General features: G+C 45.7%; 1 pseudogene; it reads left to right on the top strand.

Annotated features, from left to right (window-relative positions):
* Positions 1-13637: 13637 nt before the first annotated feature.
* On the top strand, positions 13638-57209 carry LOC146861073 (uncharacterized; annotated as a pseudogene).
* The last annotated feature ends 14880 nt before the right edge of the window (positions 57210-72089 follow it).

Raw genomic sequence — 72089 nt, 5'->3', positions numbered from 1 at the left:
TAGACTCCATTTAGACAACTTTGCGCAGATTAGATGGGGTGGTGTTGGACAAGTGACCAGGCAGTTCCCCATCCAAAAGGGGGTCAGGCAGGGCTGCGTCCTCGCGCCAACCTTATTTTCTCTATACATTAATGATATAGCAAAATTATTAATAGATGCGAAAGTGGATGCCCCTTCTCTGGCAGGTGCGAAAATTCCTATTTTAATGTTTGCCGACGATTGCCTCATAATTTCTAAAACCCCGAGTGGCCTACAGAGGTCCTTAAGTTTGTTTGAGGCGTTCTGTCTAGCCCGTGGGCTTGAAATTAATGTTTTAAAATCCAAATTCATGTCTTTTAACCAACCAAAATCTTTTAAATGTAAGATATTTATGAATAGTTTGCTACTGGACCAGGTCCAAGATTTTACTTATTTGGGCATTTGTATTCAGCATGACTTGAGCTGGAAAAAGCAGGTTAACTTGGCTTCTCTTAAGCACTCCCAACTCTCTGGTGCTTTAAGTAAAGAACACGCCAAATCTTTGACCAAACCGATTGATCCTGCTCTTCGGGTCTATGATGCAAAAGTGGTTGGAGCAGCACTTTATGGAGTTGAATTGTGGGGATTTGAAAATTTACATAAGCTATCTTCCTATGAGAATAAATTCCTTCGAAATTTAACAAGTCTACCACAGAGCACTCCCCTTTGCCCTCTATTCTATGACCTTGGTATGAGACCGATAGCATTAATTGCCTCATTCCGCCCTATTCTATACTGGAGGCGGCTATGGGTTACCCCCGAACTTAGGCTTTTTGCTCTTGGCCTCATGGACATTATCAAATTGGACACTTGCCGAAAGGTCAAGTGGCTCCGTAGGATCTATGAGTCACTTCGGGACCTGGGTCTAAAAAACCTGTGGGAGGATCCTCAAAATGCTTGTTTCCCCACCAAACAAGTCCTGAAGTCTCTGTACTGGGAAATGGTAGCATCCAGAGTTTTCAGAACAACAGCTCCGCTTTCACTATCTGGCATCTTCTTGGACTTTAAGGATACCATTTCCTTGGCACCTTTCTGGGATGATATAACCAGTCCTTTGGACAGGAAGCTTTACTTTCAGCTCAGAGTTGGTAGTCTCCCAGTAAGAGAGTTTACATCTAGATGGTCTACAGAAAATGTACTTAATTGTCCTGGTTGCACTGCACCTGTTGAATCTGTTAATCACTTTTTGTTCCAATGCCCTTCCTACATAATCCCTCGACAGACCTGGCTTAAACCAATGTGCCGGACCTTGGGTACCACGAATACCAAGGTGGCTGTTCGCATTTTGCGATCTGCTGAAACTTCATTTGTTTATATATCTGTTGCAAAGTTTCTTGGTAGGGCATGGGTGATTAGGAGCAAAATGCTGTCTTGATTAATTTTCCTTCCAATGAATTGCTGAATCAGTTTGTAAATATCTCTATTTTATTTATTGTTTTAAACCATTTTAAAATATCTTAAAATGTTTTTATCTTCTAATATGTATGATATGAATATGCTTTTATGACAATCGTCGAATAAAGCTTTCTTGACTTGACTTGACTTGACCCTAAATTATCCTATGCTCATCCTCTTGTAGCTTGGCACAGAGCAGTCAGGCTAAACTTAAGAGGTGTAAAGTGTAAAGTATTTGTACAACACTTCATACAGTAACACTAAAAACTCTACAAAAAAACTACACACACAGTTAGAAACATAGAGAATACTAATAAAAGACCAAAATGACAAAAAATCCAATAAGTAGAAGTTAAGATATGAAATTTTAAAGAATAAATGCAAAATAGTGCTTAGAAGCAATAAGTGCTTAAATGGGATATATCTGGACGTGCTAGACCCGGGCATAGTCAAAAGTTCAGCTATAGCACGCAGGCCAGATACAGAGACCCATTTGGGCCCCCTGAACTAAAGTGCCTTGATCCTGAATGCATCGTAATCAATGAAGATGCAAGGTGCATTTAAACCGATGCATCGAGCCAAGCAGTGAACTAGATGCATCAATTTTGTTATGTTATGTTATGGGGTATTTGTAGAGCGCGCGGCTACTCTAGCGAGTGTCCCGCCGCTGTCTTGACCCCAAGATAGAGCATTTGAGAGACATAACAGCAAAATCGTCTCTTCTACTGTTGGAAGAGCCAGGTTTTTAAGATTTGCCTAAAACTAAGGAGATCCTGTTCCTGTCTAAGGGAGAGCGGCTGACTGTTCCATAGCTTCGCGGCTGCCACCTGAAAGGAGCGTCCGCCCTTACGTGAACGACAGAACTTTGGCACGATTGTCAATTGTTGGGTCGTGCATGGTTCTGGACGGTTTGTAGGGCTGAATTTTATTCCTGATTTATTTATTTATTTATTTATTTGTCGAATTTGTATAGCGCATAGCTGCCCCAGCAATGGGGCGTCCCAGCGCGACCAAAGACAATGAGGGTGGCTGACGGGAAGGCAGTTATACGAGAGTCGGGAGAAGCCAGGTCTTGATAGCTTTTCGGAAAACCAAATGACTCTGGACCTCTCTGATCGAAACAGGAAGCAGATTCCAGAGTTGCGCCGCAAGACAACGGAACGAGCGGCCCCCAGCTCTCGCTCTCACAACACGGGGAACACTTGCTAACGCCTGATTGGCCGATCTAAGAGACCGCCGCGGCACATAAAGCTGAAGCAAATTAGACAGACCCAAGGGAGCCTGTTGAGTAAGAATCTTATGCGAAACGCAAAGAGTCTTAAATTGGATTCGTTTCTCAACAGGCAAACAATGTAACTTGGGCAGGACATGGGAAACAGAAACAGATCTCAGTAGTGCCACCAGAATGCGTGCCGCAGCATTCTGGATTCTCTGCAAGCGATTAACACAAGACTTGTTAGCCCCAAGATACAATGAGTTACCGTAATCCAGTCTGGACAAAATTGTCGCCTGGATAATGGTCTGATGTACCCTAGGGGGGAAAAAACGAGTAAAGGCTTCAGGCCACGCAATAGGCCAAAACATGTCCCAGCCACGGCTTTAGCTTGTGTAAAACCCGCTGTCGACCCAGACCCCCAGGTTCTTGACTGCCTCTTTAGGCACAGGGACAGTTTAATCAATCAATCAATCAATAAGGGTACTTGTAAAGCACGCTACTTACTTGCGTCGAATGCGGCTGACAGGTCCAGGAGGATGAGGGCTGATGTTTCGCCGTTGTCCAATTGGCGTCTGATGTCATCTGTGGCGGCGATGAGGGCTGTCTCGGTGCTGTGGTTACGCCTGAATCCGGATTGGGACGGGTCCAGGATGTTGTTGTCTTCGAGGCGGCGGGTCAGTTGAATGTTGACGATTTTCTCAATGACCTTTGCCGGGAACGGGAGCAGGGAGATGGGTCGGAAGTTCTTGAGGTCCGTGGGGTCCGCCTTTGGCTTTTTGAGGAGGGCATTGATTTCAGCGTGCTTCCAGCTTTCCGGAAATGTTGCTTTTTCGAAGGAGATGTTGATGACCTTCCGTAGTTGGGGTGCGATGGCCGCGTCTGCTTTGTTGAATACGTGGTGTGGGCATGGGTCTGACGGAGATCCTGAGTGGATGGAGTTCATGATCTTGCATGTCTCGTCGTCGTTGGTGTTGGCCCAGGAGGTCAGGCGGTTGGCGCTGTTGGTGATCGCGGGCGGGAGGAGTCGTGCATCGTTGGTGCGGTCGTGGAGTTGAAGCTGTCGTGGATGTCAGTGATCTTGCGGTGGAAGAAGATGGCCAGTGAGTCGCACAGTTCTTGTGAGGGCGAGATGTCGTTGGCGCTGGCGTCGGGATTGGAGAGTTCTTTCACGATGCGGAAGAGCTCTTTGCTGTCGTGTGCGTTGTTATCCAGGCGGTCTTTGAAGGAGGATCTCTTGGCAAGTCTGATGAGGTGGTGATGTCTGTGGGTGGCGTCCTTGTGGGCTGTGTGGTTTTCTGGCGTTCGTTTGTGGAGCCATTTCTTCTCCAGCTTACGGCAGGCGCGTTTGGAGGTCAGGAGCTCGTCGGTGAACCAGGTGGCTCTCCTGCTGGCGTGGCTGTTGGATGGTCTCTTGAGTGGGGCGAGGGTGTTGGCGCAGTCGTCGATCCACTGTCTGAGGTTGCGGGCTGCGGCGTCGGGGTAGGTGGGGTTGATAGGTGGCTTCTGGGCGAGGGTGGTGGTCAGTTGGTCTTCAGTGACTTTGTTCCAGCAGCAGCGCGGCAGCTGTTGGGTGCGATGGTGCGTGGTTGGTTTTTTGAAGGTGAAGTGGATGCAGCGGTGGTCGGTCCAGTGGGGTTCGGAGGTGTGGTCGAAGGCAACGTGGGTGCTAGTGGAGAAGTCGGCGTCCAGCGTGTGGCCTGCGGCATGGGTGGGTGCGGTGACGAGTTGTCTGAGGCCGAGGTTGGCGAGGTTTTCGTTCAGAGTGGCGGAGTTGCCGTCGTTGTTGTTCTCGAGGTGGAAATTCAGGTCCCCGAGGAGGAAGTAGTCTGTGGAGGCGAGTGTGTGGGTGCTGGTGGGGTCGGCAAAGGAGTCGCTGAACTGTGCTCGTGGTCCGGGGGGTCTGTAGATGAGGGTTCCTCTGAGGGTGGTGTTGGGGTCGGTGTGGATCCGGAAGTGCAGGTGTTCGGCGGTGTTGAGGGTGTCGTCTGCGTGGGTGGTGACCTTGAGGGTGGACTTGTAGACGATGGCTATTCCTCCTCCGATTCCATTGGCGCGGTCCCTGCGGGTGATCTTGTAGCCGTCCGGGATGGCTATGGCTATGTCGGGTGCCGAGGAGTCATTCCACCAGGTCTCGGTGAGGAAGGCTGTCTGGCCAACACTGCTCGGACCACAGGTCTGGGTCTTTCCCAAATAGCAGCACCTCGGATTTACTGGCATTCAGCTGCAGGCAATTAGTATGCGCGTGCAATTCCACTATCTTTGCCAAAAAAGGAAGTTGTGAGATAGGGCGATAATTGCCTGGCTCACCCGGGTCCAGAGATGGTTTTTTTTAGCAGGGGAGTAACTTTCGCATGTTTCCATGATGCAGGTACTGTGGCTGAGGCCAGGGAGAGGTTAACCAGTTCCAAGCATACTGGCGTAATCGTAGGAAGAAACTGACAGCAAAGATTAGGTGTCAATGGGTCAATTGGTGAACCTGATTTAATTTTCCTACAAAGGATCTCAAGATCTGTGAGAGATAGCAAAGGAAATGGTAGCAGGTTGTTTTTTCCTTGGGGGACCGGGACGTCAAGCTCGATCTTACTGCCAGAACTAACCACCGGGGGGAGGCTTTGATATATCTTCTCAACCTTGTTGACAAAATACTTGGCCAGGTCAATGCACTGACTATTAGATGAAATAGGAGAGATCCCAGACACACCACCATTCTTCATATTCTTGAGCAGGGAGAAGATTGTCTTCAATGGATTAGAACTAGAATGTTGTTACCGACATACTCAGCCCTTGCTCTCCGAATTAATTTATGATAGTGTTTGATAGCCGCCCGATAGTTGATTTTCTCTGGTACATCGTACGTGCGCCTCCACACTCGCTCAAGCTGTTTGCAGTGTTTTTTGGCTTTAGACAGACTCGTTGAACCAAGGTTTAGACTGCCCACGATTTTTCCTGACCAGCTTAGCCGGGATGCAACTATCCAGGCCTGATATCACCCAATCGTGGACTAGCGTATCAGCGGCCTCTATATCCTGTGGCAGTTGTGGCCTGTGGCTAGACCAATAAGCGGACAAACCACTGCTGTCTAACTTATGCCATGGTCGTTTCAGAACAGAGGTCGAGCAATACTCGCTCTGCTGACCCCGCCACCGCAGTGCAAAGACAACCAAAAAATGATCTGTCCAACACTGTGGGACCAGAGGAAAAACCTTCAGCAGAGCGAGGTTTGAAAATAAAGGATCTAATAAATACCCAGCGGCATGCGTGTGCTCGCGCACCCACTGGGTCAGTTGAAGAGCCTCTAGGTCAGCCAGAAAGCTTGCAATCTCTGTCTTCCCGATGTTTTCACAGTGAAGATTCACGCGTAAGGGGCGCGATGTTGTGAAGGGCCTTAAAAGTCAGCACCAGGGCTTTAAAAATTACACTTTTTTTTACTGAAAGCCAGTGCAGGGACTTTAGGTGAGGGGTCATGTGTGACCTGGGTCCGACCATCAGTACGGCCCTTGCCACCGCATTTTGAACCACCTGGAGGCGGCTCAGTAAGTAGACCGGAAGGCCCAAGTACAGCACGTTGACATAGTCCAGCCGTGACGTAATCAATGCCTGGACCACAGTTTTCCTATGTGAGATAGGGAGCAGGGGGAGGAAATTCCTCATCATTTTTAATAACCCAAAACAAGTACCAGCTACAGATTGGACCTGGGACTTCAAGGACATGTCAGAGTCCAGTTTCACCCCTAGGTTTTTTACGGTGGTAACTGGGCTTACTGGGGGGGACAAATTTTGTGGCCACCATTGGCGCCATTCGTCACCTGGAATATGTCCGAATAAAATGATTTCAGACTTGTCTGAATTGCATCGCAATTGATTTTGCCTGAACCAGGCAAACACCTTAGCCAAGCAGGCGTTGATATCAAATCCTTTGAGCGCCTCGTCCTTCTCACAGGTAAGCAACAGCTGAGTGTCGTCGGCGTACAATATAATTTTTGCCCCATGTTGTTCTGCTAGGGTTGCAAGGGGGGCCATGTATATATTAAACAGGGTTGGGCTTAAAACAGACTCCTGTGGAACTCCTAAATTCAGCGGAGGAATGAGGGCTGAAAAGGGAGGGGACCAGACTGTTTGCTGGCGGCTTTCCAAGAAGGAGGAAAACTACCTAAGAACCGTGCCCCCAATACCACATTCCTTCAGACTATGCAGAAGTAGTTTGTGGGGTACGCTATCGAAAGCCGCCGAGAGGTCCAGTAGTCTCAGCACTGCCTTTCCTCCTCTGTCAAGGGTGGTCTTTATTGTCTCTGAGACTTCCAGCAGGGCCGTCTCCGTACCAAAATTAGCTCTAAACCCTGACTAGCTCGGGTGTAGAACCTGGCTTGCCTCAATAAAATCAGGGATGATGACATTCACATACTTCTCCAATACCTTGGAGAAGTAAGGTAGTAACGATATCGGTCTATAATTGCTGGCTACCAAGGGATCCGCTAAGGGTTTTTTTAAGAGCGGAAGGATTTTTCCGTGCTTCCAGTTTTCCGGCATCACTCCCAGTTGACAGCTGGATTCATTACCTCGGCAATAGATGCCAGGGATTTTGCAGGGCAAGGGCAGAGGGAGATCCGGATTTCAGAGCCTTCATAATTTTGAGTGAAGTGGCCATAGGAATAGGTGGGAACTCCAAGAGGGTTTCCTCCGAAATAGGGTGCGCAGGGAAGGGCACAGCTCTTACTGTCCAGGGGCATAACACCAAACGAATCCTGAATAGTTTTGATTTTTTTATGAAAATATTGCGCAATATGATTCGTCCTCTCATAGGTAGGGGTGAAGGGGCTTTTTGTTGCATTAGGGGAAGAGAAGTCCTTAACAATCTTGAACAATTCCTTGGAGTAGTTCTCAGCTTGTTCGATTTTAAAGGCCAACATTTTTTTCTTTTCCTCTTGGACTTTGGCATAGTGGGCTTTTAGCACCACTTTATAGGTGAATTTATTTAGAGGATCAAAGTTTCTCCTCCATAGACGTTCTAGACCTTTACACGCGCTTTTGCTTTTCCTTAGTGACTCAGTAAACCAAGGGGCCGAGGTTCTGCCATGCTTGGCAACTCGGGTTTTGGACGGGGCTAGCTGCATAGTCCACTCCTGGAGCCAGCCTTCCAGTGAGAGCACGTCATGCTCTAAATTGCCATTGATGGGTATGGGATGTTGGCTAAGCATGGCAGCTAAAGCCTCCAGTGTTATCTGATCAAAAAGTCTAAAGCTTCTCATCCGCTGTTTACAGTAGGACTGAGACTTTGCCGGAACCTTGTCTAACCTAAAGGTTAGCAGAAAGTGGTCTGACTAGATAATTGGGAAGGCAACAACTGGTTCTAACCTGGTTGTTGAAAAGATTTGGTCTAAGATATGACCCTTTTCATGCGTAGGGAGCGAAACATAGGGAGTCAGGTTAAGAATACTCAGGGATTCGCATAATTTAATAGACTCTGGGTTGGTCGTTTGGTCAAAATGTATGTTGAAATCCCCAAGAATCAGGCACTGACTATACTTGGACGCAATAGGTGAGACAACATGGCCAAGGGACTCCAAGAACCTTCCTGTCGGCCCTGGTGGTCGGTATATTACCGCACCAGCGATAGACTGGTGAGCAGAAACCGTCAAATGGAAACGGAGTCCCTCCGCCCCATCTAACTCTGCCATAGGTAATGATAGGCAGGAGAGGGAGTTCTTATATATAATCGTCACACCCCCGCCCCTACCGCCAGGTCTGTCCTTCCTAAGTATCATGTACCCGGTGGGAGGGCAGTGGCGATGGTCGGGTTGGAGCCCTCATTGAGCCATGTCTCCGTAACGAACATAACATCAGGCTGTGTCTCAATGAGGAGGTCAAAAAGCTGGAGCTTGTGCTTTTTAATGGATCTACAGGCACATGCATCAAGCTACGATTTTGAGTCCTTAATTGCGAATATTAAGGATTTGCTATTAAGGACTCGCAAAATTCTATGCATGTAGGAATCGCTATAATAATAGCGATTCCTACATATTCCTTATTTGCGACTCTCAAATAGCGAGTCGCAAATAAGGAATAGCTTCCCATTCATTCCTATGGGCCTAAAGGCCCATAGGAATGAATGGGAAATTGCAAGCGCAATTTGCGAGTACTCGCAAATTGCTCATGCAATTTCAAGGGTGCAAGGGTGTCAAAAGGACACCCTGTTGCACCCCTGAAATTGATCTGTGCACAAATGTTGCACACACTCATCTCCCAAGGACATGTGTGTGTGTGTAACCTACAACTTTGAAAAATGCACTTTAGTGCATTTTTCTAAGTTTTTGCAAATTACCATGAAGTTCAACTTCATGGTAATTTGCGCCCCCTAGTCTGCGAAATCGCTACTTCAAAGTGGTTCTTGCATTGCATTTAAGGAATCGCAAAATGCGATTCCTTAAATGCAATCGCAATTTGAGAACTCGCAATTAATTGCGAATTCTCAAATTGCGAGGGCCTTGACCCTTGATGCATCGCAAAAGCAAATTTTACGATCGCAAACGGACGATTTTTGCGAATCGCACCATTTGCGATCGCAAAAGCTTTGATGCATGTGCCAGCTAGTGTTTAAGAGGACGGCTTTCAGCTTATCCCCATCCTCAGCATAATCAGGGAGAGGAGTGCACACAGCGGGTTCTTTCCCACTTAAGCTGGAACCTACGTCGGGATGCGGATGGGCGCTCCAATTGCATTCCTTACATGAGAGTGGCTCTAATTCTACTGATAAAGTAAAGTGGGAGCGACACCTCGCACACCTACTAATCATTAATAGCCTTTCTCTGCTATATTGTAGTTGAGGGTTATATATGCAGGCATTACCTGGAGATAAACCAGCAGCATATCCGGCGCCGGTCGCCTCGGGAATGCTGACGGGCGTAGACGGGCTTACCTTAGGCGCGTCAGCGGCGCGTCCGCTGCACGCTCGCCCAGCGTCCCTTTTTATGTGCCCCAGTTTGACCACTAGACTGCACCCCGATCAAAGATGGCGTCCCGGGAGTGTCGAGTCAAGAAAACCTGGGTTTGAAATCCCACCAGCCCCAAAGATTAACAGATTCTCCACGGAACCTCAGCAATTCATTGCTTCCAAGTGTGAAGTGCTGGCTCCGAATGCGATGTGCGGCTATGGCTCCTGCTGTAAGCAAGCGTTGATTCTGAGGGCGATGCGCTGATTCAGAAGGCGATATGCTGGGTCCCCATCACATAATGGTGAGGATGAGCTGGTTCCGACTCACAAAAAGGCGAAGATGCACCAGTTCCGATGAGGATGTGTGGGTTCTGGTTGAAGCAACAGTTTATGCCCACTTCCAAGGTTCCAGGACTGGGTTTGCACCACTTGGTGCAAAGTCCAGGTGCTGTAGCAGGATGAGTTGAAGTCTGTGATGTCCCTGAGACGTAGAACAGGGGGCATGTCAGCAAGCCCTTGGAGTCACTCTAGGTTCAAGTGATGCAGGTCCAGTCCTTCTCACATAGGCAGGAGAACAGCAGGCAGCAGGGCTGCTCAGCAAGACTAGAGTTCAGCTAAGCAGCAGTCCAGCAGAGTGGCAGTCCTTTCAGCAGCCCAGCAGTTCTTCTCCCTGGCAGAGTTGTCACAAGTCCAGAAGTGTACTGAAGTCATGGTGTCAGAGGTGCAGTACCTATACCCAGTAGTGCCTTTGAAGTTGGGGAGACCTTAAAGAATGCTTTGAAGTGCACAGAAGTCCTCCCTTCCTGCTCTGACTCCAGACTCACTCCAGGGCGTATTCAGCCCTTTGTGCGTAGACAGGGCACAGCCTACTCAGGTGTAAGTGTGAGCCTGTGCCCAGCTCCTCCCTCCCATCACCCAGGATGGCCCATCAAGACACACCGAAGCTTCCTTTGTGTGTGGCTGTCTAGAGGGAATACACAAAGCCCAGCTGTCACCCAGCCCAGACTAAACAGAGACAGATAGCAGGCACAAAATGGCTAAGTAATTGCCGACTTTCTAAAAGTGGCACTTGCTAAACTACAATTTAAAATCCAACTGCACCATAAGTTGTGATTTTAAATTGTGAGTCTAGACACCAAACTTGAAACGTCTATCTCTTTACAATTGGGAATAACAATTAAAGGATGTAATAGAGTAATCCCAATGTTATACTATGGAAGAGATAGGCCTTGCAGTAGTGGAAAACAAAATGGGGAATTTTTCACTACCGATACATGTAAAACTTAAAAGTACATATCCTGCCTTTTAAATACATTGAACCCTGACCTGTGGTTTAGACTGTGCCTACCTTAGGGGTGACATATATGTATGAAAAGGGAAGGTGTAGGCTTGGCAAGAGGGTTACCTTGCCAAGTCGAAGTGGCAGAGTAAAACTACTCTTATAGGCTCTGCAGTGACAGGCCTAAACCATGGTTAGAGGGCTACGTAAGTGGGTGGCACAATGAGTGCTGCAGACCCACTAGTAGCCCTTTACAAGCCCTGGTCACGTGTAGTGCAATTTACAGGCCCTGGGCACATATAGTGCACTTTACTTGGGACGTATAAGTAAATGAAATATGCCAATTAAGTATGAGCCAATGATACCATGTTTAGAGAAGAGAGCACATGCACTTTAGAACTGGTTAGCAGTGGTAAACTGCTAAGGGTTCTAAAGCCCGCAAAAACAAAGTCAGAAAAAGTGGAGGAGGAAGGCAAAAAGTTTAAGGGTGATCCTGCAGAAAGGGCCATTTCCAACAATCACACTTTCAAACAAAGGTTCACAACAGCATGGATGTTTTGTGTTTTCGCTTTGCCCAAACATTGTGAGACTGCTGGAAATACAAGAACACTCACATATATGCAGGAAGGTAATTAGGCAGGAGGCCTGTTATAAGTTAGGTACTGCACCATTCATACACTGTCTTCTTCCCCACACTACCTCCCATGTGCCACCCTCTGTTACAAAGTAGTAAAGTGAAGACCAAACACACAAAAGCGCATACAAATTAACAATAATGGTAAGGGAATGAAACAAAGACTCAAACTCATTGTGGGGAGAGGAAATTATGCTAACTGGCTTCACGCTGGGTTTGCAAAGCATGCGTGGAATGCAGTCTACGGAGGCTGTGGAGTGACCCACAGGGACATTTCCACGAGAGTCCAACCTCACAGGAGTGTCTGGGACACCTTCCCATTTGCGTTTATTTTGAAGCAGGACTGAAATGCTAGAGTTAGCAAAGAGGTGTGAGAAGAGGAATCTGCATCATATCCAAAAACATAAAAGTGTGATTAGGCCATACAGGGAGGCACGCTTGAGTTAGGGAAGAGTTCATTTATTAGCTTGCTGGACTTGTGGAGCCCCCTACATTAATGAAAATGCACATAGAAGCTTGTTTGATCCCAAATGATTACACTGAGGGGTGAGTATTACCTTTTCTTATCCACCCATCTGTTTCCAGTGGGAGGCGGTAATGTGCTTCACAGACACACATCATGGGTTCAAAATCAAGTTAGAGTTGTCAGATATTTCCAGATCTTGAATTTTGAGGGATGGCCCGGCAGTATCAGAGGTGAGGTGGACTGAGATCCCTACTGAAACATCATGCTGGGTAAGGAAGACTGGGCTTCCCAAGCTTTATTGGCTGTCCTGGGGGGCCTGGCTGTGGTGTGAAGGATGGAGTCAGTTTCAAGAGGACACAAACATCACACATTAAACATGAGATCAATGTCATTTATATAACGCACAGAATAGCGCATTCATAGACTTACAGTACAGTGAAAAAACAAGAGCAACATCAACAGTACAGTCTTAAGACCAAACCAAATTTAGAGATATTGAGGAAAGGATCCTTTGTGGAGGGGTCCTGTTTCCTTCCCCCCTCAGGTTCTATTTTGAGGTTTGAATCCGCAGAACACCTCCCAGAGGAAACAATCCAGCACCATGGACAGCCTTTATATGTAGATGGCTGAAAGTTGTTAACATTTCAGGTCTATGGAGATGCCCCAGGGTGCAGTCATTCAAGTTGCATATTGTCCCTTGCGAAACTACTGACCTTCTCCAGGCATCTACTCTCCGTATTGGGGTTTTCTTGAAATAATTCAAAGTTAAGTAGGAGGTCAATTATCCCAGCTTTTACTAGTATAATTTGGTCCTCTCAGAGGTCAAGGGCGTCAAGTCACCTCACATTTAAGGTCAGTGCTTAGCGTGAGTTCCTACTGATTGCAAAAAATCCAGAGGAATTGCGCTGCAGTGAGGCCTTTTAAGATTACGGACTTCCTAAACATAAGGTCTGTGTATCTCTACTAAGATAACTACAGACCACACAGGACTAACTGTCCTGGCATCCTAGGGAGCCCCTCTCAGAAATTGTGGACAATTTAATGTCCTCAGTGCGGGGCAACACTCCTTCCCCATGAATGGCAAGAGGGTATCGGGAAATCATACCGGTCTTCTTAGAATCTTCTCAGACTGTATGAGACACCTTATGGTCAGCACGGCAGGCAGTCATGCAGGCAAGCATTAGGGCCAGGAGCAGATCTTCAAAATCCGTCCCAGAATACGTGCTGTGGTGCGGGATTCCGCTCCAGGCATCCATGTCAAACAGCAGGTCCACATAAATCTGCTCATACGTAGCTCTTGGAGTTGTTGGTTATTATTTTGAGATCATTTTTGCAGGAGGTTTTTAACAATATAGATTGGGGGGATTTGGTCCAGTTTTGGGTGCCAAACATTTACTTCGTAATGATGCTTCCTATGCATACTCCTGTACTGGAGTACCCAAGAGCTGACTTGGGCGGTATCCTTAAGTGGATTCCGGCCCTAATCGAGACAGAAGAAAAACATCCCTGTAAAAGGTGTTCAAGAAGGAGAAGGACAGCTTTTGCAGGCTTCTTCCTGCACTTTCGACACCTACATTCTTCCCAGTGAGCTCTCACCCATGGTCCAAAATGTATGGAGTAGCATGCTATCGGTCCACCGGAGTACTTCATGGCCTCCTCGGGGGTACAGAGTTCTATAGAAATGCAATTGTGATTCGTAGAATGCATCTTCAGAGGCCTGCCTCGATGAGAGAGTACTTAAGTATGGGACAGAGAAGAGGAAGACTGAATGGTCTTGGGGTCGCATACTCTTCTTCTGGCTGGAACACATCCAGTATCTTGCAACCACCCAGTCCTGTTCCAGAGAGCTTAGATGAACATGTACACACAGCTCACTTGTACACCACAGTGGAGGAAGACTTCCGGGTATGGAAGTTTACTAGAGATGTGGCCCATGGCGTATAGCTGTGGCGACCCTGCATCCCTCACCCAAAAAACTATAACACACTGCCACCGACTAATCGCCCCTGTTCAGATGGTTGGAAAGATCTGAAAGAGACCTTGGAGGGGTCGCACTGAGGTGTGTGAACCAATGGCAGGCAGGCTTGCACATACCTCTTGGTTTTCACCTCTACAGTAGCCTTCAGCAGAGACTATAGGGACAGTCGGGCAGCCCTACAGAGTAGTCAGGACATTTCTGACATACCTGTAGGTCTGCAATTCTAGCATGACTTTATCAGCGGGCCTCCTGTATCTTCCGAGAGCGCACCCAAAAGACCTGCGTGGCTGGGGAGGAATCAGCCTATACAGGCGAGGGTGGTTGAATAGCTGCCATATCTGTGGCACGGTGCCAGCCTGGCAGAGGAAGGACAGACTTTAAGAAGAGAACTAGGAGAAACCTGTATATATATTAATAGAATTCATCTGCTATCTCTCTGCGCACTTTTGCAGGTTGTCTGGGTCGCAGGCAGCTGGATCCGTGGGCGTTTTCACAAGAAACCTGCTGAGAAGGCGCTGGTGGGAGGTGAGGCCAGATCCGGAGGTACTGCTGACTGAAGACGCACGAGACACGGGCAGCCGTGAACCAAGTCTTTTTATGGAATAGCACGGACACTTCAAATGTTCCTTCTGACGTTCACACCTAGCAGAGCAACAGGACTCCTTTCATCCGGAGCTGCGCCCATGCAGTGAGCCATGCTAGATATCGCGATATCGCTTTTCATGTGACCAGCCACATCTACGTTTTTTTCCGCTCCAAGAAAAATCGAAATTGTTCAACTTGAAGGGCGCTGCGCTTCTCTGTCGCTTCAGCGCTATCGCGGCTCCTGGGTCCATGCTTGAGGAATCATGAAGTGCAGGGCTAGTCTTTGCATCCTGGGACTTGTCCTCCGGCTCTCACCCCGTTACACAATCAATTCTAAAAGTAAAAGAATGCAATAAAAACCTGCACAGGATGAGCACCTCACGCACGTACCAAGGGGCTGTGACTGGGGAGCCCCGGTACATATGACATATTCTTTTTCTAACATGAGTGCTTGAAAAATCCTGCCACACTTGTTATTTATCGAACCCTCGTAGCGAATTGGCCTTCCGGGGCCACTTTTCCAGAATGCGCAGGACATGGCGGCCATGTTTACTTACCACATTACATTAAGAATCCTCTCCCAATTTTCACATGGTGATCAAACAGATTTACGCCGACCGGTCAGTAGTCAATCAGTCTCGTTTCATCACTTTAAAACCTTCCAGTGGCAGAATTATTAAATGTCCGATAGGGGATCCAACAAAAGAAACACACATATACCAGTAGCGGTCCGTGGAGGGAGTTCGGTGGTGCAGTGAGGCGGGGCGGGGAGGGGCAGGGTGGGGAAATGTAAACACCGGAATATGGATGAAAGGAGGATGAAAGGAATGGATGAAAACTGCATTTTGCGATGCAGCACGCGCAAAGGAATTCATTTTATTTATTTAAATGTGTACTTACCTCCTTTCATCCATATTCCGGTGTTTACATTTCTCCACTCTGCCCCTCCCCCGCCCTGCCTCACTGCCCCACCGAACTCCCTCCACGGACCGCTACTGACATATACAATGTCCTGCTTAGTTGGAGACAAACAAAGAAGGAGGGTTTATAAGAGGCTTTATACAAGACTTTTGAATTCCTTCTGGAATAGAGTTTGTAGGCGCTTTTCAGAATCTAGTGCCAGTGCGTTAATTGGGCTGGTACTCACAGGTACTGAGTACCAGCACTTCTCTGCTGCCAAGGAGAGTACCGGTACTCATCAAAGGTAGGGTCATTGTTGCTAGGTCCCATGAGCACGAACAAGACTGTCTGACAGCCAAAGCGCCTCTGTAGCCCAAGCAGAGCCACCACTAATCTATTCAGCAGGGCTCATTTGCATAATGTCCGGTGTTCACCATCACACTGTGTTTGACAGAGCAGGGTCCATTCTGGCCCTGTGCTGTCAATCACATTCACACTATCATGTGCATTTGTGCACACACTGGAATCCAGGCATCCCGCTGACAGCAGCAATTAAGAAAGCCACTGGAGATAAGGAGTGTAAAACGGCCTTTATCCCACCTGAGTCTTTTGTGTGAGTGTGTAACCAAAAAAGGGGGACTGTGGGCTTTTATATAGGTCCAGCATACATGCCCAAAAGTAATCCAACACAATGTGTATGCAGTTCCTGACAGGGAAAGGAATACTAGCTTGAAAAAGTGTCAAACAAGGTACACTAAACTAGGAAGGAAAAGGGGAATTCCTCCATTCGGAATAAGTGCCCTCACACACCCAGCCAGCTTGCTGTCATGCTTCATCATAGGGTGTGCTACTTGTCAGGTTGGTGCTGCAATACCTGACAGGTACCCTATGAGGGGCTCTTTGGCGGAGATCTTTTATTCCATGCCGTATTGGCACAGTGTGTGTGAGGGGCCTTAAAAACAGTGTAGATGTGTGTGAAGTAGGTCACTAGACTACGTGTATATTAAAACAGGAAATAGGAGTCCACTCAAATTTTTTTAATGAACCTGGCTCCTATCCTGATTAAAAAGGAGAATGTAGCGCACCCCTGCCACAATGTTACAGGATAATGCGCATTATCTGGTGGTCAACATGTTTCATGTCCTCTTGTCAAGGTGGACGGCAATTCTTCAAGACCAAATACAACAGTGTGATCGACACTATTAGTGGTTGTCTAAGTGGGTAGAACAGATAAACTACAGACAGTACCCTGCGTGTAGTACCTGTAAATCGGATCAGCCAACCTAGGAATACAAAACACAATGGTTATGCAGGAGTGGACGATAGTCAGTTGCATTAAATTAGTCCACTAGAGAAGCTGCAACATGTACTGTTCACAAAAGCGTTGGAACCGCTCGTGCAGGAAAACGGCGATAGAGCATGAGCGCAGGAAGAGTTGAAAACGGGTTTAGGGAGCCCGGACTCCTGTGGTAACTGGAAAGAATGCCGACTCACCCTACTCGGGTAGCTAGCTCATATCATCGACTCCTGGCATGGAAAGACACTCAGGAATGTGGTGTCCTAGAGGAGGTCGGGGTCAAATGGGTAAGCGGTAAATATCAATCACAAACACCAGACCAGTGGTATGATGGACAGGTAGCATTGTAAAACCAACGCAGGGATCACGGGGGGGTTCCGGAGGTATGCCATGGGCGCCACACGGGACACAACAGGTAAAATGCGGGCTTGGTGTGAGTGTCTGCTGTGTCTGCTTGTGTGTGCATGTTTGTGTTTGAGAATAGCGAGTGAAAGAGGGAGAGAATCCAGACACTCAGGAGGTATTTTAAAGGACATTCTTGGAATGCTTTGTGTGCACATTGCTGCTTGTTTCTGTGAATGCGTATTCAAGAATATATAAGCATTAAACTACATCCAAGCATATAAGAGTATGGCATTAAGAAGCTGCAGATATTACAAAAGCAGGAAATATTAACATATGGTTGTGATTGGCATTCATGTTGTATAATGAGGTAACATATTTTAATAATATTACATTTCTCATGTGTTTTAGTACATGCAGATAATATTGAAGTAATTAATGCTGTTCTTCTAGTTCATCACCAGGGCCACACTGATTATTAACGCCATGGGGCCGATGGCTTAGCTGCATTAATTGTGATTTAGGGCCTACTCCCAGCAGATGTTCACACCACTGTTTAACATATGAAGTTAAAATCTTTCCATTTCACCTTGTAAAGAAAGGCTAGCCCCTAGCACACCTTATTTACAGTGGTGAGCTACATCCAGTATGGGCCTCTTCAGGCGTTTTCAAATGCTTTCAAATGCAGCAACCAGAGAAGAGAACTAGGGGCACTTTCAGTTAATATAATGAACCAACTCAGTATTATGCCAGTTGCACTGCAACTTCATAACAATCATTAATACACTCACTACATCTGGCAAACTGTGGAACTGTCTTGTGTTGAAGACACACATGCCTCTACATCAGGTGCAATCCAATCTACTTCTCCGTGAAGCTGGTAAACATTTAATAAGATGTATAGTCAATTCCCAGTAAATAATGTTGGTGCATTAGTAGCACTTATCTCAATATACAGTGTTGGCCCAGTCCACCTATATAGAAAGGGGGAGCCCATTATCCTGCTTGCCTGTTACCAGCCACCAGAACTCACCGTGCAGTTGAGACTGAGGAGACCCGGGGACGCCTGCTGCCGTCCGGGCTGAGGAACTACACGTCCCATCAACCCTTGCGGCGCTCCACGCCGCTTCCTGAAACCAGCGTGCCAGGAGGCGCTTAAAAGGGGGCTAGGGCTCCCGCTATGCGGGAGCCCATTATCCTGCTTGCCTGTTTCCAGCCACCAGAACTCACTGTGCAGTTGGGACGGAGGAGACTCGTGGGTGCCATCTGCCATCCAGGCTGAGGAACTACATGTCCCATCAACTCTTGCGGCGCTCCACGCCGTGTCCTGAATCCAGCGCACCAGGAGGCGCTTAAAAGGGGCTAGGGCTCCCGCTGTGCGGGAGCCCATTATCCTGCTTGCCTGTTACTAGCCACCAGAACTCACCATGTAGTTGGGACTGAGGAGACGCAGGGAAGCCTGCTGCCGTCCGGGCTGGGGAACTACACCAAACCTTGCGGCGCTCCACGCCGCGTCCTGAAACCAGCGCGCCAGGAGGCGCTTAATAGGGGGGCTAGGGCTTTCGTTGCGCAGGACGCGCGCGGGCGCACCCGGGCCACGCCCGGGCCAAGGGCGGGCCGGTCTGCACCCGTCAGCGACCGGACGAGGCTGGGCTGGGCCAGGGCATTAGGAAAGTCAAAGCCACCGAACTTGGGCCCAACCCCAGATCCAGTGGTGAAAAGGAAGAGGGGGGGGGGACCACAGAGACCCAAACCAGCAAAACTGGCTAGACAATCTAGAAGAGGGGGGGATGATTCATCTGACCACCCTAATGACCAAGTTATTAAAACTCATAGTCTTGCTAAAACCCCGATCATCGCTACTTCCCAAGCATCTCATTTGACTATGGATGAAGTTTCGTGGCAAAGACTGGAAACATTGATAATTACTATATTTAGACCCCTTACAATGAGACTGGTCCAGATAGAAGATAAATTAAATGGTCTTGAATCATTGGCTAAGTCAAACTTTCGCTCAACAGAGGCGTTTTTAATTAGGATTCTAACTAAGATAGGGCTGTCTCAAACGCTCAACGAAAATGCCCTGACTTTGGAAGCTATTTATCTGAAAACTAGTAAACGGAGACTCGCAGTTAAACTACCCACCTTACCCTTCTTACCTCCACCTATGAGGCCAAAGCCCGTACCCCCAGCACCACTAATGAATATTGAGCCAGTTAAAATCATAGAAGAACTCGATAAATCAACAGACTCCCTCAGCGAATTTGCACAAACAATCATGAGCCCAATGGCGGCTAAAATACCGGACAGCATAGTTGCTATAAATACTCCATCAAGGGTCATAAACGACCGTGAGGTTATTGGACAAGCCTTAACACCCCTGGGGCATGGAAGCCCAGGTGTCAGTAGGAGGATTGAAAGACAGACACGAAAGACAATGAAATCAGAAAGCCAGTCCATAACTCTGCATCTTCCACCAGCGGCTGCCCCATTGGTGGTGGTATTAGGAAACGTGCTACCACTGCGGGATGGTCAAGTTGAATCCACAGCTCAATTAATGACTAAGGTCTTGCATTGGACGGACCAAAGGTTGAGGGGGGCTGGGGTGTGGGACAGGAACATACAAAGCCAATTGATTATGTCCAGAAGAGTAACCTGGATTGGGCCATCAAGGAAAAAAAAGGTGGGGGATTGTGTAGTCTTAAACTTCAATAATCATTCTATTGTAACATTCCTACTGAATATGATGTGCACCGACTTAGATATGAATCCGAATAATATCAGGGTGTTCCCTCTGTTTTTTTTTTACAGACCACCCTACCCAATAATACCACAGATTCACCAACACAGTTTTGTGCGGGGTAGACACCCTAGGTCTGCCTTAGGAGGCTCACCAATGAATATAATCTAACTTGTGAAAATAGATTTGCTCCTCTTTCCAACTTAGAAGCTTGCGACTGACTACAGGCACCACTATCGCTGTATAATGAGAGTAATTTAAGTCAGTCTCGATCGATCTTGTTTAATGGGGTTAATATACAGGATCTAACACCAACCCAACCAGAGAATAGTGGGAACCTTCCGTCACCGGCGTCTGTCGCTGTGGACATCTTACCGTCACCAATTAGTTTGTCGGGGTCTCATAATATGGTATACAATGTAGACTCTAGGATGTCTTTAGTAAAGGACCTAAGACAATGCAATGGAAAAAGGTCAAATACACAGCAAAATAATGTTGCCCTAGAGTCACTCCCCTATCAACTATCTTTAGGGACTGTAAGAGTAAATCAAACACTTTCTAACGAAACCCCGAGTATCCTGGGAAATACAAACCATGAGGGCATTGACCTCCAAAATGGCGACTCTGTAAGCCAAAGACCATTAGGCTTTGCATCGTGGAATATAGCTGGCTTACAAGCGAAGATTGTATCCTCTGGCTGGTCTTCTTTTGTAGAGGGGTTTGATATCTGGGCTTTCCAAGAAACCTGGTCACAGAATCCTATATTTCGCCAGGGATTCTTAAACTTCGCAAACTCCACCATCTCTAATCAAAACGGGAGACCCTCCGGGGGATTAACTACATGGGTGAGACAGCACTCAGATTACAGGATTGAAGAAACGCAAAAGGACAGTCCAGATATGTTAGCTATCATACTGAGATCAAAACAAGATTTAAACATAATAGTGATTAATGTTTATGCAAGAGGGTTGGCGGGTGGAAAATCCTCACATACAGTTGCCATGTTAGAAAATGTTATCCAAACTTTTAGGGGGAACAACTATATACTTATAGCAGGCGATTTTAATTGTACATTTAAGCCCCTAGGTTATGAAGATAGTGGCTTTAGTAGTGAAGACTCACTTTAGGGTATCGTACTGCTAACATTATCACTGAAAAAAATGGACAGAGGCAGTACTACAGCTGAAAAGCCTGTGTCTAGAATGTGGTGTCAGGGCTGTAAACGGAAGGACCCTATCAGATAGTGAAGGTCAGCACACATTTAATAATGGGACGAGAAGTAGTCGTATTAACTATTTTCTTATTAGTGTGGAGCTCTGGCCCCGACTTATATATATGGCAATACAACCGAGAACAGAGAGTGGCCATAACCCCCTATTGTTAATGTTACATCTAACTGTTTTGGGCTGCCAATCAGAGCATACTGAGATAGCGACACCTGATGTAATTATGACAAATGATATGAGAAGGGTAAAATGGGCGATGTTATTGGGAAATGCCCATAACTTAGAGCTGATGAAGACTGCATTGGATAACATGATATTAATCATTTCAGCACTAGGAATCGAGCCCCTAAAAAATCAGCCAAGTGGTATAATAAGGATTGCAGAATAGCGTATAGGAAATTGTCTTATGCAATAAGGGGGAAGGAAATAGAGGGGCTTAGAATTGCACGGACTGCATATAAAAAAAACAACACATAGCTAAACAGGATTTTGACGAACTAAGATGGAAAGAACTGAATCAAGCTATCTCCGGGAAAGACATGCAGAAATTCTGGCACATTGTAAAATAGGGGAGTGGTGAAATTTTGCAAACCCCGGTCAACAACGTTGCACCGGAACAGTGGGTTTCTTATTTCGAGGCTCAATTCTCTACTCCGCCTAACATCTTAAACTCAAACCTCGCTTTAGTCCCAGAGACGGCACTGATTTTTTAGATTAGGGAAGTTGAAATAGCCTTGGATGCAATCCAAGCAGGAAGGGCACCCGGCCAGGACTGCATTCCTGCTGACCTATTTAAATTCGATAAAGCTAACTGGACCAAATACATCCATTTATTAGCAAACGCTATAGCATGAGGGGCACCTATCCCGGACTCTTGGCGTGGCATTGAGATTATACCGATCTATAAAAAAGGGGACCACACCAGCCCAAAAAACTATAGGCCAATAAATTTAATAGACACTATGCAAAAGATTATGGCCCGGCTTGTGCTGAGCCGTATACATGTTTGGAAAGATGAATGTGAGATTCTCTCAACACTACAGGCTGACTTTCGCCCCCATGTTAGTACTATAGATCAAGTTTTTAGATTTATGATGATTTATTGGACAACAGTAATTCTGGCAGGGGGAAACATGTATGCAGCTTTTATAGATCTAAAATCTGCACTCGATCTAGTTCCCCGTAATAAACTATGGGAATCACTAAAGGAAGCAGGGATGCCTCCAGAACTTCTCTCTGTCATCATGAAATTGCATGAGTCTAACTATGCCCAGGTTCGCTGGGGATCCCAGGGGAAGGTCACTGAACGATTCCCAGTATGTAAAGGGGTACGTCAAGGGTGTGTTCCAGCACCTACCCTTTTCTCGCTTTTTATTAATAGGGCTTTTACATATTTTTTATCATATCCAACAGCCGCTCCCTCACTAGCAGGCAATAAGATACCATTACTAATGTTTGCGGATGATACCTTAATTCTATCTAAGACTCAAATGGGGTTGCAACAGGCGTTGGATAGATTTACGGTATTTTGCAAAGATCATGATTTAATGGTGAATGTAGATAAAACAAAATGTATGGTTTTACACAGATATAAATCAGTAAAAGGAAGAGTAGTAATGGATAATGCCATACTTGAACAAACAAATACATTTACCTATCTGGGTGTGACCTTGGGAAAAAGACTAACTTGGAAACCACAGATTGATACATTGGCCGTAAGGCATGCCCAACTTGCTGGTGTCCTTTTAAAAGAATTTCGGCTTTCACATACTAAGAAGGTAGGCCCAGCTATAACGATTGACAACGCAAAGGGGGAACAACCTTTACAATGCAACTTTTACAACGCACTACACTTACAACGCATTTTTTACAACGCAACATCCACTACAACGCATTCCATTACATAGCATGACACTACAACGCATTTTTAAAAACTACCTTTACAACGCATTCCATTACATCGCATACTACCTTTACAACGCATACCATTACAACGCATAATATTACACTACACTATCCAACACTTACTCTACTGTTGCACCCCCTGGAGTTAGAATAGTAATTTTTACCCCTATACTATCCAACACTTACCCTACTGTTGCACCCCCTGGAGTTAGAATAGTAATTTTTACCCCTATACTATCCAACACTTACCCTACTGTTGCACCCCCTGGAGTTAGAATAGTAATTTTTACCCCTATACTATCCAACACTTACCCTACTGTTGCACCCCCTGGAGTTAGAATAGTAATTTTTACCCCTATACTATCCAACACTTACCCTACTGTTGCACCCCCTGGAGTTAGAATAGCAATTTTTACCCCTATACTATCCAACACTTACCCTACTGTTGCACCCCCTGGAGTTAGAATAGTAATTTTTACCCCTATACTATCCAACACTTACCCTACTGTTGCACCCCCTGGAGTTAGAATAGTAATTTTTACCCCTATACTATCCAACACTTACCCTACTGTTGCACCCCCTGGAGTTAGACTAGTAATTTTTACCCCTATACTATCCAACACTTACCCTACTGTTGCACCCCCTGGAGTTAGAATAGTAATTTTTACCCCTATACTATCCAACACTTACCCTACTGTTGCACCCCCTGGAGTTAGAATAGCAATTTTTACCCCTATACTATCCAACACTTACCCTACTGTTGCACCCCCTGGAGTTAGAATAGTAATTTTTACCCATATACTATCCAACACTTACCCTACTGTTGCACCCCCTGGAGTTAGAATAGTAATTTTTACCCCTATACTATCCAACACTTACCCTACTGTTGCACCCCCTGGAGTTAGACTAGTAATTTTTACCCCTATACTATCCAACACTTACCCTACTGTTGCACCCCCTGGAGTTAGAATAGTAATTTTTACCCCTATACTATCCAACACTTACCCTACTGTTGCACCCCCTGGAGTTAGAATAGCAATTTTTACCCCTATACTATCCAACACTTACCCTACTGTTGCACCCCCTGGAGTTAGAATAGTAATTTTTACCCCTATACTATCCAATACTTACCCTACTGTTGCACCCCCTGGAGTTAGAATAGTAATTTTTACCCCTATACTATCCAACACTTACCCTACTGTTGCACCCCCTGGAGTTAGAATAGTAATTTTTACCCCTATACTATCCAACACTTACCCTACTGTTGCACCCCCTGGAGTTAGAATTGTAATTTTTACCCCTATACTATCCAATACTTACCTTAAATGCAATTTAATATTATGCGTTGTAATGGTATGCGTTGTAAAGGTAGTATGCGATGTAATGGAATGCGTTGTAAAGGTAGTTTTTAAAAATGCGTTGTAGTGTCATGCTATGTAATGGAATGCGTTGTAGTGGATGTTGCGTTGTAAAAAATGCGTTGTAAGTGCATGCGTTGTAAAAGTGTGCGTTGTAACGACATACATCCACGCAAAGATCAGAGCCTCAATACTGTATGGTGCCGAATTATGGGGCTTTGAAAATATAACATCATTAACCCTACCCCAAAATAAGTTTTTGCAGGGATTGACAGGCCTCCCACAATCCACACCACTTAAACCTCTTACCTTAGATCTGGGTTGCACGACATTGCAGGAGCTAGCACCATATAGACCCATAGCGTACTGGAGAAGGCTCTGGACTACTCCAGATTTACTACCATATGCAAATGCATTGAAACATGTTAAAGAAACTGATTCGGCATGCAAAATTAATTGGCTACAAAAGGTAAAGAGCACACTGGCCGATATGGGTATTAGCTATCTGTGGGAGGATCCGATGAGCAGTAGGTTTCCATCCAAAAAAGACTATAAGGAAGCTTATTGGAACATGAGTAATACTAAGTCGTTGTCACTAGTACAAAATACCTCTCTTACTGGCATATTCTTGGAACGCAATAGAATCGAGATTTGCAGCTTATTGGAATTTCATCACGAGACCGAGTGACAGGAAACTGTTCCATCAATTTAGAGTAGGCTCATTGCCAATAAAAACCTTTATTAGAAAATGGCAAAATGAAATAGATGCCAAATGTCCCTCATGCCAACTGATGGATGAGACCATAATGCTTATTTTATTTGTATGCTCTGCGTATAAACGTCCAAGAAATAAATGGCTAAAGTTGACTTGCTCTACTCTGGGCACAAGATGAATGAATGAATGAATACACACTTATATAGCTCATGGCTACCCAAGGGCATCCCAGCGCTTTCTGTGACACCTTATCATTCACCACTAATCATGGAAAGAGAAAGGTCTTCAACTGCTTCCTGAACCTGAGATAGTCATGTTCAAGACGAATAGGGTCTGGAAGCTGGTTCCGTGACCGTTTAATCCTAGGGACTACAAGAAGTTGTTTATTAGTGGATCTAAGAGTTCTATTGGTGCGATATAATTGCACCATAGACTGGATGATAGGAGGGCCATTACCAACAATAGATTTATGGATAATACACATTGCCTTAAACCTGATTCTTTCCTGAACAGGAAGCCAATGCAACCGACTGAGTGCTATCTTAGCAGAACAACATTTCGGGACATTTATTAAGAGGCGAGCAGCACAGTTCTGAACAGTCTGTAAGATCTTTGTAGTTCCTTGTGGCGCACCCAGGTAAACTGCGTTCGCGTAATCCAGCCGCGATAGAATGAGAGCTTGGACCAACATACGCCTGGCTTCAAACGGAAGAAGAGGAAGAATCTTCCTTATCATTCTAAGAAGGCCATAACAGTTAGAAGCAACTTTACGTGCTCGCACTGTGAAATTGAGATTGCAATCAAACCATATGCCCAAACTCTTAATTTGTTTCTTTGGGACAGGAGGGCGGCCATGACAGCTAGGCCACATAAGATCTAAATTCACAGGGGACGCATGGCCCAGTATCATAATTTCTGTCTTGGCACCGTTCAATTTAAGAAAGGACAGATTCATCCACTCCGAGACCTTCTCCAGGCAGGAGGTTAAATCCGATCCCGCTATGTTTTGCCGACTAAGGGACACCACCAACTGGGTGTCGTCAGCGTACATAACAGTGTGGATACCCCAGGGAACTACCACCTCCGCAAGGGGCCTCATGTAGATATTAAACATGGTAGGACTAAGAGAAGATCCCTGGGGCACTCCACACTGCAGAGGGATCTGATTCGAAAGAACCTCCTCTTCGAAGACCGCAAATTATCTATCTGAAAGGAAGGACTGCAACCATTTAAGGGCTGTCCCTCCTACTCCCACCTCCCTAAGTCTCTGGATCATGATTTGATGATTAACCGTATCAAAGGCTGCACCGAGATCTCATAAAATGATCGCAGCGCAGCCTCCGTTGTCCAAGATCTTTCTAGACTATTCGACTACGGCGAGGACGGCGGTCTCCTGATGGCGCCTGAAGCCGGTCTGGGTGGAATGAAGGCAGTTATTTTCCTCCAAAAAGGTTGCCAATATGGAATTAGCATATTTTTCCACAAGTTTACTAATTCCTGGCAACAAAGAGATGGGGCGATAATTAGCCCAGTCCTCATGGTCTAAATTGTTTTTTTTTAGAAGGGCTTTGACTCTGGCTTGTTTCCAAAGAAGCGGAACCTGCCCCATTGTAAGGGAGGAATTTATTGTGTCCAGAATAACTGGAGTAACAATCTCTGAGACCAGATTAAGAATGGTCGGTGGAGCAGGATCTGCCGGAGATCCCGATTTAAGCTCCCTCAGAAGTCTCTGCAGGGCCGGTAGGGTCAGCGGAGCGAATTCCGTAACATGACTTGATGAGTAGGCAATGGATTTGTATCCAAGGTAGTTTGCAAAAACGTAGAATAAATGTTGTGGACTTTTGTGGAGAAAAAATGTGCTATTTCATCACAACGCTTTTGAGCATCATTAGAATCAGTAAGAGGACTAGGAAGGGAGAGCAAGGATTTCATAATTTAAAAAATTTCCCTAGGGGAATTAGAGGCGGAAGCAATTTTTTCATGATAGTAAGAGGCTTGAGCAGCTTTTATTTCGTTTTTATAAAGCTTAAGTGCTTCTCAAGTTCAAGTTTAACAGCCTTCCACATTTTGAAAACAAACCCGCGAGAAGACATAGTTATTGCAATGGCTAAGTACTTGAGCTGGATGTGGGCCATTCGCAGAAATAACATCAATAAACTTGTAGAACTTGATTAGGGTCCTACGGTATCTGAGGCTTAGTTCCTTATCTGTATAGTTTTAGATAACTATTACATTCATACTGCTTCTTATATGGGTATTACATGTGCTTTGTTATAAAATGTGTAATGCTTTTTAAAAAAAAAAACATATTTTTAATTTTTAATCTATTTAAATATCTTAACTCGATTTTTTATAATAATCGGATTATTGAACTTTGCTGCTAGTGGTGTATGAGGAATAATGTACTGTATTTTTATTTTACTGTGTCTTTGGTGATTCAAATTATCGAAATAAAGAATTTGACTACCTTCAGAAAGTGGTAGGCAAAATCACTCAACGTTGTGACAGTATCACAAAACCTATGCCAGGAATCACAAAGTGCATACAAATTACACAGCTCTTGTCCAGTATATAGCAATGGCATAAATTCACATACAGTCCTATCAATAATCAAGATACCACAGTGGTCGTATCACATAACACTGGCCTGCATGCCTGTCCATGTCTAATATCACACACAGTGATGGCAGTGTGCACCTTGCAAAATCTGTCAAATTCGTTCTGAAGATCCTTCGACAGGGCTGGTGTGGCCAGTCCATATAAATACAACGGGCATCATGAATATGCCCCTTTCATGCAAGGGGAAATTTGAATCAGCCCTTAAAATGAGATCAACTTGAAAACTGTGGGGCTGAAGGGAGTCGGTGCCCAGGACTTCACAGGTATGAATTGATGTTTCCTGGTTAAACAGAAAAACTTGAGAAAGCAGTGATGGGTGAGCGCGTTGAAACTGCTCTCCTGCAGCTGCACCCTCAATCTCTTTCTATGGTAGGGGTGGATCGGTGGATGGACCAGGACCACTCACATTACACATCCTACTCCATACCTGACGACATATTGGGAATACCTAATAGTTTTAGAGACATACATTGCAAAAACTGTATTTTCTTCTTAGCTTTCATCAGAATGAAGACAGCATGGAAAAGTTTAAATATAATTTTAACTTCCCACATGAGGTTTTGCATGCATGCAATTAGGAAATAAATGGTGCACTTCATAAGCTCACCCTAATCTTTTTATTATGTCCTCTATGCAAAACAAAGCACAGAGAAAAGATCTAACATGACTAGGCCAAGATCAGACAGGGCTGAGGTAAGACCCACTGGCACAAGATAGTAAATCGATGGTTCAGTATTATTGCTGGCCTAAATCACTTTTTCTTGATGATGCTTAGAAGTTATATAGAAAACAGTGTGATAGTCGACGTTTCGGTCTTTACATCTCAGTTCATAAGACCATCCTCAGGACTGATAATTTAAAAGTTGACCCCTGGTAGTTTAGTGGTTATACAAGTTTTTCGAAATTTCTAATCTCCACGTTCAAAGACCAGTGCAGAATTGGCAGTCTTGATGCAGTAAATCTCGTTTTAACGGGTGAAAGAGACCCGTGTCATTTAGTTCGACTTGAACGAATCCTTTATAATCCAATTCAACAAAGCAGCATATTAGCTCTTTCAAACTTCTTTAGAAAGAACTTGTAACAAATAAATTGATGTCGTGACTCAAGTGCTCAAACGCGAACAAACCGGAGAGTAACCTCAAGGCGTGTGCGTATTCCCACAGAAAATTCTGGCAATAATTTGGCGGTCTCGTCTTCGAGACCGCCAAATTATTGCCAGAATTTTCTGTGGGAATACGCACACGCCTTGAGGTTACTCTCCGGTTTGTTCGCGTTTGAGCACTTGAGTCACGACATCAATTTATTTGTTACAAGTTCTTTCTAAAGAAGTTTGAAAGAGCTAATATGCTGCTTTGTTGAATTGGATTATAAAGGATTCGTTCAAGTCGAACTAAATGACACGGGTCTCTTTCACCCGTTAAAACGAGATTTACTGCATCAAGACTGCCAATTCTGCACTGGTCTTTGAACGTGGAGATTAGAAATTTCGAAAAACTTGGATAACCACTAAACTACCAGGGGTCAACTTTTAAATTATCAGTCCTGAGGATGGTCTTATGAACTGAAATGTAAAGACCGAAACGTCGACTATCACACTGTTTTCTATATAACTTCTAAGCATCATCAAGAAAAAGTGTTTGATTTACTGTTAAGTGGAGGAATCATTGAATATATTATTTCCTTCCAAATTTTGTATAATTGTCTAAATTTTAGGTACCCTGACTACCATTTATTGATGTAAATTAACTTTTTTCACACACCTTTTGTCATTTTTGATTATTCAATTGTTTTAATTTGGTTGAAATGATTTGTATATATATAGGATTAATGCAAAAAATACAACTTTAAGATACATGCATTTTGAGATTAATTTCACCTATAGGTATATTTTTATCCTATAGTCAAATGATATAACTTAGTCTTTCAAAAAAATCCCTTGAAGGCACACTTTACTAGTTCATACCATTTGCCCAAGCCCTCAAGGGTACATTGGGTTGTCCACTGTATATATCAGGCCTAAATCACAGCAATGGCTCAGGATCAGATAAGGATGGCTTAAAAACAAGCTGTTTTGAGCCATATCCACTGGTTACTAGCCTAGGACAACACAGCATGGGCCAAGACCACACTGTTGGGCCAAAATCAACCACTGCTGCCCCCTGATCACACACTACTGAACCACATAACAGAGCGAAGACAAGTTCACATACTAGTGGATAGAAATCATCAAGATTCTGCTGATTATTATGTGCAGTTCTAAACCCGGCAAATTGGCACTCAATCTCCTGAGGCATCAAGATGATTATCCAGTCTAACCTTTTTCCTTCCAATGGACTGAATACATATTTCTGAAGGTCATGACATCATACTAGCCGCCAATTACTATATATTTCTTGTGCCACATGTGCAGAGGTAATCTGCACATACCGGGAATTAAAGACTCCTATCAAGAGCTATATGAATGCTCCATAGTTGAAGTGTCTTATGTATCTTGTCCTTAGCCCCACCCCTGGCCCCGCCCACGTGCCACACTCATCGCTCATTTTAATGAGTACCTGCACTTATTTCTTCCCATTTTAAGCAGTCTGTGCTATAGCTTGCCGTGTGTGTCTGGAATTGCCCACCAAGCACAAGGCATCATATAAACACCCTCAGTTTACTATGAACTCGGCTTAACCCCTTCGGTGCTCATGATGGAACGGTTCCGTCATGAGCCACGGTTGAGCTGTGCTCATGACGGAACCGTTCCGTCATGACCACGCCCGCGCAAGATTCCGTCAGCACAGCGGCGGAATCTGCGCAGCATGGAAGGGGTTAATGGCTTTCTTCTTGTGTTGACAATGTTTAAAGTAGTTTCACCTCCACGATGGATCTGCTGGCATACTGGGATATTATAAAGTGGGCTTGTGGCCAGCCTGTCCTGCATCTGAAGCAAACAGGCATCATCCATCACTTTAAATCTAAATGTAAGTCTTGACTTGGCACAGATGGATATCCTCTTAATTAATTCTTAATTGGCCGACAAAGATGCAAATTTCACCTTTCGCTTTGAATTTGTGGGGGAGCTCTGAGTTAGCACGGACGGGAGCCTCACCTTTGCATAGGAGGTCCACTCAGTAGGATAATCTTCCTAACACCACCTTAGACATCTTTGGCAGGTCTTTCTCTTTGTGGAATTCCACTAAGAATCCTAGAAACCACACTCCATGAAGCTTTTCCTCCGAACGATGCCAACGGAATCCACAGCAGAGCTCCTGAATACTGTCTGAGCAGACTGCACTGGGTTTACTGCTCAGCTGCAGGGCGGCTTCTGTATCTCTGACAATGGGGCTGCTTCAAATCTGCCTTGCATGTATTACACTTGTTCACATTTGCCTGAAGAATCTCATTAAGGGTCCTCTGCATTGCGCTCCAAGTGCTGCTTTTGGTCTAGCAGAGGCCTTCGCTCAAAGTCCTAGCTCTGGATTGACATCCCTCAAATCACACTTGGGAGCCAACCCATCCTCGGTCCTCACCGGCTACTGTGCAATTCTATACAAGTTTGCATCCATTATACTCTAAAGCAAATAAGACCTTATTGATCCTTCCTCCAACATTTGAAGGAGCACTGCCCACTTGTACCCTCCATGACCATCCTGAAGTCTTTCACAACGTGACACTCATCTTGCATTGAATGACATAATCATCAACTCCTAAACAGACATGTGCCAGGTCTTACTGAGCACACATAAAGTGCCTTGTACCTGTTAAATCAGTTACACATCTCTGTGAGTCCTGCATGCCTGGTCCATTTCCAAATCTGGACCTGGACAGATATCTGGCCCTCATCCAGAATCCCATATTTAACCACATAGGACAGCCTCTAGCCAATGAACCTTCTAACCACACACGCAGGCTCTGGCTTGTAATCTGCTGGACCTCAAAACAGTGCTAGGGAGCCAGTAGCGTCAGTTTCCATTTTACATGAATACCCGCTAACAATGACAAATCTAATGATGGTCATGGTGTAGGTGGGGTTCTGTCCACCTATGCCAGCTTCTTACATCCTGCATCCCTGGAGCTATGTCTTAATAGTAAAGCTGTCTATCAACCAGTGGGCAAAGGGCACTGCCAGAGGATGCCTTTCTGGGCAGGAAACACTGACATCTTTCCTGTATGGTACTAAAATATAATTGCCATAATATGGTCTGATATAAATATTGAGTCCTAAATGTCTTTTTCAAAATGATATTCTTGTAGGCGATTTTTTAGGACACAATATTTATGTCAGACAATATTTCTGTAGACGATATTGTAACACACAACTATTTTTTCCCCAGGGATAATTTGGGAAAATGACTTTTGCCAAACAGGCAAAGTAGCCAATATGTAAAAGAAACTGGGCAGTGTGCAAGCCTTCCACTCCTCTAGTCCAGATGTTGCTTTCATTAAATCCTCCTCTACATTCTCCGTTTTCTAATCTAGGATTTCATTTGTCTTTACTCTTTACCTATGCAGATAGTGTGGATTGAAGATCAGTCATTGAAACGTACAGGATCTAAAATTGCCATCCCACATTATTTATGATTCCATACACCTGCTAATGGTCTTGCATGAGTGAGATGTCTGTCTCCCTGGTCCCTCTCCTCTTATCCAGGAAAACAGTGGCATTCAGTCATTCCCCTCTTTGGTGAAGTAGGTATACCACTAACCACAACCATTTACCAAAAGACATCATTTGGTAGTCCTTTGAATCTAGAGGTGACCTTAACTCAAGGTGTGACTCTTTTTTAAGGGGTGTGAGAGTACTGCTGGTAGTGTCTATCTGCTGCACTGACGGATGTAATAGCATGTGACTGCTTGTCGGCGAGAGGTGTGGGAGTGCTGTCGGTACTATGAAACTGCTTTTTTGTGGGGAGGTGTCAGAGTGTTTTTGGTCATCTGCAACTGCTAGTCTCTGAGGAGTGTGAAAATTCTGTTAGTAGTGTATGACTGCTAGTCTGTGGGGCATGTGTGACTGCTGTAAATTATCATGACTTCTTTTCTTTAAGGGTGTGTGAGAGAGCTTTTGATAGGACAAGTTTGTGGTTATGTGAGGAGTGTAAGAATGCTTCTGGTAGCTTCTGGCTGTTACTCTGTAAAGCCTCTTGTATGCTTCTGGATGGCCTGTCTACTCTGAGGCACCAGTAACTCATTCCTGACCGCAATCACCCAGCAGGGCAAACTCTGGATCCTATTTTCTCCAATAGTAATAATATTATAGCCTTATTGCCTGCCGTAGCGGGCTATACCGGCTATTAAAGGCCCGCTGCAGCGTTAAAGGCCCGAGCCGAAGGCGAGGGACTTTAACAAAAGCAGCGGGACTTTAATAGCGGTATAGCCCTGCTATGAAGGGCTATGAGGCTATTAGAACATTCTGCCACTAGAGGGCAGAATGTTCTAACAAATTAAACAAAGGCTTCTCGAAGCTCGAGGGGATCCCGAACTTCGAGAGGCTTTTGTAAAACATTGGAATGTTGCTCTGCGGGCCTTTACCGGCCCATAGAAGCACGGAGCACTCCATTGTCTACAATGGAGCTCCCAACATTCCAATTTTCTAATTACCCTTTAACCTACCTTTCCGGTCATATGGCTAGGCCACTAATTGGTTAATTTTAAAATCCCTTCTTTATGACCCTCCTCTAAAAGCCAAATTCACAAGCTCAACCCAATTAGATCATGCAAACATATCTTGATTCCCAACATGTAAGAGGCACTTGCTCACTCTCCCCTTGTTCTTGACTCTCCCATGTCTGCTGTGGTTCATGCCTTCAACAATTGATACAGGGAAACAGCATTAACAACGCAGTCTAAACCAAGCATTACATTACAACGCAAGCGTAACAACACTTTCCTTATATGCATGGTAAAGGCAATCAGCAGTCTAGCATTGGAGTGAGTGGGCAGGGGGTGGGAGGGATTGGGGACTTCCTGTAAAATACAATGGAAGGAATGGTGGCTTGGTGAGTAGTTTTTCAGATTTTTAGGTTGGGCTGTGGTCGGGGTATTTTACAGGGCTGGGTTTTAGGGTTCAGGGCAGGGGGTCAGGGTAGTTTTTAGGGCTGGGGTCTGGGTAGTTTTTAGGGCTGGGGGCCAGGTTTTAGGGCTCAGGGCGGGGGGTATGGGTTGTTTTTAGGGCTGGGGGCCTGTTTTAGAGCTCAAGGTGGGGGTTCAGGGTAGTTTATAGGGCTGGGGGCCGGTTTTAGGTTTCAAGGTGGGGGCCGGGAAGTTTTAGGGCTGGCGGACGGTTTTAGGGCTCAGAGCGGGGGGACTTTACAATGAAATTCGTTGTAAGGCATGCGTGCTAAAGGCATGCATGGTAAAGACACGGTCATGGTTCTTACAACGTTGTTAAGGTATGCAAAGTAATTGCATGCATTGTTCCGTCTAACAACCATTGATACCATAGCCCCCTTTAAATTAAATTCCAACACGCGCAAAAGTCCCTCAGCAAACTGGTACTCCGACACCATCAGAGACCTGAAACAGTGTTTCAAAGGGCTTGAGCGGAGGTGTACTCTGATTTAGATAGGGGTAACTACAATGCCGACCTGAAGAATTATCACAGACAAATACACTGTACGCAATACAACTAACTGTTTGAACACATTCATAATAGCTCCAACTCTTCCCTGGAGATGTTCTCTACTATTAAGATTTTACCCAACCCACTGTGTGCTCTCAAACCATCACCCTATTGAAAGACCTGTGTTCCAGATTGGTAAACATTTTCTTTAATAAAATTAACTCAATTTACTCTAATTTTGAGCCTCAAACTAGCCTGGACAACCCCTGTCCACATTACATCATTTCTCTGCCCCAAAACAGTGGCCTGGCCCTTACTTTGTTTTGCAAAGCTTCCCTGGCCTTGACCAAGGCCTCTTTCCTCGAAACATTCCAAAGTCATCCCACTGCTTTAAAAAACACGACAACAATCTTTAGATCCTCTAAAACTATAGATCTATCGCTTCAATCATTATACTACTAAGATTGTTGAGAAATGGATGAAAGATCAGGTGCCCTTTTACCTGGAAGCAACCATCTTCTTGACCCTTCTCAGTCAGCTTCAGCGCTGCCCACAGTACAGACCAACTAACAGCCATGCTTGACTTCCGCATTACCTTCGTTAAAAGAGCATCCCCAGCCCCTGACACTTCTTGATCTCTCAGCTGCCTCTGACACCTTCTCCCATGCCAATTTTTCTTAAACAACTGCATGAATGAATGGGTATCTGTGTTAATGTTCTCAAGTGGCTAAGGTCCTTTCTTCGTGAGAGATTTCAATCCATCATTCTCACTCCATTTTTCTTCAATTCTTTCTAGCTGACACGTGGGGTACCTTAGGGCTCCTCCCTGAACCCTACCCTAGTTAACATTTACATGTCTCCTCTTGCCAACATCGTCAGATCCTATGGCTTTAACATAGTCTCTTCTGCTGTCAACATCCAGTTCATCTTATTGATCTCGGAAAACATATCAGTCACAGATACTAAATTCTCATCCTGTATGCCACAGGTTGGTGACTGGATACACACTAAGTGCGTAAAGCTCAACAGCAATAGAACTGAGGTTATGCTGCTTATAAAAGCAACATTATACAGGGCAGATGATTGGTGGCCTGTGGAACAGGGGGACTCCTCCAGTAGCCTTTCCTCAGCGAGTGCTCTGTGCAAAACCAAATTTGGTGCCCCCTCGCACTCATTCTTTTTAATTGTCTATGTATGTAAAAGTTGGGAGGAGCTGGAAAAAGGTTAAGATGGCAAGATTAACGATCACCATGAAAAGAAAAACGTACAAAAAGGTGACAAGGGGGACAGCAGCCCCCAGAAAACAGTGTTTAAATACACTTTTCTAAGAACCTAAGTCATAGGAAGATTGCTGCTGGGAGCTCCAGTGCCCCCCTGGAAGTCGGTGACTTGGCTTTGGCTTCAGCTCCCACGTTGAAGGCTGGCTCAGCTCCAAGCCTACGAATTCTGCTAAACATCTCTGCATTATCTTAAATACTAACTAGCTTATGGCCAATCAAGTAATTAAAGTCACTGTGACCTACATTAGCATTCTCAAAATGTTCCAAATTTCTCTTGCTCCCCGTAGATTCTTGCAAATCGGTCATCCAAGGTTGTGTAACCAACCGCCGCAGAATGCTGACACTCACCATGTGCTCAACCAACCTGCTTGGGCCTTTTGACTCCCCTTCTTAGATCAACTCACTGGCTACTGGTACAGAAAAGATACGCATCTCTGCAATGCTCATAGAGCTCTACATGACTCTGGCTGGAGTTATCTAGCCAACTGGATCGCTTTTGTCAGCCCACCTGGCTGCTCTCCTCTCCTCTCTTCAACGACGGGTCGTGGTCCCTCACATTCGGTTCTTGAGATCAGGTGGACGCTTCTTCTGCTACCTAGCTACATCCAACTAGAACCAACACTCTCACTCCCTCTCTAACTGCAACTGATCAGCTCACTCTCCATCATCAAAAAAGCTTAAAACCTGGCTATTCTATTCCTGGAAGCTGTGCAGTCGTAGTCTGGCAGTATACCTTTTCCGTGATAGATACCCTTTTCATAACATAACATATGACATAACATACAACATAACATATCAAAACAAGGGTGTGAGAGTGTGGTCAGTGGTTTGAGATTGCCACTCTGTGAAGGGTGTCAGAAACTAGTCTGGATGAGTGTGGGTTCTTCTGGTAGTGTGTGAGGGATGTGAGAGTGCCGTTAGTAGTGTCAGAATACTAGTTCTCATAGGGCTGTGAGTGCTGCCAGTAGTGTGAGATTGCTACTTTGTGAGGTATAGGAAGTGTGTTATCAGTGTGTGACTGCCACTCTGAGTGGTGTGAAAGTGCTGTTGGTAGTGAGTGATGCGAGTCAGTGATGGATGTGATGTGAATGCTGCTCCGTGAGTGGTGTAAGAGTGCTGAAGGTAGTGTGAAATTGCTTCTCATCAGTGCTTAATTTGAGCCCAATGGTTTCTGGTGTTCAGTACCTGCACTTTATTGTCAACACTGGCACTTATGACAGTCTATCAAATCAGTGCGGGTTGCGACACCATTGCTTATGTGGTTACTCCATTGTTTTTACAGGTCCAGTTTTACATAGCGTGCTCAATGGTATTGTGCCCAGCCTAACAGGCACATGCTAAACAGAACTCCAATAATTGGGGCAGAAAGTTGTCCCAATTATTGGAGTTCTGTTTAGCATGTGCCTGTTAGGCTGTGCACAATACCATTGAGCACGCTATGTAAAACTGGACCTGTAAAAACAATGGAGTAACCACATAAGCAATGGTGTCGCAACCCGCACTGATTTGATGTTTAATAGAGACAGCCTTATCGGGTTAGCACCCACACAGTATAAGCGCATTTTGTAGAAAAGGATTGACAACAATGGAATTCATCTTCGTGCAAGGCGGAACATCTTAATTCACTGAGCGAGTTTATTTTTGGTGTCAGATGAAAAGGAAATGTTTCTGCAGTCTTTAAAACGAACTTTTTATAGAAAGCATGTTGCATACAATTGGAAATGTTCTTAACTATGATTATAACAACCTTGAAGTGTCACACAAAACGTTAAACGCACACAGTATTTGATAACGCGGTTTAGCAAATGTATTATGGGAGTTGCAGTGTGTTAAGCAGGCTCGGGAGACAAAAAGCGGCGCACGTGATGATTATGTAGAAATCAGGCTGTAGGCTGCTAGATGGGAGGGGCGCAAGGTTTAAAAACAGTTGGGGGTAAGTGAAAAGGAGATTTCTTTTCTTTTTTGGTGAAGGAGAACGGAGGATGTCTGTTTACTAGCAGGTACGTGATGACGCTAGCATTAGCAGAGAGGTGGTGAAATGCAGAATTGTGGTAGTAAGAACTTGGCAACACATAGAAAGGCAAAGCAGAGCTTATGCAAATAGAATAACCGGGAAAAAGGAAAGCTTCGGAGGGAAGGGTGAAGACGAAGGGTAGTGATAGACGCACTAAGAGAAGTGTAACGAAGGTTGTTTTGATAAGGGATGCAGAAAGGGAAGTGGCACCGTTTGGAGTAAGTTGATGGGGAGGGATGAGAAGGCAGGTTCTAGCAGCGAGGGTGAAAATACAGTAATTACCTACTGTGAGGTACGAAGTTTCACATGCGAAAGGGAAAGTGATTATACCGAGCTTGAATATCGACACTGAGGGGGTGATTGCGTTTAGTAATGTCAACAAAATATTTAATGTAATGAACAACTGAGTTTGATAAGATTTTTTTTTTTTTTTTTTTTTTTTTTTGAAACCGTTTATTGCAGGTTGTAAAAGTTACAGGTATGGGCCTACAACCACCCGGCCGGCCGCTAGAATGACAAAAGCATATTGCATACATACAGTAAAAGTCTCTCGGCAGTGCAGAGCAGTGAAACAGGAGTAATCAACGGTGCAGGCCACACAGCTCCAAGCCCATAGTACGGTTCCCTTTTCTTGAAACAAAACAACACCAAAAAACCACACCCGCAAGGCAACCCGCGATCCAAAGTGACAGCACGTGCTCCATAAGTGGGGGATCCAAACCAGCAGCAGAATTCTGAGGAGGGGAATGGGAGTAGGTCAGGGACTGGGGGGACCGCGCGCCCGCGGCCGAGGGAGGGGGGCCGTCTAGGGAGACGGGACAGGTGAGGCAGCCGGTAGCAGTGGTGGCTCACAAATACCCCCGCGGTAGGCGTTCCAGGGGCCCCAGAGTTTCACCCACGCCCCAGGCTTACCCCTCGCCACATACACCACCTTTTCACGAAACATACACCAATCCATATGCTCTTTCCAGGCCAATACCGCAGGGGGCCTCTGGGATCCCCACAATTGAGCAATGTCACGCTTAGCTATCATGTATCCCAGAGTCACCCACCGCGTCTGCGGGACCGAATAGTCATTCGGTTCCCATACATTCAGCAAGCATCTCCTCGCTTCAGGCGGCAGCGCGACACGCGTAACCACACGCAGGACCTCATGCACACCACGCCAGAATCGCTCCACCTTCGGGCACTCCCACAGTATATGCATGAAAGTCGCCAGCGCACCACAGCCACGCTTACACAGTCCGTCACCAGCAAAACCCATACGCAGAAGCCTTGGCCCCGTCACGTAAACCCGGTGAAGGATCTTGAGCTGGACGAAACGAAGGCGAGCCGGGATGGCCACCTCTTTCGGGGAGGCCACCGCGGAAATCCAATCCTCGTCGTCCAGCTCCAGCCCGTCGGCAACCCAGGCCTCGCGGAGACTAGTCAGCAGGCACGATCTATCGTTGATCAGTTTTTTATATATGAGGGAGATCGTGCTGTCCGGTACATGGCCGTCCAGCACTCTGTCCTCCAGGGGGGAAGACTCCGGAATGGATGCGACGTCCGGGAAGACGGAGCCCAGCGCATGGCGGACTTGTAGGTACCGAAAGTACTCACTGCCCTGCAGCTGAAACTCCGCCTGCAGCGTCTCAAAGGTTTTGAATCCCCCCCTCGTCCAGAGATCTCCCACCGTGCTGATTCCGATCGTGTCCCACTTCGCGAAGCCCTTCGACGTCCATAGGGAGCCCAACCTCTCAGACGCATACAGCGGTGATGCCCGGGTCAAACGGTCCTTCCACCCCATAGCTGCATTAGCCGCGTGCCAGACACGCACCATAACACGCGTCGGTCCCGTCAAACGGGAGTCGGGCGCGCCAGAGTAGAGCGCGCGGTTGTAATCGCCACCGGGTAGGAGCATTTTATCCATCTCGAATGCCGGGTTCAAGGCGGGCCCATAAAGGCCATGATTAATTGCAGCTAGTTGGGAGGCCCAGTAATACCGTTTAATGTCCGGGAGGGCGACCCCCCCATCGTACCACGGGAGCGTCAATTTAGCCAGAGCAATGCGCGGCCTCCCGTCCCAGAACAGGCGCCGCTGGAGGCCCTCCACCTCACGGAAATAGCGTGCCGGGACCAAGTCCATAGTATTCTGGAGGGCGTAGAGGAATCGCGGCAGGGACATCATTTTGAACAAAGCCGCTCGGCCGAGCGGCGAGAGCGGCAGACGCCGCCAGCGCACCACGTCCTCCCTCAAGCGCTGGAGGGGGGGCAGCAAATTCCGCTCATAGCGGGCCTCCGGGTCAAGTGTGATATAGATACCCAGGTACCGAAAACCGTGGGGGGCAATCTGGATCGGACAGTCCCGTGGTAGGGCCGGAGCCTCCCCGGAGAGCACATAGACACAGGATTTCGCCCAGTTGATGACCAGGCCCGAGTTGCGACCGACCCCCCCGGTCCCAACAGAACTCCCCCCTCCCTGCACCCCTGCATGAGCCCAGACAGCCCCCCCAAAGTGCAGTGTGCCTGTCGCCCCATAGCTAAACACTAACTAGTCCCCCAGAGGAGGAGGGAAGCCCCCAACAGACCCCACGCAACCTCCATAGGAGGGGAACATACGCAATCAGTAAATGCTGAAGGAACAACGTCCAGAGCGAGGCCTATTCAGTCACCCCTCAATTCTGATCCGGCGGGCCCTCCTCGCCAGCCGCGCCCCCCCCGCCCCCCTGGCCCCGATCTCCAGGCAGAGTGTCCAGCCAGTCCCCAGCCGCCTCGGGCCGGTCAAAGAAGTGCGTGCGACCATCCACCTCTACCCTCAGCTTGGCTGGAAAGAGCATTGAGTACTTGAGGTTCAGGTCCCTTAGGCGACGTTTAACCCCAAGAAAGCTCTGTCGCTGCTTCTGGACTGCCGGAGTAAAGTCTGGGTAGAAATGTATCTCCATGTTGTCAAGCTTGACCGGTCCCTGTTGCCTGGAGGTCTGGAGGATAGCATCTCTGTCCCGAAAATTAAAAATCCGGGCAATGAGCGGCCGCGGCGGGGCACCAGTCTTAGGTCTGCCCCCGGGGACCCGGTGAGCACGCTCCACCGCAAAAAGCTTACTCAGCCCCCGGGGCTGGAGATGGGTCAGGATCAAATCTTCCACGAAGAGATCCGCCGCCTCCGCCTCTCGTCCCTCCGGGACCCCCACAATACGGACATTATTCCTCCGGGCCCGACCCTCGGAGTCCTCCAATCGCCGGTCCATCAGGGCGCTCGCCTGGCCAAGCCGGCGCACCTCCTTCTGGAGGGCCACCACGTCTGTCGTGAGGCTCGTCGTGGTGTGGGCCAGGGAGTCGACTCGGTCGTTTGTTTTGGACAAGTCTGCCCTCACAAGGCTCACATCCACAAGGACCGAGTCTATTTTTTGGGCTAAGGTGTCGAAACGCTGGTCCACCGAGGCCTTCATCTCTGCGATGGCGCCCATGACGTCCCGGAGGGTCAGATCCCCTGGATGAGCGGATGCCTCCGTCGGGCCCACCGGGGATGCACTCGATGTCTCCGGAGAGCCCTTCTGAAGCGTGTAGCGGTCCATACTGTTGGCCTGGTGCGCCGTACCACGGCGGGTCGTCTTCACCTTCGCCCGGTCGCCATCTTGTTTGGTGGACATGCTGGCTCTTCCACAGTCGTGCCAAGCTCCCCGAACGGGCCGCTATACCAATCACGGGTGCCAGGGGGGGGGCAGGGGCGACCACCGAACCGCGGGTCAACCCACCGCCGGCGGGTCAGCCGGGCTCCCGGACAAGGCCACCGCACCCCGCTCCGCAGCCCGACCCGGCTTGAGAGCTAGGAGGGCGCAAAAGCGAAAGTGAAAGTGCGGGGTACGCCAGTCGCCCAGCCCCGCTCGCCGCTGTTATTCACTTTGTCCCCGGATCGCCCCACTACTCCAATCCGGGGGGCCGGCGAGGAGAAGGCCGCAACCTTCGATCGATGCTCCCACCGGCGTTCGGGGTCCGATTCGAGCCCAAAAAACGGGTGGCGCCTCAGCTCCGGTTCCCCAACACAGTCCCCTCAACAAGGACAGGATATCGCCAGGATTAATTCAGGAGGTCGCGGAGGTCCTCGGGAGCCTCGCACCTACGCGGCCATCTTGGTTGCGCGCTAGGCTCCTCCCCGAGTTTGATAAGATTAATGAGAGTTTAAAAAGTGACATTCATGAAAACTTTGTATGTATGGAATTATAACTATTGACCAATTGTTATTTACAGTTTCCCCTGACGAAGGGCCCTTTAAGGCCCGAAATGCATTGGGTTGGAATAAACTGCTTTTGTTGAATTTGGCTCATTCGTGTTCTTGAAAAGAGAGGTTCGGATGGCCCAGCAAGAGCATTAGAAACCTGGAAAATTGCCTTAATACCTTGCATGTCGATTGGACAGTTTCCCAAAGTGGCATAATGGAGTGAATAAGAATTGAAAAGAAATTGTAAAGAAAATGACAAAACGATGAAGAATACTTTAAAACACATTGCAAAAGCAACCCGCTGTGCCAGTGGACTGGGGCAGAAAGTTGTCCCAATTATTGGACTTATGACAGTCTGCCACATGGTGGCATTGTTTGTCTAATTGAGACATGAGCACAACACCAGTTGTTTATTAATTATTAATTCAATATACATTAAAAATGATTAATACCTGCCACCCAAGCCATTCTTATAGATTTGGGGGCCTGTAATAGTCTGAATTGTCATACTTAAGTGCTGCTTGTCGGTACGCGATGTGAGTGTGAGACTGCTGGCAAGAGTGTGCTGTTGATAGTGTGGCTGCTTGTCTGCGAAAAGTGCTAGAATACTATCTGTATTGTTCTGGGAAGTGTTGGGGGCAGCATTTGTGTAAGCGAAGCTCCTTAGTTTATCCTCAGAGAGGGATTATCTTTAATCTCCCTCACCAATGCAAAAACACAATGCAAAATTAATACTCAACACTGAAATCCCTCTCTATATTCTCTGTATTTGCTCACATGATTTTTGACTGTCATCCTAAGCTGTATCTCAGAAGGTCCTTATCTTCTCCACTATGATGTGGTAAAGGTTTCTGGGGGTAGACCTTCAACCCATCACCCCCTTCAGGAGGTTCAACTTTTTTTTCTCCAGATTCTTGCTCTTTAGAAATGCACCTTCAGTCAGTGGCCTTTTCAAATGTTTTTTTCGTGTGCAATCCTCAAAATAAGGGAGCAGTGAGAAAATTAAAATATCTCCTCTTTGACTCTTAGCGCTAATGTACAAAGTGAGAGAACAAGCACGTACTATCACTCTTAAAATTGTTCTGGTAGGGACTGTTGTGGGCAAGTGTCTGTTGTCCCCCTAAGTACAGTTTAAAGAGCCAAATGGTGCATTTAACAGCACAATTGTTTACCTATTTTTGCACAAAGCGAAACGTATGCCATGTGTTTTTGAAAGGGCGCTCATTAAATAGTCTAAAAAATAAAGTTGTGCTGCTGGTCTGACCTTCCCCAGGGGTGTTAGTGGATCATTTACTTACCCTCTTTAATGCACTCCTCCTTTCCACCTTTCTTCCCGTGTTTGTTTTTTCTGTTTCCTTTGTTTTTTTCCACTTTTTATAATTTATTTTCATCCTTCGGACTTACTTTTAGCTTGTTGTCTTCCTTTTTAACTTTACCTCTTCCTTTTTTTTCTCTCCATTGTTCCCTTTTTCTGTGAGACTTGTTATAGTGGAGTAGGGAATGGAAGCCCCACCCACTCCCCGCCCATATTTGCCATTGGCTTGTGTCATTGTTCTTCCTAAATGCTGGCTTCTGATTCATAAATAGGCTTGTTAGTCCCTCCTTAGTACCCCCACGTCTTCATTTATCACCTCCCGTTGAGACTGTCCCTTTTACTTCGGTTGTTACACGTACCTGTTATTTATTCTTTAAGCACTATTTTCTTTATCGAGTTCCTCTAGCTGCAGGCACGACGTGCTTTGGTGTCTTCTATACAAGTTGTTGGTGCCTTCTTTACCCCCCTCCGTGCCTTTATCCCCCTCACTCCTGTTGTCCGTGCCTTCTTTACCCCCGCCCTCTTTCCCGGGGTCATGCCTTCTTTAACATCCCCCGCCCTACCTCCCATTGTCTGTGCCTTCGTCAACCCCCTGCCCTCCCTCACGTTGTCTGTGCCTTCTCCCCCCCGCCCGTCCTCCCTCCCTTTCGTTGTCCGTGATGCCTACCATTTGCAATGCAATAGGTCTCGCATTTACGCAAGTTTGAGCTATTGGCATTGTAAATGACAATGCCTTTTATTTATGTTTTGGTTTTTAAAATATAAATAAAACACATTGTCATTTACAATGCTAATAGCTTAAACTCGTGTAAATGCGAGACCTATTGCATTGCAAATGCTTGTTTTCTTTTACTCCCCTGCGTACCGTTTCTTCCTTTCGTTGCTATCCCGTCCTTGCTCTATTTTCCTTTTCTTTCTTCCCAATATTCATAATTAGTTTTCTTCTCCCATCACTTTAGGAGTCATTTACTGTACTTATCGCCTTTTCCAGCCTTCTCTTTCACCTTGGAGCTATTTCATGGCAATGCCCTGAAGCGATATGTATGAGGTTCTGTCTGTAGACAGAAGGTGACCCATTAAGAACTAATTAGAACATTAGCGTGACCCAGAATGCCGGGCAGACCTTCTGGCCCTGAAGCAGCCCCGCTGCTGAAGTGGGGCGTTCACTAGGCCACTGCCTCAAAATACCACTATCAAGCAGTCTTTAAACCTATCTACATTAAGGCAAACTTGCCTTGCGCGGCATCAGTGAGACCAGATGGACACTGGCTGTACAGAAAAGACTGGCTCCAGGATGAATTCTGCTGTATTCTGGACACGAGGAAGAGAACGCCCCACATACTCAGGGAGTAGCACTGATGCTAACACCAGCAGCCAATAGAGCTCTGTTTGGATGGAAAGCTCATGGTCCCAGAATCATTGCAGCGACCTTCTGCACAAAGAAAAAGAGGATCAACATGAATGCTATCCAGTGCTATGCACCTACAAATGAGGCAACAAAGAGCAAAAATAACATTTTCCAACAGACTCCAGTTAATCCTGGAGAAATACATTGAGAGAGACATTACCATACTGACGGGGAACCTCAATGCCAAGATTGTAAGCAGCAACACTGGGTGAAAAGATGCCATGGGCATCCATGGCCATGGAGACATGAATGTGAATGGTGAAAGGCTCACAGATCTCTGTGCCCTGAACAGTCTGGTGATAGGCAGCAGTGTATTTCCACATAAAATAATACACATGGCAACATGGGTGTCACCAAACCATTCAACAGAGAATTAGATCGACCATGTCTACATTGCCAAGGAGTTCCGGCGGTCCCTACAGGATGAGAGAGTGATAAGAGGAGCAGACGTGGTATCAGACTATCACCTTGTCATGACCAGGCTAAAGCTGAAGAAAGCATGGATGGAACCAACAAACCAACGATATAACACCACCCTCCTCAAAGATGCACAGTGAATACTCAGTCCCCCTCAGTAACAAGTTTCAAGTCCTGCAAGAACCAGAGGACGAGAGAGAACCAGAAGGACATCAATGGGATAAAATCAAAGAATCAGTGACAGCAAGCTGCAGTCAACACCAGCCGAACAAGAGCAGAAACAGCAAATGCTCAAAGCAGATACATCAAAACCACCAAGGAAGCAAAGAGAAGTTTAATCGCAGCCAAGTGAAGATTCATCGATGGTCTTGCCAAAGAGGTCCAGGAAGCAGCAAGTCATGGAAACTTGAAAGAACTCCATGACATAACAAGGAAAGTCTCTGGCAGATACAGCAAGCCAGAAAGACCTGTTAAAGGCAAAGCTGGGAAGACAATCATGGGTAACAAAGGCCAACACGAAGATGTGTGGCATACTTTAAAGTACTACTGAACCAATCCATTCTGCAGTTTTCACCAGACATTCAGCCAGCTGACAATGACTTGCCAATCGATTGCATCAGACCAACCAAGGAGGAAATATGGCAAGCCATCAGACGTCTGAGAAATGGGAAGGCAGCAGCACCTGACAACATTCCTGCAGCAGCACAGAAAGCAGACATTGGAACATCAGTAGACATGCTCTACACCATGTTTGTAAGAATCTGGGAAGAGGTAAAGGTGCCATCAGACTGAAAGCAGGGGCGTAACAAACACCCCCGCAACCCCCGCGCTGCGGGGGGGGCCCCCAGTCTTCGGTTAGGTGAAGGGGGCCCCCTCAGCTCTTTGGTAAAGAGCTGGGAGAGAAAGGCTTGCTGTAGAAAGCAGGTGCAGTCTGCAGCCTGAGCCTGCTCAGAGCTCCTCGTGCTGACCCAGGGCAGGACTGAAGAGAAACAAAGTAACAAGTTACATTGTTTCTCTTCAGTCAGAGCCCAGCCGGAAAAGGGATGGGGGTGAGGGCCCCAGAGAGAGCATTCCCCACAAGGCACAGCCTCTGAGAAGGGACGAGGCAACAGAGTGTTGGCGGAGAAGGTTTGCAGCTCCAGGGACAGGACTCTGCTGGGACACATTGGAAGGTAAGCAAGCATTGGAAATGCAATTGGCTTCGCAGTCTCCCTGGATGGCACAGAGTGTTTCCTCTGTGGCCTGCAGTGTCCCCGATGCTGATAGTGAACATGGAAACGTTCCCAGATCTCCACAGAAGAGAGAAAAGAAAATGGCTCAAGAATGTTTGAAAATGGATGTGTAGAAAATGACAGAGAATACTTTTTTAAATAGTTCAATATAGCGTAAGCTCGCCCCCAAGGTATTGGAGCGCTTTACACGAGCACCAGTTACATTACATGGATATTTCTTTTTCTATGCAGCGCAGGAAAAAATAAGTTTGTTTATTCCTATCACCTTTCCTGACCCCTGCAGCTGCTTATCACATCAGGCTGTGACACAAAGTTTGACTAATGGTGTAGGTAAGAGAATGTGTTACCATTTGTTTTTCTTTTTAAAATATGCACATGCCCAGCAGGACACATACTTTGTGTGTGCTTCATTTAAACAGTTTTTATCATTATCATGGCTGATGCAGGACAACAATAAGACAATGCAAAATGCCCAGATAACGCTGGTGCTAAATGATCCTGCTGGAGAGAAATCATTTGTCTGTTAGTAGTTTTTAAATGCAGATGAGCTGTATTTTATGTGGAAGCTCAGTGGGTTACTGCCTTTGTCACAGAGATCCTTGTGCTACTTGCAGTTCAGTAGTTACAATCCTAACATAGGACAGTGACCAATGACCTGTCATCAAACAGCTGCAGACAAACATGAATGGTATAGTTAGAACTTTGCTTTCTTTTTTTGTGATATAGTTAGAACTTATCCAGTCTTTCATTATTCTAATGTTGCTAAAATGAGTAAGTGTGGGCAGATATACATTTTTATCAGTAAAGCTGACCCCCATGGAATACTCTTTAAATCCTGAGCTTGTGTTTCCCCAGACCAAACCCTCTTAAAATATACTGCCCACCAGTATGGATGACATGTGATTCCTACACCTTGTAATCCTCATTGGCTTATGTGACATTCCCTGTAGACTGATTTACATACTTGTATGATTCACTGTCTCTGTATAATGTGTGCGTGGTGTAAAGTACTGACACACACTACACTGATATGAGTAGCGCTACACAACAAATGAAATGCATACGAGAGAGGCGCTACGTAAAGATGAGGAGCACTGTTGGAGGGTTACACAAGGCCACACTTATTTTTTAAGCACGGGGTTATTAAGTGATTTGTCCAGAATCACAGGATGTTGAACCAACGCTGAGACTCGAGCATGATCCCCCAGTTCCAAAGCCAGCATCTCTGGCTGTTATGCCACATTCCATTTGTATCAGTGGTCTTCCCAGCTGCAAAGGAAGGGAGAACATGTCTGTGGTTGTTGCACATTTTTGAGCGACATTTGAGACCAAGTGCAAAACTATTTGGAGCCTTCAGCAAAATTCTATTTTTATGTTTTTTGCTCCCTCCTTAGAATTAATTGGTAATATTTGATGCTTTTGGTGTCAATTTGGCACTGTCTGGTGCTGGCACCATCGGCACCTGCCTAGTATTATTAACTCGCTTTATCATCAGCCCTTTATTTACTTTTAGACTCTGGCCATGGGCATACATACCAATGGTTCAGCATGTGCAGTGGCATCGGGTCCTAGGAATGGGAGGGGCACACTGACTATAGCTTTGTTTCACTACCCAACCAGGAGCCAGGGAGCAATTTTCACCTCCTTAAATGAGGGCGCGTGAGGCTCGTGCTACGCCACTGACTCCAGCTTAACTGAAAAACTCACATTTTAGGGGCCTCCAGAGTACTATAGAGTTGGGGAAAGTCATTCCCAGGTTCCACAGCACAGAACCTTTATTTTCTTTTTTTTAAATACATTTTAGGTATCCAGTTTCTGCCCATGCTGTGCACTTTTTATTTTATGTTTGTTTTGCTATGAATTCTATTTCTTGTTATTCACATTGGTAATATTTTTTATTGAAGAATCCAATAAAGAGCAGGTTATGAATTGGTACTTAAAGTCTAATGATGCATAGAATGAGCCCAGAACAGCAACGAAATGCTAAAAATAATAGAGATATATTCAGGGAAATGAATGGGACTGGAGTGTAGCAAACTATCACCAGAGTCATATGGGAGAAAGTAGGACACACATAAGAATGGAAGGACATTGTGGGTCGGAAGGGGAGAATCCATGTAAGATGTCATATCTAATAAGCGTTGGCAAAGCCAATAGGTCTGACGTTGGTTGGAGGACTATTGGCTGTACCATTGTATGTTTCTTTTGCTGTAGTTTATTATGAATTTATTGTTCCAAGATGGCTAATGGATGCTGAGAGAAGAAAGACATGAAGGAATCATTGAAATACGAAAGGGTGTAAATACAGCGGGTGGACAGCGGTGTATGAGAGACAATGAAATACTTCAGGGTGTAAATACAGTGGGTGGACAGTGGTGTATGAGAGACAATGAAATACAGGGTGTAAATACTGCAGGTGGACAGTGGTGTATAAGAGACAATGAAATACTAAAGGGTGTAAATGCAGTGGGTGGACAGTGGTGTATGAGAGACAATGAAATACTACAGGGTGTAAATACAGTGGGTGGACAGTGGTGTATGAGAGACAGTGAAATATGAAAGGGTGTAAATACAGCAGGTGGACAGTTGTGTATAACAGACAATGAAATACTACAGGGTGTAAATACAGTGGGTGGATAGAAATGTATGAGCGACAATGAAATACAGGGTGTAAATACTGTAGGTGGACAGTGGTGAATAAGAGACAATGAAATACTACAGGGCGTAAATACAGTAGGTGGACAGTGGTGTATGAGAGACAATGAAATGCGAAAGGGTGTAAATACTGTAAGTGGACAGTGGTGTATGAGATACAATGAAATATTACAGGGTGTAAATACAGTGGGTGGACAGCGGTGTATGAGAGACAATGAAATACAGGGTGTAAATACAGTGGGTGCGACAGCAGTGTATGAGAGACAATGAATTACAGAGTGTAAATACAGTAGGTGGACAGTGGTGTATGAGAGACAATGACTTACAGGGTGTAAATACAGTAGGTGGACAGTGGTGAATGAGAGACAATGAACTACTACAGGGTGTAAATACAGTAGGTGGACAGTGGTGAATAAGAGACAATGAAATACTACAGGGTGTAAATACAGTAGGTGGACAGCGGTGTATGAGAGACAATGAAATACAGGGTGTAAATACAGTGGGTGCGACAGCGGTGTATGAGAGACAATGAATTACAGGGTGTAAATACAGTAGGTGGACAGCGGTGAATAAGAGACAATGAAATACTGGGTGTAAATACAGTAGGTGGACAGTGGTGCATAAGACAATGAAATACTGGGTGTAAATACAGAAGGTGGACAAGGGTGAGTGAGAGACAATGAAATACTACAGGGTGTAAATACAGTAGGTGGACAGTGGTGAATAAGAGACAATGAAATACTAAAGGGTGTAAATACAGTAGGTGGACAGTGGTGAATAAGACAATGAAATACTGGGCGTAAATACAGTAGGTGGACAGTGGTGTATGAGAGACAATGAAATACTACAGGGTGTAAATACAGTAGGTGGACAGTGGTGAATGAGAGACAATGAAATACTACAGGGCGTAAATAAGGTTGCACAACATAGACTTGAATTAACACAGGGCAGGGAGTAAACACAGTGGGCTCTGAAGTCGTGACCCTCAGCTGTCCTGCAGAGAACTGTACTCAAGTGCCCCATAGTCAATTTCATACCCCGCATCACGCATAAAGGTCAAGCTATTTTTATTCTCTAAAATTTCTCCCCATACTTCCCTAAAGTAACCATTCCAGGATGGTTGATATGCATTTGACCTGTAGAAGGGTACAGGGGACATATGGGTGTCCTTGTGTACTGTGGGAAGGGCTGTGACGAGAGGGGGTGGACTGTTAGAGACAAACAAGGAAGCCGTTCATATCTTTCTCTCTCTTTTCCATTGTGCCTGCGACATGCCTTTGTGTAGAAAAAACTATCACTAGGTAAAGAGGGGAGCTTGTCACAGCCACTAGTGAGATTCTACAGAGCTACCCCATTTCAACACCAGCAATGTTCCATGATTGTGTACTTAATAAATAAAATAACATGACATAATGTTGGCCCTGCCATAATGGTGGCACATATCGGCCCAATGTGCTCACCCATGGTATAATGGAGCCCAAACCAGGTAAAATGCGGGCGCTGGCATAATAGTGGTAATTCCTGTCTGATTGCGTGGTGCACAGTCCTCATACTTGCTTCGGCATAATGGCGGTAATTCTTGGCATAAGATTGGCGCATATGACATGCAACTATGACACATAGATATTCAAGGTGGAATCCAAAACTGTCTGTACGCACCGCGGTGCCCAAGCAACTTTGGGTGATGCCCGGAGGAGCTGTCCTATGCAGCTATAGAGGAGTTTGGCTCTGGTTCACCCCTTGGCCGCCACCTACCCAGCCGGACATTGGACATTGTTTTCCTCGTCTCCACGTTGTGTTTCTTTTCCCTCCCCCACCTCCTCCCTCCGTGATTCTTTGTCTGCCTTCCCTTTTCCAGCCTGACTCTCCTGTGTCACCTGAAGTACTTTCCCCCTTACCGTTTTTTTTTCTAATGTTATGCTATGCTTTTGTAATTCATGTAACTTTTGTAACTCCAACAACTGATGTAACAATGTTCTGAAACAATGTCCTACTTCATGTAAAGCGCTCTGATACCTCCGGGTCTAGCCAGCGCTATATAAAACTTTTCAAACAAACAAACAAACAAGGCGGAATCTATCATGTGTTTTAGTGGTTCATGACAATAATTGAACTTTTTCACAAAAAAGATAACTTCTTGATTTATGTAAATTTAAATTATTTTTCAAGAAGGCAAAGCTGGTATTTAATAGCAAAACGTGTCTGCTTTCATAAACTGACAAGCTGATATTTTGGAGACAAATGACTGAATTTATTTAAAGCTGAAATTGAGTGGTTAAAGGGCCCACTTGGGAAAGCCAACCCCGAACACACCTCTTTCACTTTGGTGTGCTTGCTGTACTCACTTCCTTCTTCAACTTGGTTCTCAGCTTTTCGTTTCACCACTTTTAGAATTCAGCAGCAGGCCCCCGACCTGAGAACTCCTGACTGAATCCGGAGCGTGGGGGGGCCCCCTCCATATTCTTTGCAGGGGGGGCCCCCTCAAGTTTCGTTACGCCACTGACTGAAAGGAGGGAAATCTCATCAAGAGCCCCAAGAAATTCTACCTGAGAAACTGTACAAACAACCAAGGGATAACCCTTCTATCGTTGCCAGGCAACGTGTTCAACAGAGTCATCCTAAATACCCGTGGGTGGACAACTCCGCTCCGCCGGCGGAGTGTGCTGAGATTTGCCTCCTCCGTGTTTCGCAGAGAACGCGGAGTAGGCAAATCCCCGCACACTTCGCAGCGGAGTGGAGTTGGCCCGCTGCCCGCCTCCACTACCCTATTAAGATATAAGCTACAAGTAATTAAAAAAAGTAAAAACCGCTTACCTGTTGCGGGCTGCACTCCTCCTCTTCCTCGCCATACGGGTACTGCTTGAGAGAACTGTGCATGCACGCTCGCCCGCGCTAACAGATTAGTGGTTTTTACTTTTTTGAAACTACTTGTAACTTATATCTTAATAGGGGTGTGGGGGCGGGCGGCGTAGCGGAGTTTCACTGAGTTTGTTTCCAACTCTATGGCCCTCCGCGTAGCCCCGCTAAGGGGACTACGCCCATGGTTAATCCTGAACAGAATGAAGGAACAGGCCGATGCTCAGTTGCGAGACCAACAAACTCCCTTCCGCAAATATAGATCCTGCATAGACCAGATTGCAACCCTGCGCATCATCATTGAGCAGTCAATGGAATGGAACTCTTACCTCAAAGTCAACTTCATTGACTGTGACAAGGCATTCAACAGCATGGACAGAGCACCCCTTTGGAAACTCCTCAGCCATTATAGTGTTTCAGATAAACTTGTAAGAATCATTAGGAACTCTTACGATGGAATGACCTGCAAGATGTTCCATGGAGGCCAACTCACAGAAGCCTTCCATCAGGATTGTTTGGTGTTGCCTTTCCTCTTCCTGCTGGTCATAAACTGGATCATGAAGACATCTACAGCAAGGTGAAGAAATGGGATCCAGTGGATACCTTGGACGCAGCTCGATGACCTGGACTATGCAGACGACCTGGCCCTACCCTCCCATACACATCTACAGATGCAAGAGAAGACCATCAATGTGGCAACTACATCAGCACAACTTGGTCTCAACATCTACATGGCAAAAATCCACGTTTCTAAAGGCTAACATGGCCAGCACAACTGCAGTCATTTTTGCAGGTGAAGCACTGGAAGAGGTTGAGGCCTTCACCTACCTGGACAGTGTCTTAGACAAGCAGCGCAGAACAGACGTAGACATCAAGCCAGAGAATCGGCAAAGCAAGGGCTTCCTTCCTCCAGTTAAAGAGAATCTGGAGCTCCAAGTACCTAATGCTGCAAACCACGAACAGACTTTTTAACACCTACATAAAATCAGTCCTTCTGTATGGCGTTGAAACTTGGAGGACAAAAGTGACCGCAGTGGCGGCTGGCAATATTAATTAATGATGTGGCACTTACCATAAATACTACCGGCCACTGGGCACTTCAAACAGATGCTCCTCTCCCTGCGTCGATCCTGGGGGTGAAGATGAGCAGGAAGGAAAGGGAAGGACTTGCCTCCTTGTGCACTGGGAATCCAATCAATCTGTGCTCATTTTGAGGCTGGGGCATATGCCTGCAATCCCTCAGCTGTCTTCAGCACTGGGATTGCTGGCTTTGAAGTGTGCATGTCAAATTGGTTCGCTGTAGGCAGCCAGTCAATCTGACATGCGTACAATGTCATCCTGCAATCTGCAGGAACCTTCCCCGCCCCCACCATCCACTTGCTACAGCCGGCATCACCATGTTATTATTCTGTGTTTACCGCTGCACTCGCAGGAAGTGCGGCGACGCTCTTCTGCCCATGTAGATAAACCGCCCCTGAGTGACTGCCCCCAACAAAGTCCAGACCCTCATCAACACTTGTCTGAGGAAAATCCTCCAAATCAGCTGGCCAAACACCATCAGCAACAATGACCTATGGCAGCAGACTTTCTAACTCCCTGCTCATGAAGGAATCATGAAAAGACTATGGGGCTGGTTAGGTCACACTCTCCGCAAGCCCACATCAAACACCACCAGGCAAGCCTTGGCCTGGGATCCTCAAGGGAAAAGGAAAAGAGGAAGGCCAAGGAACACAGATGCCTTGAGGCTGACTGACTGGGTTATCCCTGGAGTCCGATTGAAAGAAAAGCCCAGGACAGAGGTGGCTGGAGAATCCTGTTTGATAGCCTATACCCCAGGAGGGGTAATAGGCATACCTAAGTAAGTACTTTAAGACACTCCTCTGGTCCAAATCTGCTCATATGCTTCACTCGGTATTACTATACACTTTTTTTCAGGGTAATCTTAAACCGCGTTCCAAAATCATATTCGTTTTTTAAAATAACTTTCAGAAAATGTTGTTTACTGTATTTGTTAATGGTATTGTTTCACATGGCTACCATAGCTGTAAGTTGTTTTTTGTATTCCTTCGTCTTGTAAATTGTTACAAAGACTCAGGGAATGTCACATGATTCTTAGTAGATTTATTAACACACCATCAACTTTTCTCTCAAGACACAAGTGCCAGTTGGAATGTTAACTGAATCCCAAGTGCCAACAACTGTAAGGAACATTCCATAGTGGCTCACAGCTGAAGGGGAAACAAAGGAACAATGGAAAGGGAAGGGAAACGAATACTGTATACCCAATAGTACAACCTTAACAACAACCTAACAACAAACATTTTATACCATCCATGTGACCCTCGACAAAACTACAGACTCTACTTGGGACCCAACGCGATGAAAGCATGCAAGTATTGTTGTGATGTTTTTACTGAACTTCATGATCTTCAACTTACTTACAATGACAACTTTTAGCCCTCTTCTTCAGAACCTTTACGGTAGACTTCTAATTACATTTGTCTACATCTCCCCTGGCTCAGAGGCATTAAGGGAACATATAGAAGACTGACATGCTCATACAAATCCGTGTCTGGTGAGGTACTTGAATAGACAGTGTTGTTGAATAGTAGTGAATGTTCTTTGTACTTCTTACTCCCCGGTATTCCGATCATCCCGGTTTCACAATTTTACGTTGTTGCTGTTTGATCCCTGGTATTCTTGTCAGGTCGCTGCACTTCCATGTTTTTACCCAATTGCCTTGTGTACGTATATAATTTATGGACACATTATCACCAGGGGTCGCAACTGCAACCCCCAAGCCACCCATTGCGACCCCCGCCACCTTGCTTGCAACCCATGGCTGTTTGTCAGCCTTGGCAAGTGATCTGGTGGCATAAAATCAGCCGCAGCAAGAGCAGCACTTAATTGAACTGCTGTGCTGAAGCTCTCTCTGCAGAGACATCATGATGGCCTGCAAGCTGGGAAAGCATTAGACTCACTCATTGCTATGGTGACTCCGGGCCGGGCCAGCAGGCACAGTCCTTGATTTGATACATTATATGTATCTGCTTTAGGCCTGGGAAAGGAAGCCAAGCAAATGAGCACGAAGTGCGCTCAGCATGTCAAGGTATATGGACAGTGACCAACTACACGTGCTGCTGCTAGCAGCACGTGTGTGCAAGTGCAAGCACGCACCTGCTGCACCCTACCCTAGCTGAGGACATGGTGCCTGGAGCCGTATGTGTACTGCCGTGTTTGGGACCGCTGACCAGGTCCCAGGACCGACCATCTGGTAGCGCAAAAGCGACACCAATGATGACGGCCATGGCAAAAATTATTGTCCAGCCCCTATGCAGCAGTAAAAGCCATGCAACGTGGCGCGGCCTCGGAGTCAGAGTCGAGTCGGACTCTTGCCTGCTGCATGATTGCTGGGCGTCAAGACATCAAAGTGACTAACTAGAATCAACGTAAGTTTGGTACCGGGCCTTGAGTGACTTTCTTCACTCAATTGTCACTCTCTGACTGACTGAGTCGGATGGTCGGACCTCGGGCGAGCCACAGGACAGGTGAGGTCGTGTGAGAGTGAGACTGACTGAGTTGTCATATCGACTCGACTAGAGTCTTGATTCTTCGACTCCCCTTGTGGTGGTGCCAGTCATTGTGACTGCTGTGAGCTGCGGGCCTTGGGCAAACATCTAACAGAAGCAACAGGTAAAGTAAGATTATATTAGCTGTTTTTTAAGTTGCCACAAGATTTTCAAATGCCCTGCAAAACTTCAGAAATGATTGTTAAAGAGCCCACATTTTAGGTTCAACCCTACAAGCGGTCTAGCCATTGTTTAGGTAACGTGAATAACACAATAATTGCCATTGTTTTATGCTGCCACTGCATCCGTTTAGCCAGAGTATGTGCACGCCGGTCAATGAGTGCTGGTGGACTGACCAATAAGACATTGTCTGTTTTGAAAACTACTAAGGCCGGAATGGCTGTACCAGGAATCGGGTGACAGACAGGCATTTCCCCGGGAGGCTGGAAGGGTGGGGGGCAGGTTTTGTTAGTGGGGGCAGTTTTGTAGCAGTGCAGCAATTTTAAAAGCACTGCAAAGCTCCTAGTATATTCAGCAGTTTTTGGGCAGCAATAAAAGTGTCTACTCAACACTGGTGATTTATTAATGTACCTGCTAGAGAGAGAGGGGAATTTTGTCTAGTGGCAGTTTTCACTTATCTAAGGTAGTGCAGAGGGTTAATAGGCCTACTGCAACGAACGTGTAACATGGGGCGTGGCCTTGGAGTCAAACGTGTGTCTGCTGAGTGGCGTGGGTGCTCGGTGTCACTAGTCCTTAGAGTAAGTGACTTGCTTCAACGCAAGTTCGGTAACAGACTTCTAGTCCAGACAGGGCCATGATTGACTTGCTTCACTAAATTGTCACTCTGATCTGCTGCCCTTTTTACTGCAAAGTCTTGAAAGTATTACAGCAGTAGAACACTGGGATACACTGGGATTCATAGATGACCACTTGCGTTTCACCTATATCTAGCATGCACAGTGAGTATACATCTGAAAGGCAGTAAAAAGAGCAGGTTGTGCTTTGAATCCATTAGGTAGGGCTGTTGAATATTGTAGGTTAATGATGGAGCTAATGTAGCAAATTGGCAATCACATGTTGGCACTGACAATATATTGGGATTAACAGGACTTCTAGTGTAACTGCAAATGGAAAAACAGTAGTTGGTCTGCTTCCCACAAAATTGAGCCCGGCATGAAAAGTTGAGTCAGTGTGAGGGGTAGTCCATTAACATATGTTAATTTTTTGCTGATATCAGTAGCCTGTTATTGCTTTATTATTAAAAAAAGCTAGACAGCTAGAGCATACCTCTTAATTCACCATGAATACGAGGGAGTCGTCACCCTTTGACTCTTCCTCCATTCAAAACATGACAAATCCCACTGAAAGACTCAATTGGGTCTGACCTGAAAACAAGTACTTGGCCAAGCTCAGAGTCGACACCACTTTGTATCTCCATTGATTTCACTAGTGTTGTGCCCCAAAATAAGGAAATTACATCCTTAGACACTCAAAAAGTAGAGGTATGCTACAGTAACCAGTGGCAGTCGGCATGGTTGTGTACAATAATATACAATGTTAACATACAGAAAATAATATATGCAATCAAAAATCTCTAATATACTGTTTATTAACAAAATGGCGGTTAAAAAACACACATGCATGTGTGTAAAAGGCTGTCAGTGTTTCCTCACTGCAGTGTGCCATGCCATGCCGTAACCCTTTTTTTCTGTATTTTTGGCATTTTAGCAGTAGAATTACTGAGTTCATATGCAAACAAAGGAGCAAAGAAAAACATGTCTTTCCCTACTAGAAAACCCAAAGATCCAAAACAAAAATTAATATTCGATTTGTTGTCTAAAGAAAGGAGTACAAGTAGCGAAGACACTCCTACAGGTTCTAATGGAGGCAAGAGAACAAAAGAGGTGTCTGATGCTGCTCTGTCTAGCACTGAAGGCATATCCACATATTCTTATGAAATCCCTGAAACATCATCTGCTGCCACTGCAGCTGCCTCTCGCTGTGCTGATGATAGTTCTGCCATTGTTGACATTAGTTATATTTCTTCACATGCTGACAGTCCTGGGTGTTCATTTCACAATGAGGTTGAAGATTCATCTCCGGAGGAACTGAGGGGGTAGTCTCCACTGAGGTAAAGATTTCCTATGTGAATCAGGGGATTGGAGAACTGGACATGTGCATGATCCGATATAGAGATATCCGATGTCTTGGCATTACAAAGCCTACGTATCAATGGAAGGGAAAGGGAGAAATAATCTATACTAGAATACGAGCGATGTGCATGGTAAAAAAAGAAGTCCCGAGAATCTGGGTGAAGATGCCTCCAGGTGTCAACCAACTCGGATTCGGTAAGGACATTTCGCAGAGACGCCGACGTGGCCGCGGTTGATTGAAATGTGTGTGCAGTGCGATCCCATTCCGGATTCCAGACTAAGTTAAAATCCCCCCGAGGATAACAGGGGTTGTAATGGGATGAAAGAGGGTTCTAAGATGCGAATGGAGATATGCATCCTGATTTTGATTATATATTAACCAAAGTTAGGGACCATTGACCCCGGGACAGATGTGCTCTGAGAAATCTCCCCTCAGCATCCGCTGTAATCTTAGGGTTTGCCGTCTGCCAACCCGATTTAAAGAGAAGTGCCACCCCATCTGTTTTAGAGGAGGAACATGCCCAATATTGAAGGGGATATTTTGGGTGTGACATAAGGTTGATGTCTGCCAAAAGTAAATTAGTCTCCTGAAAGAAAATCACGTCAAGGTCTTGATGGAGCAAATATCTCCAGACCTGGCGGCGTTTATTAGGGAAGTTCAGCCCTTTCACATTTAGAGAAAGAAATGTAATAGAGTTAATCATGGTGCCTAGAGGGGAATGTAGCACCCTTCACCTGCAGGTCGTCAGCCCAGACCGTCCGTACCGCCCCCATAAGTCAGTCTCTCCAGTGCGAGACTAAGAAAGGCCCCCTTAACCTCAATACTAGCAGCACGTATATGAGTAAGCCCCCCTAATGTAGCCTCAGAGGATGTTAAGAGTACTGCCCCCACCAGTAGCGCATTTAAGGGAAGGAGATAGACAAAGAGATAGGGAGAAAGAGGAGAAAGAAGAATAAATACAAAAAAGTGTCCAACCGGGCCAGGCAATTACAGAGTCTGACAGGAACAGCCCGCATAACTCAGGCGGGCCATTCCGGAGAAGTCACTCCCCTGTGGGACTCTGCTGTGTGGGGGTGGCAGACACACAGAATTCCAAAGGCCTCCGCCACCTGCATCCCGTGTGAAGCACAATTCAAACAGGCCACCCGGCCTAAGCTGTGAGAGGTGTCAAGTACAGATCGATGACTAGCTCAAGTTATCGGATGTATGATGTTACAACGCATGCTTTTACAACGCATGCTGTTACAACGAAATTTTTACAACGCAAATGCAGTGACAACGCAAGTCTTTACAACGCAAGTCTTTACATCGACTTGCACTAGATGGCGTGCTAACATTAAAAAAGTGTAATTTACTATTCTAACTCCAGTCCACGTGAACAGTAGGGAAGGTGTTTGGATAGTAAACTACACTATTTTTAATGTTAGCACGCCATCTAGTGCAAGTCGATGTAAAGACTTGCGTTGTAATGGCATGCGTTGTCAATGCATTTGCGTTGTAACAGTTTCGTTGTAATGGTAGTGCGTTGTAAAAGTTGCGTTGTAAAGGTTGTTCCCCCAAGTTATCAAATGTCATTCAGCTGGGGTCGGCAATTTCGTTGGAGAAGGAGAGCCACTCAAAGAGCGGATGTGGCTTATGATGTCCTGTTTAATTTGCGACAAATCAAGTCCCTGCATTCGACATTTGAATCTTGGAGGGGGAACAGTAGACCATTTCGGACGAAGCGCTCCAATTCGACGCTCTTGTGATGATGATGGGTCTTCATCTTCAGGGTCTACAGGGAGATGGAGGAGCCGTTGTTCAATATGTTTGAACTCCTTCCTCCGTCGGAGCGTGGCGGGTGCCAGATCTTGGAAGATTTGTATCGGTAGGCCGTTATGAGAGATCAATTTAATCCCCTGGACCTTTTTCAAGATAGCCTTCTTATCTGTAAAATAGTGGACCCTCGTGAGGATGTCAGGAACAAAATCAGGGTGATTACTCCCCGTCGAGCAAGGGTGGAAAGGCGTCTTCATTCTCTTGGATGGCATGCAGGAGATCCACCGTATACGTCAGGACATCCTTCCATTCCGTTTCCAATGGAACCCCTCTGATGCGTAGGTTATTCCGCCTGCTGTGGTTTTCCAGGTCATCCTGCTTTAATTGTAGCGTGATATTTTGGTCTTCAATTTCAGCCAACTTCTTACAGAGGTGTTCGTTGCCGTCGGTCCTGGTGTCCATCGTGCATTCGAGGCTGTCCTCTTTATCGGCCATCGCCGTGACTTCTCTACGTATATCTTGGAGCCCAGCCTTAAAATCTTGTCGAAGGGAGCCAATCCCATCCTTAATTTCCTGCAAAAAAGATGACATGAACGCTTGAGTGATTGGCACATCTGACGTGGGTTTCCCAGATAATGCCGCTGAAGGGTTAGGGTCCTATTGCGCTTGAGAGTTCGTCTTGGACCAGAGAGAGGTAACTGGGTTGTCTCGGGGGGCCGAGGAGTCAGCATCCTTGTTGGTCTTATGCTTGGGCGGCATGTCAGCGGTTTCAGTGAGAGCCAAGGTCCCAGTGCCAGAGAGGAGAGGCAGGTGGTGGATCGTGAAGGGGGCGGCAGTAATGCGGCGTAAGGCAGGACACTGGCACTTAACGCTATTAATGCTCCATGTAGACTTGCGTTTCGGCAGGGGAACACCGTGCAACTCGCCAGACCAAGGGCAAGAGGGGGGTCACAGCCATTTGTGAGGAAGAAGTTGCCAATGAAGCAGGAAGAGGGAGCCCCGGGACGCCGCAGCTCAGGTAAGACATTTTCCTCACTTTTAAACACTTTAAGTTATTTTACAAGAGGGCGGGAGGGAGGCAGGCGGCGCGTAGTGGGGCTATGCGGAGTGTGCGTGTGTTCGTAGATTTGGCCACACTAAGTGATGCTCCACGTAGCCCCACTACGCCCAGGGTTAGGTATAAGAAAATGTACAAAAGTTTATTTAATTAAAAGAAATAAGAAACATATTTTCATTTTACATTTTAATGTAAAGTTATTTGATATTTATTTTAAATGTAGAATGAAAAAAATGCCACAGCTCTAAGAACTTAATTTTGAAATAAATCTTTAAATAATTAAAAAGATGAAATGAAATTTATTTTTCTGAAGTTTAAATTAAAAAAATGTATTTCCTACTACAGTAAAGAAATATTTTTGTTATGCCCTAATAATTATTAAAAGAGATGTAAACAATGAATTAAAAGTTACTTAATTATGCCTAAATAAACATGAATATTATAATAATGTATACATTTAAAAAGATTGTTACAATATTTTATAATTAAATGATAAATAGATAATACATATTTTAGACTTTTTACATGCTATTTATTTGTATTTGTAACTAAATTAAATAATGTGATTTAACTTAACTTTATCTTCCATGGGGTTTTATTTTAAGTGCCTACCTCCATTATTGTCTATGAGAGGGTGTTGCAGTACCATGTTGGGCAATGTTTGATGCTGGACTTAGTTCAGCTCTGAACTGGAGTAATGTACTGCTGTTTTAGGTCCCCTTGGGTTACAGTAACTTTAAAAGTGCAGTTTGTGAATAGCAATGGGCCTACTCTTTTGTGGGCCTGTGAATGTCCCTCTCTAAACTGCTCTCTAGCCCTCCATAAACCCCTTTTTACTCCTCTCTAAACCACTGCCATACAGTAGTAAGTATGCCCCTTTTCTATCCACTCTTTTTTCTATCCTGGTCCTTTCCACATTTACTACAGGTAGTACATTTAACGTGAGAGGATCTCCCCATAGAAATGGTAGGAGAGGTGGAGGTGGAGATTTACACTAGTAGGTTTGTGAACAGCATTTTGTAGTACTTTAGTAGTACTACTGTATTACTACTAAAATGTATTATCAAGTACAGTTTGTAAATAGGCCCTACAGTTTCCAACTAGCCCACTAAACTACAACTGGCAGTGATTCTGATGGAAAGGGTCACCTTTCCAGGAAAATGCCACTGTGTTGAAAGTCCTGACTACATTTATAATTACATGATTTGTTCCATCATATTTTCTAAAGTGATAAAGCCAGGATTAGATGTTAAGTCTAGGGGTGGTGTCTGCTGCTCCCTTACCCCCACAGTGCATAGTCCAACCTTTTTACAGGGCCTGCTAAGATGTTTTTATAGCTTTTATTTTCATACAATGAAAAAAATGGCAGAAGTAGTTTGGCAAACTTATTCGTTAGGTCCTGGGACAGTAGGTAGTTACTGGGCAGTACCCAGGTACTGTTTTTTGCCATTGGTGTTTCTGGTCTTATGACTATTTCATGTCATTTGGGTGTTGGAGTGTTTCATTTTACAAAGCTGTCAATAGTGGACAATCAAGCCTTATTACAGGAGGTGGTAAAGGAATTTGAACTCAAATAGAGAATAACATAGTAATCAAACTCGACCAAGCTATATCTTTCAGAAGACTCTGATTTAGAGGACAGGTTATGGAATTAAAGACCCAAAATCAGCTCTGCTACATATAACTGCCTTACCCCAACCCTGGCCCCCCAACAGATGTCTTCTGATGTGTTGGTGTGGGCAGTGTCTCTGCATGCACAGAGTCTCCATGCATGAAAAGGATTTACAAGCATCCAAAGTGTCCTGAGAAATCATAAAGGAAAGGAGAGGACGGAGAGCAAGAGACTCGTGCTTTCCCAGACATTGCCCTCATCTACTACAATTAGACTATTGGGCTTTTCTCTAGCATGCTAAAGGGTCAGGGAGTGTCATTTTGATTTTTGGGCTCTTGGAGTCTGCTAGTGTATATGTGTTTTTAGGTCGAAGCCTACCAGACAGTGCAGCTGTTTGGTTGCTAAAGACTTCTTGGGGACATTCTGAAAGCTGATCTAAGAATCCATTCCGCACATTGCTTAACATTGGCTTTGTGGCTTGTAACTCACATTTGCTTGCTTTCTATTTGCTGGCTTCATTTATTTTAGTCCGTCCAGCATGTCTTTGTCCCTCCTGTGGAGCATAGCCTGTTTAAGGTATTCTTCTACGAGTGCTCACTTTCTGTAAGAAGACCTTTGCGTTTTGTTCCTATCTTGTCATAGGTGCTGTGTATTCAAAGACAGAGGTCAAATGTCAGGCTCTGTCTTCTGAGAAGATAAGTGTTTACTTTCCTTTTTCTGAGTTCAAAATGCGAGGATTTATCTGGCAATGTGGGGGTGTGAAAGGAAAGGCATTTTCTAGCAAACAACATCATTTACATATCTGTAAATGAACTGTGCAAATATTTCAGAATATATCAGAATTAGGAAAGCACAAAGCCCTTTTTTGTAATTCTTCTGTGTGTTTGAAATAAATATGTTAATAGGATCAAAACAAATCAATATACTAAAGTGATGCAATTTCCACTCATTATCATGTGTGTGCCATATAGTTTTGTCAGTAAAACTGTATGTCTGTGCAAATGTAATGGTCATTTCAACTGAAAATTTGTGGTCTGTAATCGCAGTGCACTAGCATGAACAATTCATGCTCCACTCCACTCTACGACACTCTACTCCAATCTATGCCGCTCCAATCTACGTCACTCCACTCTATGCCACTCCACTCTTTGCCATTCTATGCCACTTTACTCCACTCTATGGCTTTCTATTCTACTCTACTCTATGCCACTCCACTCTATGCCACTCCACTCTACAGCACTCCATTCTACCACACTCCACTCTACGGCACTCTACTGCACTCTACAACACTCTACACCACTTGGACTCCGTGACTCTCTACCCCACTCAGCTCTATGACACTCTACAACAATCGACACCACTCCACTCTACGCCACTCTACGACACTGTATGCCGCTCCAGTCTACAGCGCTCCATGCCACTCCCCTCTATGCCACTCTACGACACTCCACACCACAACACTATGCCAGTCTATGACACTCTATTACACTCTGTGCCACTCCACTCCACTCCACTCCACACCACTCCATTCCACCCTGTGCCACTCTGCGACATTCCACCCTATGTCGCTCTATGCCACTCCACTCTACTCCTCGCCACGATACTCTATGTCACTCTACGACACTCTATACCACTCCACTCAATGACACTCTATGCTAATCCACTCTACGACACTCCATGCTGCTTCTCACCACTCCATGATACTTTACTCCACTTTATGCTACGCTGCCCTACTCTACTCTACTTCACTGCACTCCACTTCATGCCACTACACTCTACCTCACTTTACTCTACAACAGTTTACTCCACTTTACGCCACTTAACTCTACTCTACGCTACGCCACTCCTCTCTATGCCCCTCCACTCTACCCCACTCTACGCCACTCCGCTCCACTCTACAACACTCCCACTGTACGACACTCCACTGTATGACACTCCACTCTATGACACTCCTCTACCCTCCATGCCACTCCCCATTACAACACTCCACTCCACTCCTCTCTAGGACACTCCACTCCACTATATGACTCTCCACTCTACCCCACTGTACTCCACACCACCCTATGCCACTCCACTCTATGACACTCTACATCACTCTATGGCATGATACTCTTCCACTCTACGCCCCTCCATTCTACACACCTCCACTCTACAACATTCCACTCTGACACTCTGCTCTACTCCACTCTACGCCACCCTACTCTACTCCACTATGTGCCACACTACTCCACTGTAAGCCACTCCAAAATACAGCAATCTACTCCACTTCACTCTACTCCACCATATGCCACTCTACTCCAATCTATGCCAACCTACTCTACTCCATTGAATGCCACTCCACTCAACGCCACTCTATGACACTCTATGATACTCTATGACTAGGCGTGGGCGGTAAATTACATTGCGCTTGCGGAATTTGGGTAATTTTGCGTTCCGCGGAGAACGCTCAATTGGCAAAAATTCCGCGATCCGCGGCTTCGCAGAATTTTTTGCTTGTTCGCGCTTTCAAAATGCGTGTTCGCAAGATATTTTCCCCCCGAGCATGCAAACAGCGTTCGTGAACAGGAAAAAAGCATCACGAACGGGCGGAACAAGCAATTCTGCGTGTTCGCGGAACTCTGCATGCTCGCGGAGATTTTTTACCATTTCGCGGAGTTTTGCTTAGCACGACTATGCAAATTCAACCCACCCCTATCTATGACCCTCCACACTTTGACCCTTCACTCTGTGACACTCCACTGTACTCCACTCCATGACACTCTATGACCCTCCTATAGGAAGGTGGCTCTTTATATAATATACCAAAACAAGGCAAAAAATATAAAAGATAATAGAAGAAACACTTATCTTGCCGCACCGGTCTCCCGCATCTCTGCTCCTTCTCTCCTTGTCACACCGAGGCACAGGAAGCACAGAAAAGGCTCCCCTGACCACTCACAACGCTGTGTCCTAGTTCGATCCTCAACCAGGAAATGGGGGCATGGGCTTCGTCTCCACGCAGGCTTTAATGCAGTCTGCATGGAGAACGGGGAAAGTGTGCATGACTGGTTTGATCTGGCCGAGAGGGCCTGCCAAACAGTCATGTGCACTTAGGAGTGGGCAAACTACTCCTCCCCTGCCCTGCTCCGAGAGCAGAGCAGCCCTGTCCACCCGCCCGCCCATAAAGCAGCTGGAAACATAAAATTATAATAACTCAAAGTTATTATCATTTTATGCTTCCTGTACTTGCAGTGCACTGCTTAAAAGCAGTGGGGCGATGCTCCTCCTCCATAGTGGAGGAGCAGCCCCTGTCTGGAGTCCTCACGGTTCTTCTTGGGCGCCTGCAGGGTGGACGGAAGTAGCTCCGCTACTCCACAGGAGATGCTGGTGGCTCCCTGAAGTGCTGGCAGTCCTCTCAGGCTTTTGGAGGTAGAGCAGCTGCAGTATGAGTCGTCTTTGGTTCAATTGTCAGGGACAGTGGACTGGCTGGCTGGGTTGGTGCCAAGTTAGTTGCTGCTCCTCAGTTCTTGCTCTTCTCTGCTCTTCAGTGTCCTTCTTCTTAGGTTTTCATAATGCTTTCCTGATGCCAGGGGCTCCACTAAATATTAGATTTAGGGTTGTTAAGGGAAGTGAAGAGTGGTAGCCAACGGGCGACTTACCCTTGGGGTCACTATACCGACCTATATGACCACTTCCTGTGGGAAGTGGGTATAACCTTATCCCAGAGTTCCTAATTCTGGCATCACCAAGGTGGCAAATTTTCCTAAAGGGGGCACATCTGGCAGCTCACCTTAGCGGTGTGACTGGTCCGGTATTGCACCACTCCTCCCTGCATATCTAATTTCCAGCCTGTCCTAGTGCCAAATAGGCCCAGGACAGGGGGTTTGCATTTCCCCTGTCTGGGGAAGCCGTTGTCACATATCAAAGGTGGCAAAGGCCTTTGAAGCCTCCTGCCTTGATATGCTGATTACTTATCCATCCTGCTTGGTTGGGGCGACAACATCTCTGGCTACAGCAGGCATTATTTCTGCCCTCAGAGAGCGTAGGCTCTCACCTACAGGGGGTCAAAGATCCTGTCTTTGGTGGCAGGCTCGGTGACACCAGTCAGCCAGCACACTAGAGGCTGGTAGGTTTTCAGGTGGTACCTCTAATGTGCCTTCTGGGTGCATGTCTTAATAAATCCACCACGGGAATCAATGTGGGTTTGTTAATACAAGTTGTTTGATACCAAACACCATAGATTTCAGTGAAGCCATCATGTAGGTGGGGAACCTGTTTTTACCAGTGTCCAGCATATGTACTTAAAATGGCTTCCCTGATCACTTGTGATGTCTAAGAATCGACTTAGACATCATAGGGGCATATTTGCTCATGCAAATATGCTCACACATATAGTATAGTGCACTCTACCTTAGGGCTGTAAGGTCTGCTGTAGGGGTGGCTTAACTAGACTGCATGCAGTGTCGGCAGGCATGGCACACAGGGATGTGTGCCACGTTGTGTTTTCACTTTTATCTGCACCACGACACACAGCCTACAATGGCAGTCTACATGAGTTAGGTGAGGGATCCCTTAGGGTGGCAAAATACATGCTGCAGCCCGTAGGAACCCTCTTTAGTATCCATGCCCTGATCCTCGAGGTACCATTTAGTAGAGACTTACAGGGATGGTAACGGTATGGCCAATTTGGGGAACAATTGTACAGTTTTTAGGGAAAGAGATCTGTCACTGGGGACCTTGATAGCAGACACCCAGTGCACTTCTGTCAAAATTGCATCAAGTACCAGTCAGAAAGTGGGGGTGACCATGTCAAAATGGGGCACTTTCCTACACCTCCACTCGACGACACTCCACTCTACAACACTCTATTCTACGATGCTCCACTCTACTCTATGCCACTCTGTAACACTCTCCTTCACACTATACCACTCCAGTCTATGACACTCTACTCCACCCAATGCCACTCCGCTCTATGACACTCTAGTCAACGCTACGCCCCTCAACTCTATGGCCCTCCACTCTTGCTTAGGCTAAACCCATAGACTTTATCCGTGCTTGTTCTTTTAAGAGATTGCCTTGTCAGAAAAACATTTCTGCTTCCTACATTTCACAGTCCACTTTTGTTGAGCTCTGGTTAAGGCACTATTGGTTTAGCTGGGTTGACGTAAAAAACACAAATGCCCTGCTAGGGTTCCAAAACATGGCCACTGCTGCACGTCACATCTGCACTGAGTCTTAGTTGCTTTTTGAGTGATAATCTAAGTCTTGAATTGCTATGGAAACCATCAGAAAATTAATGGCCATGCTGCCCCTCCGAGGCCCTGATGGTTCCCTTTACAACAAGCACATGTGATGATTCGGATGCCCCAGCCTTGCCCTCCTCCCAGTGTGTGCAATGATGGAGCCCACCATAGAATGTAATTTTTGGTCATGCTGGTTGGGGAGGACAAGAGGTAGCTATCAATATTGCAGCAGTTGAAGTGGCACCAGCGCCCAGGGGTGTGAGTGGTTTACAGCACACCAATTATAGCCATGTGCTTTCACTACTAAACGGATGGAGTACCATTTCCCTTGCCTGCAATGGGGCCCATTTCACACATACTATATCACTGGCTGATAGTTGGATTCGCATTGTTTTGTATTGCATTATGGCATTTGCATAGTCCTTACTACCCTCAGGTGGGGCATGCATTTCTTCTACCGGTGCCAGCACAGCTTTTATGGGAGAAACAATTCTCTTACTGCTAGTCTCTTTCCTACCTTCTGGGCAAAATCCTGTTATTTAACCTGCGTTTCCTTCCTGAACTCTACCTTGTCGTCCTCTCTTGCTCTCTATCACCTGTACATGCAATCTCCTGATCTCCCTCAATTCCTCCCCTAAGTATCCCTTGGTAGCCATTTTCTATCTCAGCTTCATTCCCTTTATAGTTTTCTCTTGTCTTTCTAATTTGACTTACATTGTTTCTCTATATTGTATTCCTACACTTTGTACTCTCCTTTCAGTCCGTCCTTGAATAATTGTGCTTTTCCCCCCTCTCTTCTCCCTGTCTAGCACATCCAACCAGTTTGTCACTCAGTCCTATCTCTTGTTACCCCTTTACCCAATTTCTCACTCTCATCCCTCTCTCTTTCACTCTTGCTTTGTCATTGTGCCTCCCTTGAATTTTACATTTTCTCTCCCTCTTTATCATGTCTTCTCGTTCCTCTCATTCCTTCTTCTCTCTCTAGCTCTCATCTATCTATGTACCTCCTCTTTAACCTATTAATCTATCTTGTCTATTTTTCTTTGTTTCTTTTTTCTCTTTACTCTTGGTTTTTCACTCTCATTATGTTCTCTAGCATTCCCTTCATCCTTGTCTTTTGTGGTTCGCACACTCGATCCTTTCACTTCCTATCTTTCGGTATTTCCTCTTGCTCTGAATAGCTTTACTGTTTTAGCTACCTTTTCTCTTCCTGCCCAAATTTCTTTTAATTCTCTCGTTTTCTTTCATTCAGCATTCTTACTGCTTCCCCTCCTCTGTTTCTTTTCCTTTCAAATGTTACCATTCATGTTTTCTTTCCTTCACCAAGTTCTCTTTTCTCCAACATCTGACTGTCACCGATCCTCATGTGAGCCACTGTGAAGAATCCGAATCATTAACGCGGTCTGCTGCTGATGAAAGATGACCTGCATGACTGCAGTGATCAGAATCGGTCTGACAAGTGTGTAACCAGGGCAACCAGCCAGAAGTGACCCAGTCTCTTCCCACTTCTAACAAGCATTAGCAAATGCAACATGTCTTGCCCTTGAAAGGCGTTAGCCAATGTTTTGGTTTTGGCAATGCTTTTTACCAATACTGTTTAGTGAAAAAAGGTTGTTGCCAATGCTTAATGGCAGCAGCATATAAACAAACTAATAAAAAAACGACTGGCCCCAGCTTGATCACATATATGTTTGGGACATGAATGTCCTCCGCATGGTAAATGGGCATGTACCTCTGCCCTGGGTGCCTGACAGCATGCTAAGCTGGTATCCTGACATATTTTTGCCATAGCATCCCACTGGTTTAGCTTGTGCGGAGAGGCCTAGACCTGTCCCTAACAACTCAAGGGCCAAAATCTGCCCTGTGACATGGAGGGGCACACCAAGTGTGCCCTCATATTAAGCAAAGAACTACAGTCCTTGCACTGAATTCATCACGTAAAGCTGTGACTGCATAATACCCTGGTTTATGAATTTGTAGTATGATCACAAGTTTTTCTATTTGTCAAGTGAGAGCATGGTCTACAGACCCCTCTCGTGTAAAGCTCTGCCATAATGTGAAACTCAGAAACTTGCACTAACATTCTGTGTGAATGTCAAGAGTGTGTCTGTGTGTTTGTGTACGAGTGTTTGTGAAAAGTACATTATAGCATATGCGTGGTAGTATGACTTAGTGTGTTGTATGAGTCTGAGTACTGAGGCCTGTGGGATCCATTTTGAATGTTCCTGGTTTAGCATCACACAAGATGGAGGGTGCGAAAACCTTCCCCCCAGACAGTGGAATGGCATTACTCTTACTCCTGTGGCCGGAGGGTGGACACCCAGACACTGAAATGAGGAGATTGGAGACAGGGTTACCTCTATAAATTCATGAGGTCTTTGTTAGCAAAGCTGCTGATTAGTTCTTTTTAACCATTGCTGTTTGATAGATGGTAGGGCTTAGCGGTGGGACTTCAGCTTCTCTTGATCTAGATGAGGAAGTTTCTAGGTGGGCCTGCCCTTTGATTTGTTCATGATTACTGCTTCAGGGAGATGATGACAGCCAGGTGCAGAGAAGTCACACTTAATTTGGTCCATCTTTTCGATTTTTTGGATCATCTGCTTGGAACCAGTCCCATTTTTAACTGCTGTGAGAGCCATCACTTTGCACAAAGGCTGTGTATGGAGAGCGACTTGAAAATGGCATTTGAAAGAGAACAGGTTCTAAAACCTTAGACAGTGGATCCACATCCCCTATCTTGAAACCACCTAACTTTATTGAAGTGTCAAGTTGTTCATAACCAAGGAAGGGAGTGCTTCCCAGAGTACTCGCAGGACAGCTGTGTGACTCGGGCATGACAGAAAGTGACTCAGAGGGGAGAGGACGTCACCTGAGTTCTACACTTTTTGATGGAGGAGCTAAAGGTTTGTTTAGAGCTTAGAAGCCCGCCAGCCTGTTGTGAGGGGGAAGGAGTGTGCCTGACCCTGCAGTAAGATAGCTGGGGAGAAGAAGCCTGTATGTTGTGCCATTTAAATTCAGAAGTGCAATTCAAAGAAGAGAGAAAAGCAGCCGCCACGCAGGGCTGCAGAGACGTCTTTCTTACTGACGAAAAGATGAATTGCCTTGAAAAAGCCCTCGGCCAATGAGCCACTGGGTGAAACACGTGTCAGCTGCTTTTTTCTCTTCTTTGAATTGCACTTCTGAATTAAAACAGCACACCATGCCCTAAAAAGAAGTTTGGACTTTGGGAATTATTCTCCAGAATACCAATGAACATTTGGCATAATCCTCCTACCAAGCCTATTTCTGTATTTCTATTTTGGTGGCTCGTGGATGTAGCCATCTGCGAGAAGTTTGCCAACAAAATAATTTGGGTCCTGAGTCAGGACCCAAATTATTTTGTTGGTAAAGAGTCAGAACTCCTGACTCTTTGGTGTGAACCCTAGCACCTCTTAATCCACCCAGTTTCTACCCAGCTCATCAAATCGAAGCACTGTAAAAGAGCTATGCTCTAAGGGAATAACAAACAAGCAAGCAAATAAAATAGAAAATAAAGCCAGCCAATCAGGAGCAATGGGCTGACCCAAATCCTACTTGAAGTTTTGTATTATGCACAATAGGTCTTTTAACAAACTTGGAGAGCCCTAAAATGCCTTGAACTAGTTCTCTGGACACCAAACCGCAAATATAATACAGCTAGCAAATAAAGACTCTCATGCCACTGTCTGGGTTCCATGCTGTTTTCTTTGATCAACATCCATCAGAGTTCCTCTACGTATGCACTGCCTGTTTTATTAATGTATCTTTTTAGGTGGTCTCCCTTAGCTAGGTTCTATCTCACATTCAAGTCTTCTTTTAAAAGGACATAACTCCCATACTATAAAGAAATGCTTCATCCTTGTGATGCTCCTCGCAAGCAACAAATGATGCTCAGTGGGCTCTCCATGAGCTATTTTGTGTCTCTTTCTGAGTTCTCTATCAATTCATGTATTGTACTGCAACATTTATATAGTGCTTACTACCCCTATGTGGGGCACTGAAGCGCTTGCCTTCATAGGTAGCACGCTACTCAGTGTAGGGTGTGTGGGTGGAAGGATGTTGTCTTTGTTTTGATCCTACGTGGGAAGTTTTTCCATGTTGTGTGTGATTACCAAAGAGACGCAGTTATTGTGTTATGGAACGAATCGCTTAGTTGTGCAATGGATGAAGAAGTGTGAGATACAGATGCACAGTTTATGGGTTTCAGTAAGCTGGCAGCTTTTAGCAGCTCTTCAGGTCTTTTATGGTATTTCTTATTTTGTATAGTTCACTGAGCCGGTTATTGTACTGGGCTGTCCATTCTGAGATGTGTTGTTTAATGTTTATGGTCCTGAGCAGGCATAGTTCGGAGGGAGACATTGATCAGAGAGCTGGTGGGGTGGACTATGTTACTATAATCCCATAACTGATTGCCATAGTGAGAAGTCAAAATCGGTCATAATATGTCGCTACTTGACACCGGCAGTGGTAGACCAAGTTAAATTCCTCAATTGGCCAGCAGCATGTGGCAGATCTCTTAAGCTATTCCATGCCCGTTCAGTTGGGGATGGGTGGTTTAATACCATGGACTAGTACAGTACTGGGTGATGGACATGACTCATAGAAGTTTTGTCTCATGTAAAAGTGTCAAGCAGTATAAGGAAATGATTTGTTTTATGGAATTAGTATTACTATGAGGCAGTAGGGTTATATGTTGTATTGTAGTTGCATGTATACAGCACTTATATAATGTTCTACCTCTGAAGAGGTATTGTAGCACTTCACACCAGGCAGCATGCTGCTCTGGAACACCAGGTTAGTAGTTCTTTTTGTTTTCTTTGTTATTGTTGGTTATTAGAATTAGTTTTGTGCTCTTAAAGAAACCATGCCATGAATTTACTTCCGTTTCCATATGGTAGATTAAGTTAATAGAAGTTAGGTGTGATCCTTAGTGCAAGAGGGGGAATTTATGTTTGGGATCTGATGCTCTTAAAAGTGTGTATATTGGGGAACAGGCTAGGTTGGTGGCACCTCACATTACCTTGCCTTCCCCAAAACAATCTATTCCATTCCTGCATTGTCACATGGGAACTCAGCGGGCATTCCTCTTTGTTGATGTGGTGGGAGCCAATCAAATCAAATCTTTTAATCTGTTGGATCCATGGATCCTTTGTGACATCATATGAAACATTATTTTTTA

This window comes from Triturus cristatus, chromosome 3_1 (assembly GCF_964204655.1).
Source record: "Triturus cristatus chromosome 3_1, aTriCri1.1, whole genome shotgun sequence".
NCBI lineage: Eukaryota > Metazoa > Chordata > Amphibia > Caudata > Salamandridae > Triturus > Triturus cristatus.
This window is presented reverse-complemented; position numbering and strand designations above follow the sequence as displayed.